The sequence below is a fragment of the Nicotiana tomentosiformis genome, chromosome 4 (genome assembly GCF_000390325.3).
Source record: "Nicotiana tomentosiformis chromosome 4, ASM39032v3, whole genome shotgun sequence".
NCBI classification, from domain to species: Eukaryota; Viridiplantae; Streptophyta; class Magnoliopsida; order Solanales; family Solanaceae; genus Nicotiana; species Nicotiana tomentosiformis.
Genome location: NC_090815.1, coordinates 49,909,351 through 49,981,439, shown reverse-complemented (window position 1 = coordinate 49,981,439; position 72,089 = coordinate 49,909,351). Strand labels below are relative to the sequence as shown.

The 72,089-nt window shown below is 39.1% G+C and overlaps 2 protein-coding genes and 1 non-coding gene across 4 annotated transcripts; 2 read left to right on the top strand and 1 right to left on the bottom strand.

Moving 5' to 3' along the window:
* Positions 1-35,780: 35,780 nt before the first annotated feature.
* On the bottom strand, positions 35,781-35,887 carry LOC117278279 (small nucleolar RNA R71). The gene has a single exon (XR_004508632.1). It is a non-coding gene; the product is annotated as a small nucleolar RNA R71 (small nucleolar RNA).
* A 7,142-nt stretch (positions 35,888-43,029) lies between these two features.
* Positions 43,030-47,360, top strand: LOC104102374 (protein DETOXIFICATION 40-like). Of its 2 annotated transcripts, none has more exons than XR_004508631.2 (7): positions 43,030-43,379; positions 43,672-44,303; positions 44,706-44,762; positions 45,367-45,605; positions 46,569-46,668; positions 46,833-46,919; positions 47,035-47,360. XR_004508631.2 is itself a non-coding variant. In XM_009610078.4 (7 exons), the coding sequence occupies exons 1-7, from the start codon at positions 43,077-43,079 to the stop codon at positions 47,098-47,100; spliced, it is 1,503 nt and encodes a 500-aa protein (XP_009608373.1). In that variant the 5' UTR covers positions 43,038-43,076; the 3' UTR covers positions 47,101-47,360. The 2 variants fall into 2 exon arrangements, 1 of the variants encoding a protein (XP_009608373.1); XM_009610078.4 differs by having other exon boundaries at positions 43,038-43,379; positions 46,569-46,687.
* Positions 47,361-52,592: 5,232 nt separating this feature from the next.
* Positions 52,593-53,192, top strand: LOC138909650 (uncharacterized). The gene is made up of 2 exons (XM_070200861.1): positions 52,593-52,814; positions 52,956-53,192. Exons 1-2 carry the CDS (start codon positions 52,593-52,595, stop codon positions 53,190-53,192), a joined length of 459 nt encoding a protein of 152 aa, XP_070056962.1.
* The last annotated feature ends 18,897 nt before the right edge of the window (positions 53,193-72,089 follow it).

Here is a 72,089-nt window from a genome sequence, read left to right as displayed (position 1 = left end):
GGCATGGTTGCTTTTGTGGAAGGCTAGGGTATTAAGCATCGTGTTCGTGAAGGGTATGCCTCATTTGCGAAGAGGAATTTCGGGCAGTAGCAGACTTGTGCTTCGCCAATGCGAGGCTTGGACCTCATTTGCGAAGGGTACCTTAGGGAAAATTTATTAAGTGGTCATTTTTAGATTTTGGCTCATTCTCGCATATTTAGAATCCTATACTTAGAGTGAGGCGAATTTTCTTGGACAGTTTTATACAAGACCTTGGGGTAAGTGATTTCTACTCATTTCTAATATTATTTCAAGAAACTACATAAATTATTAACACCCAAAATATGGAATTTTGAGATAAAATTTGGGGGGGTTATCTAAACTTTAAAAAAGTGTATTTTGGTTTTGGAATCTAATCACATATTTGGACTTGGCAGGTTAGGGTTCATTGGGATTTGGTATCGATTTCAGATTTCGGCCATGTAGGCCCGAGTTGATTTTTGCTGACCTTTGGGGATTCTTTAAAGATCAAAGCTTTATTAATCAGGATTGTTTTCTATGGCATTGGTTGACTTCCTTTTATTATGTTTGGTTATATTCGAGCCGCTTGGAGGTGAGTTCTTAAGGAAAATGATTTTGGAGATTTAGACTAGCCCGAATGAGGTAAGTGTCTTGCCTTGCTTTGGTTGATTGAATTCTTCTGACTAAGTAATGTTGTTTCCTACATGCGGGGTAATGTATATATAAAGTAATGAGTGTATATACACATGCCATGGGTATTCATGGTTGGGGTAGATTCTAAACTACTTTATGCCATCATTGTGCTGTGTTCCACTTGTTCTATGCTCTAGTTGATTGAGTGACTGTGTGACCTCAATGAACCATGCTAGAGATAATGCTTAGGTTAATATACCTTATTTTGATCATGATAAAATATTCTTAAGATCATTGATATCCTTGATTTAGGTGTAACCACATGTGTATTATGAATACACATACGTACTTTTTATTCTTATCTTAGGCCTTAAATTGATGTATGACTACTTGGGTTTCCTTACCCATGTTAAAGACTATGATTTGGTTTTTGATGCTTATTTGGGCATGATGATTATTTGGATGATGTATTACATGTTGGATCACTGGTCATACGTACATATACGCATACATCCTACCTAGGGATCATCCCTTGCATACATGCATACATCCATGCATGGTTATTTCTCTATCCATGTGTCTTATATAAGCTTACCACTTATTCATATGCATACATCACTTAATATGGTTCTCGGATATGGACTGAAATTATGTCATAAGGTTCTAGCGTGCAGATGTTGTGATATTCTTATTGATTTGGCACGAGGTCTTTGTCGCGTGGACTGTGATGTGATTTTATTTTTGCAGATGGTCTTTGCCATGCATTATTGTACCATGAGGTTTCCCCCGTGCAGCATGTTGATATGGATCCATCCCCCTAGGATCTCCCACTCATGTTTTTCTCTTGCAGGTGTATACGCAGGTCGTGAAAAACGGATGGGTTTCCGGTTGGTTGTTATGTGGGATACTATCTGATGAGTTATTGAGCATGAAGGTGGAAGCTTGGCCATTTAAGTGATACTTTGTGCTTATTCATGCATTGTTACATGTTTTATCCACGCATAACATCTACATATGTTGGTTCGTGCATTTTACATATGTCTGAGACTTGTTAGATATTGGTCGGACACTTGGAGAGTGTCGGATTTATGTAAAAAGAGAGTTATCATCATACACTAAAATGTTGGACTCATGTAAATGTTTCATAAACATGGTATTTAGAAATTGATATGAAATTGGATCATTGTTTTGTACAGACACTCAACGGTCATGCATGAGTATTTGAGCACACACTACTTGGTGCATGTCCCTTTTGTGTGCGGAGTTGGTGCAAGTTCTATTTGCTTGATCAGTTTAATGGGGAAAGCTTGTTTATTACCTTTACCCTATTTGCGCACCTTTATTATAGATATTTGTTATTCTATTACTGTCTCTTTGGATAATTCTCTGTATTATACATGTTATTGAGCTGCACAGGTTATACAAAGTGAGTATCTTTTATATTTAAAATCTTGTCACTACTTCACCAAGTATAGTCAAGATACTTATTATACATAAGGTCAGTTGTACTCATAACTACGCTTCTGCACCTTGTGTGAAGATTCTGCAGTTGAGTTGTTGTAGAAGATGAAGCCTAGAGTTGAAGACGTACCAGCATTCCAGATTTAAGCTACCACTTGTTCATGGTAGTTTAGGACTTATATTTTTGTTTGTGTAAGTTTCAAACAAATGACGCATCATTTTTAAAACTAGAGTTATATTCTTATCCTCAGTCTCTCATGACTTGTGCTACCAGTCCTTAGGATAGTTCTACTGATTTTTACAGTCTTATTTATTATTTATTGATGGTATCTCGTTATAGTTGTAACTTATATTGTTTGGCTTATCTAGCATGTTGGGTTAGGTTCCATCACGACTTGGTGAGATTTTGGGTCGTGACAAGTTAGTATTAGAGCTCTAGGTTTAATGGTTCTAAGAGACATGAGCAAGTTCCTAGTAGAGTCTTGTGGATCGGTATGATGACGTACGTACTTTTCTTTAAGAGGCTACAGGGCATCTCGAAAACTTCTTTTTTTTCTCATTCTTATAGTGCGACTTTGTTTCTACTTAAAGCCTAAATCTTTTGTTTCTTCCTCTTCAATTCTTGTGCAATGTTGAGTACTCAGTATCAGCTGTGGGCCAATAGCTTCTGATATTGCGGATGGGATGCGAAGGGCTATGGATGCTTGATTATCGTCTTGATGTGTTGTAGAGTCTTAAGATGTGGACGTGCTTGTGGATCTATCAGTTATTCATTTGTGGAATAAAGTGGATTCTTATATTTTATTTTTGAGTGTAGACCCGAGAATATTAATTGATTACTTAGTGGTTGCGACTATGGGTGGGTCATAGAAAAATATCGAGTTGAGGCTAGCAGGTGGTTTATCTCCTATGAGAAAGTTTGTGGTTTTATGATTCTTATGAGGATTCTATCTAGTGGAATGCATATACTAACATGTTGGAGCGCTTGAGGAAGTTGTCTTGATTGTAACGAGGATGAGAATGTACTCGGCAGATTATTGGAGTATGTTTTGGCTAGTGCTATGTGAGCTTATGAGGAGATTTAATTGGATAATAGGGCGAGGTCATGGCAAGTTAGGTAGGAAGGGTATTGTGGGTTATCAGATGATGTGTTGTGGCTTCAATCCAAGTGAGGGAGTCTACCATCGAATATCGGGTCATTGGGAATGTGTCGTTGTGGTTCCTGGACTTGGATGCACTTGTGGATTAGATATGGTTGAGAAGGGTGTCATCGAGGATGATTTGGGCAAGGAATTTACTAGATGCATGATCTATTACACCTTAGGGATATATGAAGGTTGTTGAGTAGCTTAGGTTTGATGTTCTTTTGTGGATATAGTATGCAGGGGGGAAGAATTTCTCAGTTTCTTCTTTTAGAGTATTCATGTGCTAACAATGTGCTAGTTGTTCGCATGTTTGGTTATGTATTCAGGACTAGATCAGAGTGAGTGACTCTCGAGAATGGTTATAGTGGGTTCAAGATTCATGTGTGGTATCTAAGGATTCCCAGATTTATTTGTGGCTAATCTGAGATTTGCAATGGATGTTGCCTAGACTTGCAGTATTTCTATATCATTATTGATTCTACATTCCCATATTAGAGATATGGAAGAAACAACTTCAGATTCATTAAAAGGTTCTTTAGCGCAAGCATTTCAGGTTGAGGTACCTTTGGGTTTAGCTATCTACGTTACTTGGTTGACATATAGGGATTTGGTTTTGATGGCTTGGTTATGTGCAAATGGCTTCCGAAGAGTTCATGATGGCTTTGACCATGACTCGAGGCTCATGTCTCCTATAGGTGTGAGACATTTGTTGCGTGCTGTGATTTTCTCTTGAATTGAGTTAAGTTGATGGTTTTTGGTTGATGGAGGGTATATCCTACTAGTGATCCAGAGTTGATAAAAGGGTTCTCGTAATTTCATATCATGAAAATGATCAATCTAGTGAGTCGTGAGGCATTGGGATTGAATGGTCAAGGTTGCAGTTCAATTTTGAAAGGAAGGTCATGAGTTCTAGATAACATGGGAGATTCAGATATTTATGAGAATGATAGTACTATCTTGTATTGTTTGGTAAGGATATATGTTGTATAAGACGCATTATGTATTGAATTACGAATATTTAATTGTACTATTATGATTGCGTTGGTTGGAAACAAATGATGTTCAGGTTTGGTACTCGACGTGGAAGATTTATGGGAGTAATTATCATGAGGTGATTATATAGGGGTGACGTATCATTCATTTAAGTGGGAGAGTCAATGAAAGGCATGGAGATTCTTGTATTCTGAGGTTTGTACACTAGATGTTCTCATAGGCAGACTATTCCTTTGGTTGTGGATTATGAAAGTGTGGTGAGGATTACATAGATGATTATATGTGTTGTGGGTAGGTCACTGTGGACCTCTGGAAAGCCATTTACCTATTTCAGAATTGTTTGAAATGTCTTGGGGGCCTATTGGTAGGCCTAATGTGAGTGGGTATTCTACACCAGATTGGATTTGCCTATTCATGCGTAGCATTTACTGTGGGTTTGTCATCGGGCAAAATGAATGTTATTCATTCCCTGATCTGCGTTATGTTCTCCTCTCTTATGCTATGCTGGGTTATGAGGTTACTTAATTATTCAAACATATGTTGTGGTCTTGTTTAGTCCCTATGGTGATATATGAGCGAGATGGCTCATGAGATGCTAATTTTCTTATTGCACCATAATTACCCTTGATTTATCGGAACGCATTATGCGATCTATCTCCTCATGGTTATGTGTATGCACTTTCCGTTATTGATGTTGATACATGTATGTTTGGTGAGCACGAGAATTATGGCTCAATAAGTATTCTCATGTGGATAGATATGTTTGGCTTGGGTTGCGTACCGCAATGATGATATGTTGGATTAGGTTGCACACTGCAACGGATAATGTTGGATCGAGTTTCACGCCGTAATGGTGCTATGTTAGGATACAACTCGTTGTGTTTATCTCGTGTGTTTTCTTTCTACCTTGCAAGGTGGATTCATAGCGTTATTTTTCTGTTGTTGTACATGTTGAACTTTTTGGATTGTTCTCTTTTTTGTATTCACTTTCCGTCCTTAGTTATATGTGAATTGCTGCTTATTTGGTGCATATATTGCATCATGTGAGTTTCTCGATGGCATTTGATGTGGCCTACCCCAAGCAGCTTGCACTGGGTGAGATACGGTTATTAGACCTGGAATGTGTGCAATCGAACTGGATTAAGGTATGTTTTGAGGAATAATATCATTATTCAGCTCATAATTTTGCAATGTGGACCTCTGGAAAGCCATTTACCTATTTCAAAATTGTTTGAAATGGCTTGGGGCCTTATTGATATACCTAATGTGAGTGTGTATTCTAGACCAGATTGGATTTGCCTATTCATGCATAGCATTTACTATGGGTGTGTCATTGGGCAGAGTGAATGTTATTCGTGCCCTGATCTGTGTTATGTGCTCATCTCTTATGCTATGATGGGTTGTGAGGTTACTTGATTATTCAAACATATATTGTGGTCTTATTTAGTCCCTATGGTGATATATGAGTGAGATGGCTCATGAGATGCTGATTTTCGTATTGCACCATAATTGCGCTTGATTTATCGGAGCGCATTATGCGATCTATCTCCTCATGGTTATGTGTATGCACTTTCCGTTATTGATGTTGATACATGTATGTTTGGTGAGCACGAGAATTATGGCTCAATAAGTATTCTCATGTGGATAGATATGTTTGGCTTGGGTTGCGTACCACAATGATGATATGTTGGATTAGGTTGCACACTGCAACGGATAATGTTGGATCGGGTTTCACGCCGTAATGGTGCTATGTTAGGATACAACTCGTTGTGTTTATCTCGTGTGTTTTCTTTCTACCTTGCAAGGTGGATTCATAGCGTTATTTTTCTGTTGTTGTACATGTTGAACTTTTTGGATTGTTCTCTTTTTTGTATTCACTTTCCGTCCTTAGTTATATGTGAATTGCTGCTTATTTGGTGCATATATTGCATCATGTGAGATTCTCGATGGCATTTGATGTGGCCTAACCCAAGCAGCTTGCACTAGGTGAGACGCAGTTATTGGACCTAGAATGTGTGCAATCGAATTGGATTAAGGTATGTTTTGAGGAATAATATCATTAGTCAGCTCATAATTTCGCAATGTGGACCTCTGCAAAGCCATTTACCTATTTCAAAATTGTTTGAAATGGCTTGGTGTCCTATTGATATACTTTATGTGAGTGTGTATTCTAGACCAGATTGGATTTGCCTATTCATGCGTAGCATTTACTATGGGTGTGTCATCGGGTAGAGTGAATGTTATTCGTGCCCTGATCTATGTTATGTGCTCCTCTCTTATGCTATGATAAGTTGTGAGGTTACTTGATTATTCAAACATATGTTGTGGTCTTATTTAGTCCCTATGGTGATATATGAGCGAGATGGCTCATGAGATGTTGATTTTCTTATTGCACCATAATTGCGCTTGATTTATCGGAGCGCATTATGCGATCTATCTCCCCACGGTTATGTGTATGCACTTTGCGTTCTTGATGTTGATACATGTATGTTTGGTGAGCACAAGAATTATGGCTCAATGAGTATTCGCATGTGGATAGATATGTTTGGCTTAGGTTTCGTGCCTCAATGATGATATGTTGGATCAGGTTTCACACTGTAATGGATAATGTTGGATCGGGTTTCAGGCCGTAACAATGCTATGTTGGGATACAACTCGTTGTGTTTATCTCGTGTGTTTAGTTTCTACCTTGCGAGGTGGATTCATAGCGTTATTCTTCTTATGTTATACATGTTGAACGTTTTGGATTGTTCTCTTTTTTGTATTCTGTTTCCGTCCTTAGTTATATGCGAGTTGTTGCTTCTTTGGCACACATATTGCATCATGTAAGGTTCTCGATGGCATTTGATGTAGCCTGCCAGTGAAGTAGCTTGCACTGTGTGATACGAGGTTATTGGACCTGGAATGTGCGCAATCAAATTGGAATAAGGCATGTTTTGAAGAATAATATCATTAGTTAGCTCATAATTTGGCAATGTTCCTTACCGGGTGAGAGAACTCCACAACTTGTTGACTTGATGGGTGGTTATGGGTTTTGTCACGACCCCAATTTCCCACCTTAGGATATCGTGATGGCACCTAGTCTCTAAGACTAGATAAGCCTAACATTTAATAATAACTTAATAAAAATAACAAACCGAGATACTAAAGTAAAGCAGATAAACTCGTAATAACTTCCAAAATAGAACATCAACAACTTAATTCCAAAAATCGGTGGAACTAAGTTATAAGCTCTACATAATTTTTCTAAAAACATCTACTACAACATTGACTGATAAATAAAACAACAATAATTAGAAAATAACGGAAGGTGACTCCGAGGCAGGCGCACGCCGAGCAGGTAAACCTTGATGTCTCTGGAAAGTAGCTAACAAGTCAATCACTAACGTCCAGCACGGGTAGACGTACCTGGATCTGCACAAAAAGATGTGCATAAGCATAGGACGAGTACACCAAAACGGTACCCAGTAAGTATCAAGCTTAACCTCGGTGGAGTAGTGAGGAGGCCAGGCCAAGACACCTACTAGGACATGATAACAGAACAGAAATTGTCACGACCCAATTCTCACATGTCGTGTCGGTGCCTATCGCAATACTAGGCAAGCCGACAACCACAATAAACCACACATTCTTTAAACTTGAAAACATAATAAAATAAGTTTAAGAGTAAAATCTCATAAATTCTGATAGGAAAATACCACGACTCAATACATATTCCCCCAAAATCCGGGTATCACTAAGTACATGAGCACCTATACAATAACATGGTCTGAACCACTATCTATGAAGATATAACAGTCTCGATGAAAACTAAAAAATAAAGGAGGAGAGTCAAGGTCAACGGACGCCAAAGCAGCTACCTCAAAAATCTTCGAACTAATAATGCTCCAAAATCAACAACCACCGTACCCGGAAGTACTTGGATATGCACACAAAGTGGAGAGTATAGTATGAGTACAATCGATCCAATGTACTCAATAAGTAACAAGACTAACCTTGGGCTGAAAGCAGTGAAGAGCTCAACAGGTACAGTCCAAATATAGAAATGGCAGTACAGAAATATAGACATGCTTTCAAGTTCAAAAGTTAAAGCTCAAACAGGTAAAATATGCCATGTATAATTGAAATGAGGAATGATAAATCTTGATATCTACATGTCAACCATGTATGCCAACTGTAATGCAAAACAATGATGAAATCATATGCATACTCTTAGAGTATCAAATCACTCAATTCTCCCATTCACCCAATCCTCGCAGTCACTCATTCCTCACAGTGACTCAGTCCTCACAGTCACTCAATTCGCCCAATCGCTCTTTACTCGCACTCGCACTTAGTAGGTACCTGCGCTCACTGCCAGTGAGTCATACTCCAGAGGGGCGGATCCTATCCAAGAGCTATAATAAGACAATCATGGCATGAATAAATAAAGCCTATTGCGGCGTGCCGCCCGATCCCTTAAATATCCTTATAATCACACCCCCGGCCTCACACAGTCATCAATCTCTCCAATCTCTCGGACTCACAAGTATCATGATAATCAGCCCAAACAATGATGATATGATGCATCAATAAATGGCACCAGAGACTGAAATATGATATGCAAATGATAATTGTGACTATGTACATAGATGCAAATTAAGCAAGTAATTTAACAGTAACACGACCTCTATGGGTCCCAACAATACCAGCATATGGCCTGAGCATGATTTCTAACATGAATAACATCTCAATTTCTTTAAAACATGGAAAATACGTGGAAAATAACAAGTTATATGACTACACAGTTCCACAGAATCGACCGAGTCATACGCCCGTCACCTAGCATGTGTGTCACCTCAACATCAACCACATAACATGTAATTCAGGGATTCATACCCTTAGAACCAAGTTTAGAAGTGTTACTTACCTCAACCCATGCAAACCTCTACTCCAACAAGCCCTTGCCTCACGAATCGGCCTCCGAACGACTCGAATCTAGCCACAAACAACTCTATACAATCAACACAAGCTATAGGAATCAATTCCATATGAAAAAGCTAAGTTCTTAAGCAAAAGTCAAAAGTCAACTAAAAAGGTCAACCCTGGGCCCACATCTCAGAATCCGACAAATTTAACAAACTCCGAATACTCATTCAACCACGAGTCCAACCATACCAAAATTACTTAAATCTGATCACAACTCGACCTTCAAATCCTCAAATTAAAGCCTTGAAAGTTTCTACAATTTTCCCCAATTTTTTCAGCTCAAATTACTACATAAATGATGAAATCAATGAACTATTCATGTAATTTAACCAAAAAGGAGTTAGAATCACTTACCCCAATCACTCCCTTGAAAATCTCTCTAAGAATCGCCTCAATCCGAGCTCCCAAAATCAAATTGTGAAATATAACTCAAACCCTCATTTTTTATATTCTTATAATCTACCCAGACGTCCCTTCTTCGCGGACGTGGGAAGTGCCTCGTGTTCGTAAAGCACAAAACTCAGCTGCCCAGAAATTTACTCTACACAAACGCAAAATCTCCCATGCTAATGCAATGCTTTGCAGAACATGGCCTACGCGAACGCGTCCCCCTGTCACGCCCCAAAACCGAGGAGCGCGAGCGGCGCTCAACCGAGTGAACCCGACCGAGCAAGCCTGTTAGGTTTCATTCTACCCAAACTCATCCATGAATAGAGAAAATACATATTATCATTAATTAGACGAAAATGTGTTCATGTCTACAATACCAATTTATTTCAAATAGTTTCATCAATTTTAAAGTCTCAAATGGGCAAGTAATACATCCACAACATAACATAGTTTGTCTTTCCCCATCACCAATACATAACCCACACTATGTCTACGGAGCCTCTATAGATAAATAAGAGTGCAATGATAATGCCGGCAACAAGGCCCTGGCTATAACTCAAATAGAATACACAAAGTATAAAAGATTTATGACCCCGGAATGAAGTGGGGCTCACCAAGTCAGCTGGGAAGAAGGTGCACTGCTATCAATGATCAATATCTCGTGCTGTGGAACCACCTGCATCCAATTAAAGATGCAGCGCCCCCGGCAAAAGGGACGTTAGTACCGTCGAATAGCACTAGTATGTATAATTGAACACCCTCTCAATAGAATGACAAATAATACAAATAAGACTATCATAATATCAATGAAAGACTTAATCAACATCAAACCTCAATTTTAGGATCGAAACAATGTTCAAATTAATTTCGACATCTCACATTGGGAGATTTTTAGTATCGATATACCATTATCCACAATACCATTATTCACAATACCATTATTCACAAAACCAGTACCACCGTACTCTCAGCACGGAGTCCGATCACGACCCGATCGGCTAGGCCATCTCATTAGAGGTATCAACCACAATTTTTCTCAATATCAATACCACCGTCTTTAACACGGAGTCCGATCACGACCCGATCGGCTAGGCTATCCATTAGGGACATCAACCACAATTACCATTTCAATTACAATTTCCAGCACAATCACCACCATGTGTGCGGCTTGGTGTCCGATCACGACCCGACCGGTTAGGCTGTCTTATTTGAGACATCAGCCTTTTTATATCAATTATCGCATTTCGTATTACTTTCATATATTTTCATTTCATTGGCACTAATGGCCATAATAATAAGATCATTCTTGGCACGTTGGCCATATTCAGTATTTCATGCTCACCTTATCAATTTCAAATATCATTATCATCATCAACAACAAATACAATTCAATCAAGGTGTGTAATACACATGTGAGCAAATTAGAGTCTAAGGCACATAGAGATATTTCACAAAATTTGGCATAACAGCCTTCATTTGAACTTGACTTAAAGTCGAAACATTATTAATGCACAGCCCATATTCTAACACATCCTCAATTGGTAACATAACATGAATAAAGCATTTGGGATACTTGTTGAACATATATTTTTCAACCCAATCTTACTCGGGATAGCAAGTTTCATAATGAGTCACTCGGGACTTACATATTTACTTGAATATCGTGGGATTCAATTCTAAGAGAAGAGTTTAGCCAACATACCTCACTTGAGCTTCCTTACACTCTAAATGTTCCGGAATTCTTAGCAACTTCAATCTATTGTAGAAATATAACAAATTGAATCAAAATTAGAAAGATGATCATGGTTCTAGCATATTTGAGTATTTTATCAAACACAAGGTGTGCATAAGGTTTCAATGTCCTCTTTATGAAGGATTCCATCATCCCACAACCCAATCCTTACCATTTTTAGCTCAACAATCTTTCTACACCATTTGATAACACATGCATGTAAAATAAACAACTCTCATGCCCAAAAATCATCTTGCTAATTACCCATTTTCAGAAGATTTCGAAATTAGGGTTTAGGGTGTAGAATCTTACCTCTAGGATGAAGACCTAGTGAGCCTCCCTTCTTAATCTTCCAAAACTTGAGCAAGAATTGAAGAACAATTATTGAAGAACACCTTCTCACTCTAGGGCACTCTCTCTCACTCTAAAATATCAGATTATGTCTCAAAAATGGCCCAAAGAGTGTATTTAACGAAATAGGGTCGGGTTTTAAAAACCCAAATTTGGAGCTCCGAAACAAGGTATGCGATTGCATAAACGATATGCGGACCGCATATCGGTCGCATAATTGGTTGCAAAATAGCCAAAAGAACTGTCTGTGTATGCGGTCACTATGCGGTCTGCATAATCGATCGCAGAAATGCACACTTCCGCCAAAAAGTTTCTTTTACTTTCCGGTGCATTGTTCAACGCAAGCTCGCCGCGAAGAATTTCTATAATCCTCAAACACGTAAGCCTAGTCCAGCACCATAAAACATTATTTTCTTTGCAAACTTTACCAGGCCTTACACTTAAGTACTTTGAAATTTTCCTGGGTGTTACACCCCCTGACCGCGAATGCGAAGGCTAAGGGATTGGATCCCATCCTGCCTCCACCTTCTACGCGAACGCGAGTTCCTCATCACGATCGTGGTGAACATCATCCTCAGACCTTCGCGAATGCGTTGCTCTCTTCATGAATGCAAAGAACAAATTCCCACTTGACCCAAAATACTTTTCGCGAATGCGAGACCTCTCTCGCGAACGCGTACAAGGAAACCAGCACCTACAATATCAGTAGTCTTCCAAGTTTCAAAATGCGCGGAACATGGTCCGAATCACACTCGAGGCCCCTGGGACCTCAACCAAACATACTAACTAGCCCTAAAACGTCATGCAAACTCGCTCGAAGCATCAAATCAGCTCAAACAATGCCAAAACCACAAATCGCGCATCGATTCAAGCCTAACAAACTTATGAACTTCTAACTTCTACATTCGATGCTGAAACCTATCAAATCAGCTCCGATTGAACTCAAATTTTGCACACAAGTCACAAATGACACAACGGGACCTATTCCAACTTCCAGAACCAAAATCCGAGTGCAGTAACCACAAAGTAAACTCTCGGTCAAACTTCTCAACTCTCTAAACTTTTAATTTTCCAACTTTCACCATTCCGAACACAAATCACCTACGGACCACCAAAACACACTCCTAAGTCAAAAATTACCATACGAAGCTATTAGAACCATCAAAACTCCATTACGGAGTCGTTTACACATAAGTCAACATCCGGTCAACTATTTCAACTTAAGCTTCCAACCTTGGGACTAAGTGTCTCATTCCATTCCGAAACATCTTCGGAACCGAACCAACCACCCCGACAATTCACATAACAACAATTGAGCATAGAATAAGAAGTAAATGGGGGAACGGGGCTACAACACTCAAATTGACCGGCCGGGTCGTTACATCCTCCCCTCTTAAACAAACGTTCGTTCTTGAATGGGTCTACAATCATACCTAGAGTCTCAAATAGGCGTGGATATCTGCTTTGCATCTCCCGCTTGGTCTCCCAAGTAGCCTCCTCGACTGGCTGACCTCTCCATTGCACCTTCACTAAAGTTATGTTCTTTGACCTCAACTTTCGAACCTGCCGATCCAAAATGGCCACTGTCTTCACATCATAAGTCAATTCACCATCCAACTAAACCGTTCTGAAGTCGAAAAAATGAGACGAATCGCTGACATACTTCCGGAGCAAGGATACGTGAAACACTGGATGAACACTCGATAGACTAGGCAGCAATGCAAGCTTGTAAGCCACCTCCCCAATCCTCTCAAGCTCCTCAAATGGGCTAATATACCGAGGGCTCAATTTGCCCTTCTTCCCGAACCTCACAACACCCTTCATGGGCGAAACTCTCAGTAGTATCTTCTCTCTTACCATGTAAGCAACATCACGAACCTTCCTATTAGTGTAGCTCTTCGGTCTAGACTGCGCTGTGCAAAGACAATCCTGAATAAACCTAACCTTGTCCAAAGCATCCTAAACTAAGTCTGTACCCAATAGCCTAGCCTCACCCGGCTCAAACCAACCCACCAGAGACCGACACTATCTCACATACAAAGCCTCACACAGAGCTATCTTAATGCTCGATTGGTAGCTGTTGTTGTAGGAAAACTTGGCAAGCGGCAAAACGCATCCCAAGAACCCCCGAAACCTATGACACAAATGCGTAGCATATCCTCCAATATCTAAATAGTATGCTCGGACTGTTCGTCCGTCTGAGGGTAGAATGTTGTACTCAACTCAACCCGCGTGCTTAACTCTCATTGCACTGCTCTTTAAAACTGCGATGTAAACTGTGTGCCCTGATCTGAAATGATGGACACAGGTACACCGTGAAGGCGAACAATCTCGAGAGTGTAGATCTCAGCCAACCGCTCCGAAGAATAAGTAGTCCCAACTGGAATGAAATGTGCGGACTTGGTCAACCGATCCACAATCACCCAAATAGCATCAAACTTCCTCGAAGTCTGTGGGAGCCCAACTACGAAATCGATGGTGATACTCTCCCATTTCCACTCCGGAATCTCAAGCCTCTAAAGCAATCCGCTCGGTCTCTGATGCTCATACTTCACCTGCTGACAATTTAGGCACCAAGCTACAAACCCCACTATGTCTTTCTTCATCCTCCTCCACCAATAGTGCTGCCTCAAGTCTTGATACACTTTGCGACACTCGAATGAATGGAATACTGCAAACTATTGGCCTCCTCAAGGATCAACTCACGTAGCCCATCCACATTGGGCACACAAAACCGACTGGGCTCCACATCCACATCCGCAACACCCCATCATCTCCAATAATAATATCCTTGGCATCACCGTGCTGAATCGTGTCTTTAAGGACAAGAAAATGGAGATCGTCATGATGATGCTCTCTGATGCGATAATATAAGGAAGACCGAGAAACCACACAAGCTAGAAACCGACTTGGCTCCGAAACATCTAATCTCACGAACTGGTTGCCCAAGACCTGAACATCTGATGCAATCGGTCTCTCACCAACAGGAATTAATGTAAGGCTACCCATACTCACTGTCTTTCTACTCGAGGCATCGGCCACCACATTGGCCTTGCCGGGATGATACAGAATGATAATATCATAGTCCTTTAGCATCTCTAACCATCTTTGCTGCCTCAAACTTAGATCCTTTTGTTTGAACAAGTGCGGGAGACTCCGAAGATCTGTAAATACCTATACACACGGTCCACAATAATAGTATCTCCCACCGACGTAGATACATGAACAGGTGAAACTAAGGACTCACGAGGCATATCCAAATAACGAGTAAAATAGGATGATACATAGGAATAAGTAGAACCAGGGTCAAATAATGTGGAAGCATCTCTATGGCACACTGAAACAATATATGTGATCACTACATCTGAAGCAACGGCCTATGGCCGAGCAGTAATAGCATAGAATCGGGCCTGACTTCCACCTGATCGGCCTCCCCCTCTAGGGTGACCTCTAGCTACCTGAGCCCCACCCCGAGTTGGCTGGGTGAGTGGTGAAATAACTGGTGCAAAAGTCGCCTCCTGACCCCTCTGATGAACTAGACCTCCAAGGCGACGAGGACACTATCTCCACACATTCCCAAACTCTCCGCACTCGAAGCAACTCCCCGCTGGTGGTGGGGACTGGATCGGGTCCCGAGAACCAGAATAATTGTTAGAAGGACCTAGAACAGATCAACCCTGAATCGATCGAGGATGGGCTGAACTCTGAATGGGAGACCACTGAGAGATGACTACCCCGGGAGAGCACTATATGAACCATGGCTAGCTCATGCACCCCGATGAACCAGACGAGCCATCCGAGCGGGCCTATAAGGACGACCCCTACTCTTCTAAAACTTCCCCCAGAAGGAACATCGTTGAAACCACCCGAACCACGAGGCCTCTTGGTCTCTCTCTCCTCACACTCCTGACTAGATACCAACTCTAGCCGCCGAGCAATATCAACAACCTCGTCGAACCTAGCACCTGATGTATTCTTCCGTGTCATAACAAAACGCAACTAATAGCTGAGGCCATCAATGAATCTCCGTAGCTGAAGACGGTCTAATTCAACTCTGAACTACCTCTATCTTCTTTGGATCCACCTTAATCCCCTCACTGGACACCACATACCCCAAGAACGCCACCGAACTGAGCCAAAACTCACACTTGGAGAACATGGCATAAAGCTTCTCCTCCCACAACCTCTGTAGTTCAATCCTCAAATATTGTGGATGCTCCTCCTGGCTATGTGAATACACCAAGATATCATCAATAAATACTATGACAAACAAGTCAAGATATGGCTGGAATACACTATTCCTCAAATGCATGAATATTGCTAGGGTGTTGGTCAGCCCAAAAGAAATCACAAGGAACTCATAGTGACCATAGCGGGTCCTGAATGTCGTCTTCAGAAAATCCGAGTCTCGAATCTTCAACTGGTGATATCCAGACCTCAAATCAATCGTAGAGAACACCCTCGCTCCATGAAGCTGGTCAAATAGATCATCAATGTGCGGCAAAGGATACTTGTTCTATATTGTAACTTTGTTGAACTTCCTATTGTCGATGCACATCCGCATAGAACCATCTTTCTTCTTCAAAACAGAAATGGTGCACCCCAAGGCGACACACTAGGCCTAATAAAACCCTTATCAAGAAGCTCCTGGAGCTGCTCTTAAAATTCCTTCAACTCTGTTGGTGCCATACCATAAGGAGGGATAAAAATGGGCTGAGTGCCCGGCACCAAGTCAATACCAAAATTAATATCCTTATCGGGTAGCATGCCTGGCAGATCTGCAGGAAACACATCCGGAAAGTTAAGCACTACCGGAAAAAAATCAATAGTAGGAGTATTAGCACCAACATCTCTCACTAAGTCCAAATATGACAAGAACCCCTTCCCAACCATGCGTTGGGCCTTCAAATATGAAATCACCCTGCTGGGAACTTAATCTAGATAACCTCTCCACTCGATCCTTGGCAACCCTGGCATCGCCAACATCACGGTCTTAGCGTGACAATCAAGAATAGCATGACATGGAGTCAACCAATCCATGCCCAAAATCACGTCGAAATCAACCATACTGAGTAATAAGATATTAACTCTAGTCTCCAATCCTCCAATGGTCACCACACATAACCTATACACACGGTCCACAATAATAGTATCGCCCACCGGCATAGATACATGAACAGGTGAAACTAAGGACTCACGAGGCATATCCAAATAATGAGTAAAATAGGATGATACATTGGAATAAGTAGAACCAGGGTCAAATAATATGGAAGCAACTCTATGGCACACTGAAACAATACCTCTAATCATTACATCTGAAGCAACGGCCTATGGCCGAGCAGTAATAGCATAGAATCGAGCCTGACTGCCGCCTGATCGGCCTCCCCCTCTAGGATGACCTCTAGCTACCTGAGCCTTACCCCGAGTTGGCTGGGTGATTGGTGAAATAACTGGTACGGAAGTCACCGCCTGACCCCTCTGATGAACTAGACCTCCAAGGCGACGAGGACACTGTCTCCACACATGCCCAAACTCTTCGCACTCGAAGCAACTCCCCGCTGGTGGTGGGGACTGGATCGGGTCCCGAGAACAAGAATAACTGTTATAAAGACCTAGAATAGATCAACCCTGAATCGATCGAGGATGGGCTGAACTCTGAAATAGGAGACCACTGAGACATGACTACCCCGGGATAGCACTATATGAACCATGGCTAGCTCATTCACTCCGATAAATCGGACGAACTATCTGAGCGGGCCTATAAGGATGACCCCTACTCTGGTAAGACTGCCCCCAGAAGGAACATCGCTGAAACCACCCGAACCACGAGGCCTCTTGGCCTCCCCCTCCTCGCACTCCTAACTACATACCAACTCTAGCCGCCGAGCAATATCAACCACCTCGTCAAACCTAGCACCTGATGTATTCTCCCGAGTCATAACAAAACCCAACTGATAGCTGAGGCCATCAATGAACCTCTAATCCTCTCTCTCTCTCTCTCTGTGTAGGAATCAACCAGATCTCATGATGGGCCAACTCTAAAAATCTCATCTCGTACTGGGACACAAACATGCCCTCCTGGCATAGTTGCTCAAACTACCTACGCAACTCCTCCCTGCGGGTCGGTGGCACAAACTTCTCCAAGAAGAGAACGGAAAACTCCGCTCATAGGCCTCCCACCATCTAAAGGTTTCCCCCGTTAGCTAAAAAGTAGTAAATGAGACACCACTAGTCTCCATTATACCCGTCGTGTGAAGAATCTGCTAGCTCCTATCGAAGAAGTCTTGAGCATCCTCGGGTCCACTGAATGTTAGAGGCTTGAGCCTCCCAAGCCTCTCTAGTGTCTTCTGCTCCTCATCACTCATAATAGGACTCACCTAGGCCTGAGCAATTTTAACCGGTTGGGCTGGTAATAACCCCGGTGTCTGAAGTCCCTGCATCAACTCCTCTGGAGTACGGGCGGCAGGAGTCTGAGCACCTCCTCCGGCCTGAGAAGTGGCTACTGCGACCGGAACTGAAACTGCCTAAGCAAAGATAGTGCAATCAGTCAATATCTGGGCTAGAGCATCCTGAAGGCCTGGAATCGCAATGGGCACATTTGGTGCCTGAGCTGGTCCCACCGGCTCAACCAAATCTGGAATCGGCTCCTGAGCTGGAGCAACTGGTGGATCTGCAGGTGCTGCTCTAGCTATTGTACGAGCTGAACCTCGGTCCCTATCGTGGCCCCGGCCTCTCGTGGCCCTAACTGGTGGAACTAGTGGTCGTCCGCCCGGTCCGGTAGTATGTGTCCTCACCATCTGTGAGATAATAGAATAACAAAAGTTTAGTTTCTGAAATCAACAAATTTGCGACAAGAACCCAAGAAAATGAAGTTTTCCTAATGGTTCGGCATCCTCTCGAAGATAAGTACAGACATTTCTGTACCGATCCGCAAGACTCTACTAAACCTGTTCATGACTAGTGAGACCTATGTAACCTAGGCTCTGATACCAACTTGTCACGACCCAATTCTCACATGTCGTGATGGCGCCTATCGCAAAACTAGGCAAACAATGATGATATGATGTATCAACAATTAGTCTCTCGGGCTCACAAGTATCATGATAATCAGCCCAAACAATGATGATATGATGTATCAACAAATGGCAACAGAGACTGAGATATGATGTGCAAATGATAGTTGTGACTGAGTACATAATTACAAATTAAGCATGTAATTTAACTGTAACATGAGCTCTGTGGGTCCCAACAATATCAGCATATGGCCTAAGCATGATTTCTAACATGAATCACAGCTCAATTTATTTAACACATGCAAAATAAGTGGAAAATAACAAGTTATATGACTACACAGTTCCATGGAATCGACCGAGTCACACGCCCGTCACCTAGCACGTGTGTCACCTCAACACCAACCATATAACACATAATTCAAGGATTCATACACTCTGAACCAAGTTTAGAAGTGTTACTTACCTCAAACCGTTCAAATATATACTCCAATAAGCCCTTTCCTCGCGAATCGGCCTCCGAACGACTCGAATCTAGCCACAAACAACTCGATACAATAAACACAAGCTATAGGAATCAACTCCAAATGAAAAATCTATGTTCTTAAGCAAAAGTCAACTCAAAAAGTCAAACCCGGGTCCACGTCTCGGAATCTGACAAAATTAACAAAATCTGAACACCCAATCAACCACAAGTCCAACCTTACCAAAATTACTCAAATCCGATCACAACTCGACCTTCACTAATTAAATAATGAAATCAATGATATATTCATGTAATTTAACCAAAACCGAGTTAGAATCATTTACCCCAATCACTCCCTTGAAAATCTCTCCAAGAATCGCCTCAATCCGAGCTCCCAAAATCAAATTGTGAAATATAACTCAAACCCTCATTGTTGATATTTTTATAATCTGCCCACACTTCCCTTCTTCGCGAACGTGGAAGGTGCCTCGCATTCGCGATCACGATGCACATCATCCACAGACCTTCGTGAATGGGTTTCTCTATTCGCAAACGCAAAGAACAAATTCCCACTTGCCCCAAAATACTCTTCGCGAACGTGTACAAGGAAACCAGCACCAGCAAAATCAGCAGTCTTCCAAGTTCCGAAATGCGTCGAACATGGTCCGAATCACACCCGAGGCCCCCGGGACCTTAACCAAACATACTAACCAGTCCTAAAACATCATGCGAACTCGCTCGAAGCATCAAATCATCTAAAACAATGGCAAAACCACAAATCGCACATTCAAGCATAATGAATTTATGAACTTCTAACTTCTACATTCGATGCCGAAACCTGTCAAATCAACTCCGATTGACCTCAAATTTTGCACATAAGTCATAAATGACACAATAGACCTATTCCAACTTTCGGAACCAAAATACGAGTCTGGTAACCACAAAGTCAACTCTCGGTCAAACTTATCAACTCTCTAAACTTCTAATTTTCTAACAATTTTTGCCATTTCAAGCCAAAATCACCTACAGACCTCCAAATAAATATTCGTACATACTTCTAAGTCCAAAATCACCATACGGAGCTATCAGTACCATCTAAACTCCATTCCGGAGTTGTTTACACATACGTTAACATCCGGTCAACTCTTTCAACTTAAGCTTCCAACCTTGGGCCTAAGTGTCTCATTCCATTCCGAAACATTCCGGGGACCAAACAAACCACCCCGACAAGTCACATAATAGCAATTTAGCATAGAATAAGCAGTAAATAGGGGAACAGGGCTACAACACTCAAAACGACCGGCCGGGTTGTTACAGATATATAATAACGAGAAGTAACGGAAAATGAAGAAATGAATGATAACGAAGAAATTTAGTAACATAAACTAATGACAGAATTGTAGGCATGAAGGTAACAAGAAGGAAGAAATTAATAAGAACCACAAATAGTCAAATACGGACAAAACATGTAAGACAAGGATGAAATAAAAGCAGCAAGATCTGTTCAACCAATAACTCTTTCAATATGAAATACACAACAAGAATAGGAACCGAGGTACCGCCTCGTATTCCTCATTTCAAAATCATAATCACAATCTTTCCTTATACTGCCACGTGAGCCTTACGTTTAGATAGTTTTGAAAATATTTTTTCCCAAAATAGCTACACGCACTTTAGCCCACCTTATGTCGTCGTGTGGCTTCAAGTAATTCCCTTACTAGCAACATGCACATAAACCCCACCTTATGCCACTGCATGCACATTAACCCCTATCCTTATACTGCCGCATGTGCATCAATATCACAATACAATAACAACTCACACCATAAGTGCCCATATGCCACAACTTGCCAAAAATCAATAATATCAATGATTCCAATATAAATAGCCCAACCACAATGTGCAAATGAATCTCATCAATAATAAAATGAATGTGAATTGCTCAATATGAAATATATCTCAGCGATTTACACTTCATCTCAATGTGATAATGGCTTTCACAACATCAACACCAATAACTCAACAAGTAGATATTTTATGAAATAACAACTTCAAGTAAAAGTAAGTCAACAATTAAAGATGCAACAAGGCAATAAGGAAGACAATAACTTCAACTAGAGCACATAAGAGCAAAATGACAAGTAAGAGGTTTAACACATATAATAGTTGATTAACAATGAGGAATATAACATGTTATGAAAATTCAATTAACGGCATGCAAAGAGTCTAAATAACCTAAATTGATAAAATACCACATATAACCCATATACCCACTCGTCACCTTCCGTACACGAATTTCACACAATACAAATAGCACAATCAATCCCGAATCCTAAGGAGTATTTCCCCCACACAATACTAGGTAAGATATTTACCTAAACTAGGCCAACTCAACCCTCGAAAATAGCTTTTCCCCTAAAATTCGCCTCCACACGGCTAAAATCTAACCATAAGTGACTTAATATCATCAACAATTGCAACGGAAAATAATTACAATAGATAAAGCTTTGATCATTACAAAATTCCCAAATATTCAATAAAAGTCAACCCCAGGACCGCCCAGTCAAAACTCGGGTCCAAGGGTATATTCCGACTACCTATAACCCCACGAGTCCATATGTGTATTTTATTTTCCAACCCATTCTTTTTTTTTCAAAAACCTGACAAAATTTCTCAAAGTTTCACTTTGATTCACATACAATTGATGATAAATCTAAGATATATTCATGAAATATAGTTGAAAATTGATTAGAATCACTTACCCAAAGTTTGTAAATGAAAATCCCCTTTCCAAATCGCCTCCTACAAAGCCTAAGGTACTAAAATGTGAGAAATGAGACTAAATCCCGACTTTCCAACCCTTATGTCCAGCTGCAGAAGTCACATTTGAAAACCCTGGCAATTGCGAATCAGGGATCGCATTTGCGAACCCTGACAACCTCAACAGACGTCGCAATTATGACAAAGGCTTCGCAATTGCGAAGCTGGATACCTTTGCAAAAGTGACCAAGTGGTCACAAATGCGACCCACGCCCAAACATGCTTACTTTGCAAATGCAAAGAGGTAAGTAGAAATTGTAACATCAGACCTCCCTTGTCACTTTCGCAATTGTGAGGCTGGTGCTCGCAATTGCGATAACAGAGCACCAGCACACCAGCAATTTCAATTTCAGTTCAAACCATTCTACGACATGTCCGAAACTCAACCGATCCCTCGGGGCTCCAAACCAAGCATCAACACAATTCTAAAATAATCATACAAACTCGCTCACGTTATCAAAACACAAAAATAACATTTACAACCACGAATCGGACTGCAAAGCGCATGAATTTCAAAGCAAAGTTCAAGAACCTCTAGAATTGCAACTAAGCGTCTGCATCCTATCAAATCAACTCCAAATGACACCAAATTTTACAGACAAGTTCTAAATAGCATAACGGGCCTATTTCATGCCCCAAAACAAAATTCTGAACTCGATAGCCAAAAGTCAACTTACGGTCAAAGTTACAAAGCTATCAGAGCCATAAAAATACCGATCCGGGGTCGTTTTAACAAAAGTCAAAGTTTGGTCGACATTTCTAACTTAAGCTTCTAAGTCAAGAACCAAAGGGTCTAAATCAACCTGAAATCTTTCCAGAATGAAACCAATCAAACCTGCAAGTCATAAAACCTAAACTACACATGTGAAGCATCAAAAGAGAAATGAGGCGCAATTACACAAAAACCACCGGTCGAGTCGTTATATTCTCCCCCTCTTAAAACAAACGTTCATCCTCGGACGTGCATAAGGACATGCCTGAGGTGACGAATAGGTGAGGATAATGACATCGCATGTCGTGTTTGGTCTTCCAGATTGCTTCCTCGACCGGATGACCCCTCCATTGAACCTTTACTAAAGTAATATTCTTTTATCTCAACTTTCCGACCTGTCTATCCATGATAGCCACTGGCTCCTCAATATATGTCAAATCCTTGTCCAATTGGACTGAGCTGATGTCTAAAACATTGGACGGATAACCATAATACTTTCGAAGCATAGAAACATGGAACATCGGGTGAACTGCCGATAAGTTGGGTGGCAATGCAAGATTGTAGGACACCTCACCAATTCTCTCAAGGATCGCAAAAGGACTGATATACCGAGGGCTCAACTTGCCCTTCTTCCCGAACCTCATCACACCCTTCATGGGTGAAACCCAGAGCAAATCCCGCTCTCCAACCATAAATGCTATGTCACGAGCCTTCCTATTAGCATAACTCTTCTTTCTAGACTAGGTTGTACGAAGCCTATCCTGAATTAATTTTACTTTCTCTAAGGCATCTCGAACCAAATATGTGCTCAACAACCTAGCCTCACCAGGCACAAACCATGCAGGGTCTCAAAAGGAGACATCTGAATACTCGATTGGTAGTTGTTGTTGTAGGAAAACTCTGCAAGTCGAAAGAACTGATCCCAAGAATCCCCGAAATCCATAACACTTGCACGAAGCATATCCTCTAATATCTGAACGGTGCGCTCGGACTGCCCGTCTGTCTTAGGGTGAAATGATGTATTTTACTCAACCTATGTGTCTAACTCACGCTGCACAGCTCTCCAGAAGTGTGATGTAAATTGTGTGTCCCGGTCAAAGATAATGGATACCGGCACGCCATGAAGTCGGACAATCTCGCGAATATAGATCTGAGCCAGCTTCTATGCAGAATAGGTAGTCACAGTCAGAATGAAATGAGCCAACATGGTCAACCTGTCCATAATCACCCATACTACATCAAATTTCTTTGAACTCTGTGGGAGCCTAACAACGAAGTCCATGGTAACACGCTCATATTTCCACTCGGGTATTGCAAGTAGCTGAAGCATACCGTCCGGCATTGGATGCTCATATTTCATTTGCTGAAAATTTAGGCACCAAGCCACACACTCTACTATATCTTTCTTCATTCTCTTCCACCAGTAGTGCTTCCTCAAATCCTATTACATCATAGCGGCTCCTGGATGAATGGAGTACCGCGAACTGTGGTCCTCCTCAAGGATGAAATCACATATCCCATCTCCATTAGGCACACATAATTGGCCATGCATCTGCAACACACATCATTTCCGATAGAAACATCCTTATCATCGCAGTGTTGTACCTTGTCCTTAAGGACAAACAAATGGAGGTCTTCGTACTGACACTCTCTTATGCACTCATATAAGGAAGACCGAGAAACCACGTAATCAAGAACACGACTAGACTTTGAAACATCCAATCTAACAAACTGATTAGCCAAGGCCCTAACACCCAGGGCTAGTGGCCTCTCTGCTGCTGGTAGATATGCTAAACTGCCCAAGCTCTCTGCCTTTCTACTCAAGGCATCGGCCACCACGTTGGCCTTCCCAGAATGATATAGAATAGTAATATCATAGTCTTTAAGCAACTCTAACCATCTCCGCTGCCACAAGTTAAGATCGTTCTGTTTGAACAGATGTTGTAGACTCCGGTGGTCGGTATAGATCTCACATGGGAAACCGTACAAATAGTGCCGCCAAATCTTCAATGCATAACAATAGCTGCCAATTCCAAGTCGTGGACATGATAATTCTTCTCACGGACCTTCAAATGTCGAGCTGTGTAGGCAATTACCCTACTGTCTTGCATCAACACCGTGCCAAGACCAACACGTGTCGCATCACAGTACATAGTGTAAGACCCAAACCCATAGGCAACACCAACATTAAGGCTGTAGTCAAAGTATTCTTGAGCTTTTGAAATCTTGCCTCACACTCCTTGGACTATCTTAAAGGAACACCCTTCTGGGTCAATCTGGTCATAGGTGCAACAATGGATGAGAAAACCTCTACGAAACGTCGATAATATCCGACCAAACCAAGGAAACTCCAAGTCTCAGTAGCTGAAGACGGTCTGGGATAACTCTAAACTGCTTCAATCTACTTAGGATCTACCTTGATCCCCTTACTCGACACCACATGACCCAAATATGCCACCAAATCAAGCAAGAATTCACACTTTGAGAATTTTGCATACAACTTCTTCTCCCTTAAGGTCTGGAACACGATCCTCAGATATTGCTCATGATCCTCCCGACTGTGGGAGTACACCAAGATGTTGTCAATAAACACAATGAGGAAAGAATCAAGATATGGCCGGAATACACTATTCATCAAGTGCATAAATGTTGCTGGGGTGTTGGTCAGCCCAAATGACATTATAAGGAACAAGTAGTGACCATACCGAGTCCTAAAGGCAGTCTTCGAGATATCCGGATCCCAAATCTTTTGTTAGTGATATCCTGACCTCAAATCAATCTTTGAGAACACTCTAGCACCATGTAGCTGGTCGAATACGTCATCAATGTGCGGTAATGGATACCCGTTCTTCACTATAACCTTATTCAACTTTTGATAACCAATACACATATGCATAGAACCATCCATCTTCTTCACAAACAGAACTGGAACACCCCAAGGTGACACACTGGGCCAGATGAAGCCCTTATCAAGCAACTCTTGCAGCTTCTCCTTCAGCTCCGTTGGTGCCATACGATATGCTGAAATATAAATAGGCTGAGTGCCCGTCAACAAGTCAATACCAAAATCGATATCTTTATTAGGCGACATGCCAGGAAGATCTGCTGGAAATATATCTGGGAAGTCTCTCACTACCAAAACTGACTAAATGGTAGGAGTATCAGCACTGACATCTCTCACAAAGGCTAAATATGCATCACATCCCTTCTCAACCATAGATGAGCCTTTAAAAAGGACACAAACCTGCTAGGAACATAATCCAATGTAGACATCCACTCTAATCATGGCAAACCTGGCATAGCCACTGTCACAGTCATGACATTACAATTTAGAATTGCGTGATAGGGCGACAATCAGTCCATGCCCAATTTTACATCAAAGTCTACTATATTGAGTAACAATAAATCAACTTTGGTCTCAAAACCACCAATAACCACTAAACACAACCAATACACACGGTCCACAACAATAGAATCTCCCACAGGAGTAGACACATAAATAGGAGAACTCAAGGAATCCAAGCTATATCCAAATATGGAGAAAAGTAAGATGACGCATAGGAATAAGTGGATCTCGGATCAAATAAGACTGATGCATCTCTATGACAAACCAGACCCATACATGTGATGACTGCGTCTGATGTGACTGCCTCCGTCCTACCCACCTGACACCCACCCTTAGGTGGCTGTACGGGTGGAGCGGCAACTGGAGCAGGAAATATGGCCTGTGAAGTCTGTGGAACAGGTGAAATCCGTGGAGCCTGAGTAGTATGTGGAGGTGCACCCCTCTTGAGTATGGGCAATCCCTCACGATATATCGGGAATCACCACACTCAAAGCAAGCTCTCAGTGGGTGTGGCTACTGAAACAGGCCCTGGCCTGGTTGGCTAGACTGACCGCTGAAGGCACCCCGTGCTGGAGGTGCACTAGAAAGTGGCTGAGCAAAGTGTGCAACCTGAGACCTCGGAATAGGCGGAGTACCACTAGAAGCTGGAAGTGCTGAATGAATTGGTGGGCTCACATAGCCCTTTCCATGGCGGGCTGTAGATGCAGCATGGCCACCACTAAATCCTCCAGTACCTCGAGGCCTTTTGGCCTCCATATCCTCTCCCTCATGGCCCCGCATACCCTCCAACCTCCACGCGATCTCTACCACCTACTAATATGGGCTATCTGTCTCCAACTCTCAAGCCATACTGAATCTAATACCATAGTTGAGCCCCTCGATGAATCGACGGACTCGCTCTATGATTGTAGAATCCAAATTAGGTGCATGTATAGGCAACTCACTAAATCTGATGGCATACTCTAACACTGTCATAGTACCCTGACGCAGCTGCTCAAACTCCACCCGCCATGCATCCCGAAGGGTCTGGGGAACAAACTCTCTCAAGAACATCTCTAAAACCTGAGTTCATGTAAGTGAAGCTTCATCAGCTGGGCTACCCTCCTTATAAGCCCGCCACCACTGATACGCTGCTCCTGACAGCTGGAAGGTAATAAAAGCAACTCCGCTCGTCTCTACTATACCCTTGGTGGGGAGAATGCAGTCTCACTTCTCTAGAAAACCTTGCGCATCCTCTGAAGCTAGGCCACTGTAAGTAGGAGGATGATACATCTTGAACTTCTCAAGTCTAAGCTGCTGCTTCTCAGATGCCACTACCCTAACCACGGTCTGAACCGGAACAATAAGCTGCACCGGCATAACCTCTAGGACCTGATCAACATGGACCCGTTGCTCTAGGGTAAGGGCTGCGAGAGTTTGAGCTTCCCACCCAGCCTAAGCCTAGGTTTCTAAAATTTGAGAAATGAGACTAAATCCCGACTTTCCAACCCTTATGTCCAGCTGCAGATGTCGCATTTACAAACCATTGCAATTGTGAACTAGGGATCACATTTTTGAACCCTGACAGCCTCAACAGACGCTGCAATTGCAAAGCTGGAAACCTTTGCAAAAGTGACCAAGTGGTCGCAAATGCGACCCAAGCCCAAGGCTACTGACTTCGTAAATACGAAGGGGTAAGTCACAAATGCGACATCAAACCCCCCCTATCACCTTCGCAATTGCGAGGATGGTGTTCGCAATTGCGACATCAAAACACCTCACACCAGTAATTTCAATTTAAGTTTAAACCATTCTGCGATGCGTCCGAAACTCAACCGAGCCCTCGAGGCTCCAAACCAAGCATCCATACAAGTCTAAAAATATAATACGAACTCGCTCGCACCAAAACGCATGAATTGCAAAGTAAAGTTTAAGAACCTCTAGAATTGCAACTAAGTGTCTGAATCCTATCAAACCAAGTCCAAATTTTGCAGACAAGTTCTAAATATCATAGCATACCTATTTCAAGTCCCAAAACCAAATTCCAAACCCGATAGCCAAAAGTCAACATACGGTCAAACTTCTAAACCTTAAATTGCCTATTTTTGACAATACAACACAAATTAACCTACAAGCTTTTGAATTTGATTCCGAGAATACGCTTAGTCCAAAATTATGATACGAAGCTATCGGAGCCATCAAAATACCATTCCAGGATCGTTTTCATAATAGTCAATATTTAGTCAATATTTCTAACTTAAGCTTCTAAGTCAAGAACCAAAGGGTCTCAATCAACCCGAAATCTTTCCAGAACGAAACCAATCAACTCCGTATGTCATAAAACCTAAATTACACATGTGTGAAGCATCAAAAAGGGAAACATGGTGAAATTATATAAAATAATCGGTCGGGTCGTTACAGGTTTCTACATGTTTCTTTCATCACTAGCAATGTTATGAAGGTTTGGAACAAGGATTATTTAAAATGAGTTATGTTGCCGGTATTGTATTTTGTTATGAGTAGCTGTTGTGGTTGGAAGTTCTTGCTATGAGTACATGAGTTATGCGGTACATTGTGTGACTAGATCTTGACATTGTGTGAATTATGATGGCTTGATACATCTTGTTGAGATTGACACACTGTAAATATGCAAGAATCAGAACTTAGAGGGAGTTTTGGAAGTTGGAATTCGGCTCTAAGGAATGTATGCTAAGGTTAAAGGAAGAATCTTCTGTTAGGATTGTGTTGATGGGCTTATATAGACTGAGGTGACTTGAGATCACCCATGGTGATGTATATGATGTGTTACACAGCGATTGGACAGCTTTGGACTTGGCACGTTCTAGGATTAAGGTATGTTTAAGTGAGGGAGAATGTAACGACCATACCTATTGTTTTGTGCCTTAGTATTCCGTTCAATTTTTTGAGGCCTTGAGTAGATTCAAATGATCACTACTAAAAATCTGGTTTTAGCGACAGACAAATTTTGTAGCTAAACAGAAAAATCCATCGCTAATCTCATTTGGCGACGGATTAGCGACAGATTATCAAGCAATTCTGCTAGCTACGGACGATTTAACGACAGATTAGCGATGATGTTCGTAGCTAATTCTAGTTTTATTTGTAGTGAATGTATTACTACTTGAGTGTATGGTTGGCTTTGATGTTCATAAGGTTCGGGATTGATTTTATATAGTTATTCTCAATTTGAAAGCTTTAGTTTTGACTTTTGAGTAAACAACCAATATTAGTGATTTGATAATTTTAATAGGTTCGTATGGTAATTTTAGACTTGGGCGTATGTTCGGATTTGGATTTGGATATTCCTAGAAGGTTTTGGCTCTATTTGTTGAAAGTCGCGAATTTGAAGAATTGGAGACTTCATAATTTTAACTGGGAGTTGACTTTGGTGTTATTAGACTTATATTGTTGTTGTGAGACCTTGGATTGGTTTATTGTAACTTGTGTGCAAAGTTTGGTTGTGATCCGGAATATCTAAGTTTGGTTCGGACTCATTTGGCAAAGTTGGAATGTTTGAAAGTTAAGAGAATGATTTTATCTTTGATTCGTTGATGTTAGGTTATCGTATATGTTTGGAAACTTTTGATAGGTCCGGGTAGTGTTTATGTACTTAGTTGTATGATTGGAAAGGGTCCTCTATGGCTCAGGCGAGATTCGAACCACCCAGAGCATGTTTGGAGTTTGCTGATGTGCTGGTGTCTGGTGTTCGTCGCGTTCGTGAGGGGAAGCTCGCATTTGCGATGAAGGATTTTGGCTAGGGAGGACTTTTTCTACGAATTTGAACTTCGAGGGCCGCGTTCGTGATGCCTCGTGGAGTTGCGCTTTGCGTTCGCATCTAGAGGGTCACGTTCAAGATGGATAGTTGGGAGCTAAGGGCTTTGGCCTTCGCATTCGCGGATGGCTAGACTATTAGGCATTGCGTTCATGGAGGGTAGTCCGCATTTGTGAATAGGAATGTTTGGTAGTAGCAGACTTGTGCTTTGCGAATGCGATGCCTGGACCGTATTCACGAAGGGTACCCGTGGGGAGATTATTAAGTGGTCATTTCGGGATATTAGCCCATTCTCTCATATTTTGGACACTATATTTGGAGAGAGGCAATTTTTCTTGGAGATTTTCATACAAGAATTTGGGGTATGTGATTTTTACACATTTTTGGTATTAGTTCAAGATTCTACATGAAATTTTGACACACAAAAAATAGAATTTTGATATAAAATTTGGAGGTTTTGTCTACACTTTAAGATAACGTATTTTGGGGATTTGAGTATCAATTTGGACGCTTGATTTTTTAATCTAATCACATATTAGGACTCGACAAGTTTGGGGTCATCGGGATTTGGTATTGGTTCCAGATTCGGGCAAGCGGATCCGGGTTGACTTTTGTTGACTTATGAGGATTCATCAAAGATTAAATCTTTATGGATCGAGATTGATTTCTATGGCATTGGTTAACTTTCTTGGATGATGTTTGGTTAGATTCTAAACTACTTTATGCCTTGTTTGGATTGTGTTCCACTTGCTCTATGTGCTACATGATTGAATGACTATGTGAGCTCAGTGAACTATGTATACAAGGGATGATCCCAAGGTAGGATGTATGCCTATATGTATGTATGGCCATAGACCCAACATGTAATACGTCATCCCAATAATCATCTTGCCCAAATAAGCATCAAAAACGAAATCATAGTCTTTAAGATCGATAAGGAAATTCAAGTAGTCATGTAAGGCATAAGACAAGAATAACAAGTACGAATATGTGTTCATAATACACTTGTGACCACGTCTAAATCAAGTATATCAATGATCTTAAGAATATTTAATTATGCTCAAAATAAGGTATCATTAACCTAAGCATTATCTCTAGCATTGGATGGTTATTTCTTTGTCCATGTGCATTATATATGCTTATAACTTATTCATATGCACAAATCACTACATATGGTTCTTGTTTATGGACTGAGGTTATAGAATGAGGTCTCTGTCGTGCAGTGCACGAGGCTTTGGCAGTGAAATGTGTGGATATGGATCCTTCCCCTATGGGTCGCCATTTGATGTTTCTCTTTTGACAGTGTACACGCATGTTGTGAGAAATTGACGGGTTCTTGTTGATTGTGATGTGCTATCCTATGTGATGAGTTATTGAGTAAAAAGGTAGGAGCTTGGTCATTCAAGTGATCCTTTGTGCATATTCATATAATATTTACACGCTTTATCCATGCATAACATCTACATATGCTAGTTGGTGCATTTTACATTTGTATGAGACTTGTTAATGAGTGGTTGGATACTAGGAGAGTGTCGGATTGATGTCAAAAGAGAGTTATCATCATAGATTAAAATGTTGGACTCATGTAAAATTTTCATAAACATGGTATTTAGAAATTGATACGAAATTAGATCATTTTTACGTAGTAACACTCAACAATCATGTATGGGTATTTGAGCACACACTAGTTGGTGCATGTCTCTTTTGTGTGCGAATTTGGTAAAAGTTGTATTTGCTTGATTTGTTTAGTTGTCAAATCTTGTCTATTCCCTGTACCGCAGTTGCGCACCTTTATTATTGATATCTGTTATTCTGTGACGGTCTCTTTAGATACTTCTCTGTATTATACATGTTATTGAGCTACACAAGTGATTCAAAGTGAATATCTTTTTGACTTAAAAACCTTATCACTACTTCAGTGAGGTTAGTCAAGATACTTACTAAGTACATGAGTTTGGTTGTACTCATACTATGCTTCTGCACTTTGCGTGCAGATTCTGAAACTGAGTTAATGTGGAAGATGAAGCCTAGCATTGAGGACGTACCAGCGTTCCAGATTCAAGCTATCACTTGCTCATGGTAGTTTAGGACTTATATTTTTGTTTATGTAAATTTCAAACCAGAGTAGTAACCATATGCTCAGTCGCTCATAACTTGTACTGCCAGTCGTTGGGATTATTTTATTAATTTTCGCAGTCTTATTTATTATTTATGGATGATATCTCAATATAGTAGCAATTTATATTGTTTGACTTACCAAGCGGGTTGGGTTATGTGCCGTCACGACTTGGTGGGATTTTCGATCGTGACAGTATATCTTGACGGTTATTAATCACCTTCTTCTTTGCTGGATTAAAAAAAGATCTAGTAACCTAATCCATTGTTGCTTCTTTTGTGAGTGTATTCACACTCCTTTTCCCTAATGACTTGATGCTCTCTAAATTATTCTTCTCTGAATTAGAGTTAGACAGATTTTTATCAGCTTCACCTCCTACTACACACAATTGATTTCCTATAGCAGTAGGATTTAGTTTAGCATCATGAATCCGATCTACACTTGCATCCCAGCAGCTTTCTAGATAGGAATACCCATGTCAGTTTCATTGGATTTTAGCTCATGTCTATGAACTGGCTCCTTCTTCTTATATTGGCTGAGTCATTATTTTCTGTAATCCTCTTCTCAACTTGATTAGCAGCTTACATAGTCTCATCACCAGCCATGTCTCCTATCTCTGAGACATCCAATTTTTTTTCTTCCTCCACTAATGCATCATATTGAATTTTTGATTTGTATGTGCGTGTTAGAAGCGACGGGAACAATAGCCTTACTCATAGGTACATCATCCTTTTCTTTTCCATATCATCTAGTGAAGACTCAATTATCTATGACTTGATTCTATTGACTAGTGATACCTACAACCTTACCACTTTATAAGATTCTATCTAGGAAGTTTTGTGAACTCTAATTATTCCCATGATATCTTATTTTATTCTAGCCATGCTCAATCATATTCCTATCTTGATCAAACTTCTCAACTCCATCTTGCACAACTGGAATTAATTTTGGGTGTAAAACTCGACATTCAAGTTCATTATATCTTTGTAGCTTACATTCTCTACATATTTTGGTAAATAATCATATTCAATCTTCACCATCTGAGTTCTTGACTCTCTAGTCTTCTCATTAACAATGTCCATCCTGACCTCCTTAGGTGCTTCGCTAATAAATCAAATAGGACCTTAACTATATCACAACATGGCATGGTTTTATTAATTGTAGCCATATCCATTTGCAAAGCCTTTCTAACAGCAGAAGCTAAACTAAACAAGCATTCCTTTACAAAGAACGATGGTAATAATTTTGGGAATAAAATCCAAACCATCGCTAATGGAGTTTCTTCATTCAATTTAAATCTAGAGTCGTAGATCAAGGGTCTCATCTGATAGGACATACCATCTTATCCTTAATATAATATGCAAACTTTGAAGTTGGATTGATTAAATCTTCAAACAATAAAGGCCGGATCAAGACATGCCTCTCCTTAAAATACTGTACCTGACAGCTTCCTTTAAATACACATTGAGTAGGAATAGCTTTGCATAAATCTTCTAACGCCAGCCAGCCTTAGGAGAACTTTTTCAACCACTACAAGCTTTAGATTCTCAATTTCCTCAATGCGTTGAACTTTCTCCGTACTCCACTTCACGTAGGGAACTCCATGTAATATTGTAATATGTTTGATCGAGATTAAAGAGGGTTTTTGGTTTGACGTGTGTATTGATAGTAGGCTAACATTACATGTTTTAGTCGCTTATTACACTCCAAATTATGGCACTTTAATTGAGTTTGAACTTTAATTGCGAATGGTTTGCACTAATTGTGTATTTTATGCCTTGTAGGAGAATTTCGAGCTATGTAAATGTTATGGAGATAATTCGAGTGATTTGGAGATTTGAAGTCGGAGTAAAAGCCCAAGGGATAAAGCCGGGATCGCGTTCGGGGGTCGAAATCCACGTCTGGATATCAAAAAGTCAAGAAAAATCCGTACTCTTATAAAACAACACACCTGCGGCACGTGGAGTGGCGCGTGGCGAGCCGCGCCTATAAATTTTTCGGCTGCCTGACAGATTTTAACTCTCTGAAATTTCCCTCAACTGCCCCGCGTGGCGCATCGCCCCATGCGGCACGCCTGTGCAATATTTACAGAGTTATTGTCCTAGTTCGCACAGGAAAAGGTATTTTTGTCTGGTCCCGACCCTACTTAGTATAAATACATGTAAAAATATTATTTTATGGACTTTTGACACATCTTAGACCTAAGTAAGCCAAGGAGGAGGTGGAGAAGCAAAAGCTCAAGGATTCATCATTCAATCCTCACTCAAGACAAGGGTTTAGATTGTTTTATATTTTCCATTAACTTAAAAAATTTTATGATGAATTACTCCATATCCACGGAGTAGTTCTCTTTAGGTTTTGATGGATTTGGTGTATTGATACTTGTTTGTGTATAATTAACTCTAATTTTATGTATTGAATCGTTTTGGATGTTTTAATTGTTGCATTTATATTCACTTGTTAACGTAATCGAGAGAGGTAAAACTTGTGATATTGTTGCATTATATTTTGTTGGTTGAAGTCATTAATTCTTCTTAGTAATCGGAAGAGGCTAGTTGAATTGTTGATTAAACTTAGTTAGGAGAATAAGCAATAGAGGTTCTCCTAAATACCAGTCCACTACGAATTCTTGCATATCTTCACGTGCTTAAAATTGGTTCATCTTGTGAGGCTGAGATTTAATCGTGAGAGGAGTTTCTACTAATCAATTGAACTAATAAGCAAGTGAATTCGAGAGACTCACTTAAACATTAGAAGTGAATTATCTAAATTTAAATTCCAAATATTTATCTTGCACCGATCCTATCAACCATATCTTCTCACAATTGATAACTTCCTTTGCTTAATACTTGCTTTGATTGTCATTAGCCAATAGTATAGATTCTTAGTTAATTTTAGTTTTAATCACATAAACCTAAATAGTTGATCATCTTGGATAGCAATCTAGCTACAAACTACGATAATACTGTTTAACTCCAATCCATGTGGATACGATATTTTAATTTACTATATTCGACTAGCGAGCATATTTTAGTGTGTGTTTTGCGCTCGTCAATTTTGACGCCGTTGCCGGGGATTGGAAATCAATAGTGTTTGAAATAGTTTGTAGTGCTATTTCAGGAATTTGTCTTTTTATTTTATTTTTCCCTTTTTACATTTGGTGTTCTTTGACTGTGCGCAGGCTACAGGTTATATTGGTGCATGACTCGATCTTTCTGGTAAGGAATTGCAACCATACGAACCAGAAATCGAGAAACAACTGCGACAGTTAAGGAAGGAAAGAAATCTCGCCGAGAAAGTAGAGAAGGTTGGGCAATCCTCAACCAAGGATGACATGGATGGAGATGATGATAATGTTGATTTGGCTACGAGAGAGGCAGTCCAACTCTGAGAAAAAGCTGCAAGGGATGCTGAAGAAGCAGCACTTAGAGATGCACAAATTGCTTATGAGGAGGAGAGGGCTCGGAGAATTATTCAGAATCAACCTTTGGGTACTAGGAGAGCTCTTGGAGAATATGCTAGACCGGTCTATAACCAAGGCTTATCAAGTGTTAGACCACCTCCAGTTGCAGCGAACAATTTCGAATTGAAACAAGGGTTGCTCCAAACTCTTCAAAACAGCTGCGTTTTCAGAGGAAAGATGAACGAAGATCCAAACAAACATCTGATGGATTTCAAGGAGATTATGAACATCTTTCAATACAACGGTGTGTCGCAAGATACAGTCTACTTAAGGGCATTCCCCTTCACACTCAAGGACGATGCAAAGCACTGGCTTCGAAGCTAGCCTAATGGATCGATTAGAACATGAGATGAGATGACCAGAAAATTTCTTAACAAATATTTCTCATCAGCTAAGACGGGTAAGTTTAGAAGGGAAATTCATAACTTTCATCAGAACGAGATTGAAACTGTGTTTGAAGCTTGGGAGAGGTTCAAAGAGATAATGTGTAAGTGTCAGCATAATGGAATTGAACTCTGGATGCAACTACAGGACTTTTGAGATGGATTGACACCCGCCGCTCGCAGAACATTGAGCAATAAAGCTGGAGTCCCGTTGATGAAAAAGACTCTGGGGGAGATAGTCACTATTTTTGATGAGTTATCTGAAGATGCAAATCAGTGGCCCTCTGAAATTGCTGAAAGAAGAAGGGTGAATGGTGTTCACCAGGTTGATGATAACACATCTGTGCGGGTACAACTTGATGCTATGGCGAAAGAGATAAGGAAGCTGACCTTAGCTTTAATACAGAGCAAGAATCACACAGCTTGTGATATGTGGAAGAGGACACCCTACTCATGAGTGTCAAGCCTCAACTAAGGAAGTAAATGTTATGGGAAACTATAACTTCAATGCAATGGGTTAGAAGTACCCCGATTTTTCATGGAGTTCACCTGGGGGGGTACTACAAATGCATGGCTACAAAATAACTCAAGATTTCAAGGAGCTCCTGGTTTTGGGAATCAGCTGAGGCCGCAGTTTCAGCCTCAACAGCCAAATCAGTCTGGATTAGAAGATCTGATGAAATCCTTCATTGTCAAGACTGATGAGAGATTAGATGCTCATGGTGCAGCTATCAAAGAACTTGGGACAGGTTTGCGTAACTTGGAGAGACAAGTGGGACAAATTGCAACTATATTATCTAAGAGAATCCCAGGTACTCTGCCAGCTGATACTAAAAAGAATCCCAAATAAACGGTAAATGATGTAACCTTGAGAAGTGAACACATGTTGAAAGATCCCACTCCAATTGACAAAGAAGCTGCACCTGGAAAAAGAAAGTGGGAAGGAGCTGAAAATTGAAGATGATAAAAAAACTGAGAAGAAGAAAGGTAAGAAGGGAGATGAGAAAAAGAAGAAGGAGGAAACTTCAAGAAGGGAGGAATCTAATGATGTGAGCAAGTACATGCCTGCTTTACCTTTTCCCTAAAAGCTGTATAGAGAAAAGCTGGACAAGCAGTTTGAGAGATATATAGATATGCTGAAACGGGTTAATGTAAATTTGTTATTCACAGAAGTTCTCTCACAAATGCCAGCTTATGCCAAATTCTTGAAGGAGATCCTTACAAAGAAGATGAAGATAAAAGATACCTCAGTGGCCAAGCTCTCAGAGCATTGCATCGCAATCTTGCAAAACAAACTCCCACAAAAGTGTGGAGATCTAGGGAATTTTACTATACCTTGCTCGTTAGGCACTCTTAGTTTTAACAAATCTTTATGTGATTCGGGTGCCTCAGTTAATTTAATGCCTTTGTCTATTTACAGAAAGCTGGAGAATGAGATTGGAGAGATAAGATCTGCACCAATATTTTTGTAGCTGGCAGACCAAACAACTATCATACCCGAGGGGATAGTGGAGGATGTCTTAGTTCGGGTAGATAAGTTTGTATTTCCTGTAGATTTTATAGTAGTGAATATGAAGGAGAATAAAGAGGTCCCTCTCATCTTAGGAAGAGCATTCATAGCAACGGGCAGAGCAGTCTTAGACATACACGAGAGAAGACTCATGTCTAGAGTGGGTGAGGAGACTATAACTTTTGAGATAAATGTAGAAACGGGGGTGAAGAAAGAGAAGCCAGCTGTAAGTGTTGAGTGGAAACTGAAGAGCTCGAAAGAAAAGGCTGCAACGAGTGGAAATGATAAGTGTGGGGTGTACCCCAAGAAAGCTGAGAAGAAGTTATCCGCATGGATGTGTGCATTGGTTCGGGCGTGTGGAATAGAGCCCGACTTCGACTCAGACACCGACTAAAAATTCAAGGAAGTTTTCTTTATCTTATGCTTTTTAATTGTGTGTCATGGGAACATGCCACAACTTAAAGTGTGGGGTGGGGAAAATTATATGTTGTATGTATCTATGTTAGTAACTTAGTTTTGTTATTTTAGTAGTTAGAGATAAGAAAAATGAAAACAAAACATAAAAATTTAAAATTTGCGACTTTTCCCGACGATGGATATCATTCGACGGGTTTCTTGAGGGATTAAAGTCTAAAGGAAAAGACAAAAAGATTTTCTTTTGTAGTTAGTGTAATAATTCCCCCTTGGTTTTTCTTTGTGTCACGGTTCTTTTTCAAGGGTTTTGTTTGAACCGGGTGTAGTTAGTTTTTGTTTTGTATAATAGTAGGAAACCGTGTGCTGTGTTTTGAATTGAAAGCAATATCTCTGGACTCTACTATGCCTTGAGAATAGTGAGTGCTTTAGTTGTGATGCTTAGGCTCAGCTTTTGACTCTTGCATAAGTACCTTAAATTGTATGATCTTAATTGTGCTTAACTGCTTTGACTAAAGTTTCTTGATAATCCAATCTTGAGTGAGTTATGTGCCTTGTGGTTGTAAGGTTTTGTGTATTATGTGCATTGCATTTGATGTCTAGAACTTGCCCCCTGTGTTTGCAACGCGAAATGGTAGTTTTGTTCAGTCTCGGACGTGATATAGGCGTTTCTTTGTTGAGCCAATTATATGCTATTACCCACCTAATTGTTATGTATCTTAGTTAACCCATTTGAGCCTGTAATCTTGTTTCTTTGGAAACCACATTACAATCCTTACCCATTTGTTTGAATTGATCATCTATTTGAACCTTGTACCTCTCATGAGCACTTAAATTTGTTATGAACTTTGTAAAAGTTGAAGTATAGGGTGATTGGTTTGGCTTTTGAGTGGAACTAATGAAATAAGGAGAAAGGTGCACTGTTTTGAAAATAAATAAGAGTCACTTGAATTGAAAGAGAAAGAAAAAATAATAATTGTATTGTTGTGCAAAATATTCCATGATAGTGGTAAATCTTGATGTAATTGTGCTTAAAGAAGTTGGGAGTTAATGTATAATGATGTTAAGGTGGGGTTTTGAATGTTAAATTATATGTATTAAAGTGCTTAGGGAGGTGTAGTCACTCTTATATCTAAATGTATCCTACCCGTCCCGTAACCTACATTACAACCAATTAAAGTCCTATTTGACCCTTGACTGAATGAGCTCGATTAGTTGAGTACTACACTACGGGCAAGCCTATGGTTCATCTTTTGTGGCATATGAATGTTATTTCTAAGAGTGAGTGAATTATTTCTATATTGAGCTCCTGATTGTGGTTAAATTTGATGGTGTGTGGAACTACTCTTTATTGTAGTGATGGTACTTGATTCATGAAGGAAAGGTAATGCCGTTGACCTCTGTGTTAGAGTAAGTGAGCGAGTTATAAATAATGCGTGGTACTTGTAAGTCAAATCTTGAGGCTAGGATGTTACACTATTGTGCTTAGTATATTTTAAATATTCTTGGTATGATGAGTTACTAGAATTGTTCAAAAACCTCGTGTCTATATAAAGTGTGGCTTGATTACTCGAGGACGAGCAATGGTTTAAGTGTGAGGTGTTGATGGTAGGCTATCCTTACATGTTTTAGTTGCTTATTACACTCCAAATTACTGCACTTTAATTGAGTTTGAGCTTTAATCGCTAATGGTTTGCACTAATTGTGTATTTTATTCCTTGTAGGAGAATTTCGAGCGATGTAAATGTTATGGAGATAATTTGAGTGATTTGGAGCTTTGAAGTCTGAGTAAAAGTAAAAGGGATAAAGCCGGGATCGCGTTCGGGGGTCGAAGACCACGTATGGATATCAAAAAGTCAAGAAAAATCTGGACTTTGAGTAAACAACACACCCGCGGCGCGTGGCGCACCGCACCTGTACATTTTCCGGTTGCCTGACAGATTTTAACTCTCTGAACTTTCCCACAACTGCCCCACGTGGCGCGTCTCCCCATGCGGCGCGCCTGTGCAATTTTTACAGAGTTATTGTCCCAGTTCGCACAGGAAAAGGTATTTTCGTTTGGACCCGACCCTACTTTGTATAAATACATATAAAAATATTATTTTATGGACTTTTAACACATCTTAGACCTAAGTAAGCCAAGGAGGAGGTGGAGAAGAAAAAGATCAAGGATTTCATCATTCAATCCTCACTCAAGACAAGGGTTTGGATTGTTTTATGTTTTCCTCTAACTTAAACATTTTTATGATGAATTACTCCATATCATGGAGTAGTTCTCTTTAGGGTTTGATGGACTTGGTGTGTTGATACTTGTTTGTGGATAATTAACTCTAGTTTTATGTATTGAATCGTTTTGGATGTTTTAATTGTTGCATCTATATCCACTTGTTAATGTAATCGAGAGAGGCATAACCTGTGATATTGTTGCATTATAATTTGTTGGTTGAAGTCATTAATTCTTCTTAGTAATCGGATGAGGCTAGTTGAATTGTTGATTAAACTTAGTTAGGAGGATAATCGAGAGAGGTTCTCCTAAATATCAATCCACTACGAATTCTTGCATATCTTCACGTGCTTAAAATTGGTTCATCTTGTGAGGTTGAGATTTAATCGAGAGAGGAGTTTCTACTAATCAATTGAACTAATGACCAAGTGAATTCGAGAGACTTACTTGAACATTAGAAGTGAATTATCTAGAGTTAAATCCCAAACATTTATCTTGCACCGATCCTATCAACCCTATCGTCTCCCAATTGATAACTTCCTTTGCTTAATACTTGCATTGATTGTCATTAGCCAATATTATAGATTCTTAGTTAATTTTAGTTTTAATCACATAAACCTAAATTGTTGATCATCTTGGATAGCAATCTAGCTACAAACTACGATAATACTATTTAATTCCAATCATTGTGAATACAATATTTTAATTTACTATATTCGACTAGCGAGCATATTTTAGTGTGTTTTGCGCTCGTCATGCATGGACGCATTTATTGAACTAGGTTTGAAGATGTTTGAGTAATCTAAGGTAGTATTAGGGTTTGTAGTTGGAGTTAGGGTTCTTAGGGGTAGAGTAGGTGCCTTCCCAGACACCATTAGTGGCTGGCCAGTGGCCGGAAAAGCCATCGTCGGCTAGGGTTTAGGTGTTAATAGCTAGGGTTATCATGATAGAGAAGAGGGAACTTGTCTTATTCACCTCCTAATTTATTTAGTAAGAAATTCGTTTTTTTCATTTGCTAAGTGCGGTGTGACCCTAATTTTAAACAGCCAATATCTATGCTTTAATTTTAGAGGAAACTGGAATCCCTTATGTGGCAAAATAGAAGCTGTAAAGCACACAATAACATAAAGGTAGTGAAATGAGAAAAGCCACCTGATCATACTTTTAATCTAATTATTGATGGATGTAGCAGAGGGGGTATTCTAAGAAACCACAGGGGTGAAATGATTACGCCATTCTCATCATTTTATAGAATTGGATCAAACTATAGAGCAGAGGGCCTAACTATCTTGAAACGGATTCAATCGTGTTTCCACAATCAAGGGAATAACGTGATCATTGAATCTGATTCTATGCTTCTGGTGAACATGATAAAAGGAACTATGGTGGATCACATCAAAGATATCATGAAGAAAGGAGACGTCAAGGTCAGCCCTTGCTTTAGAGTGGCTAACAATGTTGCGGATGCTCTTGCTAACTTCGCTGCCAATGATAGTGTAGAGGCACTCTTCAATGAAGCTATTTCATTACCTAGAAATGTTAGCCTTATTGAAGAGTGATTAAGATAATCTTCCGAGCTTCAGAATTAGAACAAAAAAAAAATTATTTTAGCTTTGATATTCATGGCTGATTCTAGAGGCAGATAGCTTGATACCATGCAATAGTAGTAGCCACAATTGTAAACTTTAGTCCCATTATATATGGAGAGAGTCCTCCGGTAGGATATTTTGGCTTGGCTTGAGTTAAACTTCTTTTGTTATGGAGGTAAGGCTTTATGTCTCCCTCCCATATGTATTCTTATGTCTCTTGATAAACATGTTAGGGGTCCATGTCAAATCCCCCGTCACCACAGGAGGTGTTCGAGTGGATGTTTTTAGTTTAAAAAAATTTAAATGCATACTCCAAAGTTCGAGTGGATTCTCATTAGCATGCTAGATTCTAAATATAGCTTGATCAACTGTGTTTCACTATATTAGTGTTTCTATGTTCAATATTTTTGCTCATGTTGTCAATATGCTAGCACAGTATCACTTAGTATTTTGTAAAGGTAATTTGATATTAGTTTTAATTTGGAGAAGATGACAAAGCGGACAAAGAATTAGAGAAAAAATTTGTCGTTTCATATGAAAGAGTTATGCATTTGTCTTACCTACCTCACTACGAAATACTCACATTTCAAAAAAGGTGTGCTCATGACAAATTTCACATGGGTTGCCATACTTACTCTACATATGAACGAAGGTATGCAGTAGATAACAATCTTTAAGGAATCTTTTTAACAACTTCAACTATAGTGATTATTACAAAATTTATAATTTCATGATTCACAAAATGACACACATTAACCTTTCATAATTATTTCACACGGCATATCAAGATTGAGATTTTCATCTATTATTTTATGCGCAAAAGATACTTTATTTTCATTTTAGATGCTCATCGAAAGCCTAGAGTCCTCTAACTGGATCAAAAATATATATATGTACATATTGATTAAAAGTTGTCTCACTATATTAGTGGTTTCCATGTCCAAGATTTTCTTTTTCATGTTGTCAAAATTTTGGTATTGTCTCAATGTAATTTACATACTAGATTCTCTACTTTAATTTGTACTCGCTCCATTCCAGTTTATGTGAACCTATTTCTTTTTTGGTTCATTCCAAAAGGAATGACACATTTCTAGATTTGAAAATAATTTTTCTTAAACTTATAATTCTACTCTTAATGAGAAATTTTTATAACCACACAAATACTCTAGGCCCTTTTTTGACTTGTTTAGGACCATAAATTCCAAAAGTCTTCATTTTTTCTTAAACTCCGGGCCCAGACAAACATGTTCACATAAATTGGAACGGAGGGATAGACAAAGAATCAGAGAGAAAAAAGGGTATAATTTCGTATGGAAGAGACGAAGAGTTATGCATGTGTTTAATATACTCTTTATAAGGTTCTTACATTTCAGAAAAGGAGTGCTGCACTGCAGCTAGCTAGCGACAAATTCGCACGTGAGTTGCTATCTGATTTACGTATTTTTTTGAAGATTCCATCTTCACAAAATGACATACATTAACCTTTTATTATCTCAAATGAAACCTCGAGATGACAACTTCATCTAGTATTTATATGCCTAGCTAGAAGTTACTTTCATTGCATTCTACATATTCATTGTCATGGGAAAAAGCATGAAGTCTGAAGTTGAGCAGCCCTTGTTGGCTGCTGCTCATGGGGGTAGCTCCGAGCTAGAGGAGGTGCTCTCCGACTCCCAATTACCCTACTTTCGACGCCTTAGGTATGCCTCTTGGATCGAATTCCAGCTACTTTATCGACTTGCTGCCCCTTCAGTTGCCGTCTACATGATCAACAATGCCATGTCCATGTCTACTCGGATCTTTTCTGGCCAACTCGGGAACCTACAGCTTGCAGCAGCCTCTCTTGGCAATCAAGGCATCCAATTATTTGCTTATGGCCTTATGGTACTATTTATTATCTCTCAGTTTCTTTCTCAAATGATCTGAACATCAATGGAGAAAGCTTTCTCAATATGATGATAGTGCTTATTTTGTCCATTTGGTCATTATGGTGCTATATTTTCTGCAATTTTCAACTTGATTCTTTTTAGTTATTTGGCTTTACTATATTGTTTTCAAAGTTATCATTACAAAACATATTTTTAGATTGCGAACAAGAAAAGCAGAGGACATGTGATGAAAAAACAATATTGCTTGTATGATTTTTCCAACTTAATTTTTGCTTTATCGATTGCAGCTAGGAATGGGAAGTGCAGTGGAAACGCTTTGTGGCCAAGCATATGGAGCTCACAGATATGAAATGCTAGGAGTCTACCTGCAAAGAGCAACAGTAGTACTTTCCTTAACAGGCATTCCACTAGCTGTGGTTTATTTATTTTCCAAGAATATACTGCTCGCTCTTGGTGAATCAAAACTAGTGGCATCAGCAGCAGCAGTATTTGTTTATGGTTTGATTCCACAAATTTTTGCTTATGCGGTGAACTTCCCAATACAGAAGTTCTTGCAATCCCAGAGTATTGTTGCTCCCAGTGCCTTTATTTCCCTGGGGACTCTGTTTGTACACATATTGCTCAGTTGGGTTGTTGTATACAAAATTGGACTGGGATTGCTAGGGGCGTCGTTGGTGCTGAGCTTTTCTTGGTGGATAATTGTGGTGGCTCAGTTTATATATATACTAAAAAGTGAAAGGTGTAAAGCTACCTGGGCAGGTTTCCGATGGGAGGCCTTTAGTGGATTATGGCAATTTGTGAAGTTGTCTGCTGGTTCAGCTGTTATGTTGTGCTTGGAGACTTGGTATTTCCAGATTCTAGTGTTGCTCTCGGGATTACTCAAGAATCCTGAGATTGCCTTGGCTTCAATCTCTGTTTGGTGAGAATTTTGTACCTAATTGACTTTATTTTTATCTGTTGATGATCCCATAAGACCAGTTAGTTATCATAGTGGCAACATCAATTAACAACTTCTACTCTAAAAGGTTAAGTTGTTGATCGATTGTAACTTGATCTTCTTGGCCAACTTAGAACAAACTATGACAAATGTCGCGTTGCGGATTCACTTTTTCAATAGCCAGTGCTGCTGATATACCCGTATCTACTCAAAATATATCTTTATACATATAAATTTGAACAATTCACTTATACTGAGTCTTCATTCTTTATGACTAAGGAGAAATAATTGCGATAGTACTACTCTACACGCCCATTTTTCTTGCAACGTTTGAGTGACTTGCTAATGTGTTAAAAGGTTTTTTTTTTTTTTGAATTTTTGTAGCTTGGCAGTGAATGGACTGATGTTCATGGTTGCAGTGGGGTTCAATGCTGCTGCTAGGTCAGTTTTTGACTATTTTCTTTTCTTGATGATCCATTAACCATCATTTCGTGTAATGTTCGATGTCCAGATCAAAATTAGGTCGTGTTATAGCAATAACTTAAATTATTTACATTGATAGGGTAAAAGAGTTTTGTACTATCGGTTTGATTTCTCTTGCTAACAGGTTACTTGCCACAAATTGCAAGTTACCAAAACAATTTTAGTTGGAAGAAAAAATATTACTCCCTCTCTTTTAATTTAGACGGGGTAGTTTGACTCGGCACGAAATTTAAGAAAAAAATGAAAAGTTTTGAAATTTGTGGTCTTAAAAGCTTAAGGAATAAAAGTTTTGCGGGGCCATGACATTTGTGGTTATAAAAACTTTTCGTTAAGATAATGGGTAAAATGAAGAGTTTAAAGTTAAATTATTTTTAATTGTATAAATGTGTAATTCTTTTTTGAACGGACTAATAAGAAAATTGTGTCGTCTAAATTGAGACAGAGGGAATACCTACATTTTTAGGTGATCAAATAATTTAAAAAGATTTGTCAGTATCAATACATAGAAGTTAGACTCTGTTTGCAATTGACTTCCATCATAATTGTTATAAAAATTGGCCAGTGTGAGAGTGAGCAATGAGCTAGGAGCAGCACACCCAAAGTCAGCAGCATTCTCAGTGTTCATGGTGACATTCATTTCATTTCTCATTGCTGTGGTGGAAGCCATAATTGTGCTCAGTTTGCGCAATGTTATCAGCTATGCATTCACCGAAGGTGAAGTTGTGGCCAAAGAAGTATCTAGTTTGTGTCCATATTTAGCTGTCACCCTCATTCTCAATGGCATTCAACCAGTCTTATCGGGTAAGAAGTATGCCTTGTCATTAAGTTCATTAATTATACTCCGATTTAAGCACATTGATAAGATAAAGAATTTTTAGACTATGAGTGTAATTTAACTTGTTGTAGCACATTAATTGTCTTGTTCTCTAGGTTATTAGTCTCACTTGTTATGAGTTATTATGTACAGTTACAATTTAAATAATCGAATAGTATAAAACAAACATAATACATATGAAAGTTAATTATAGATAACTAGTTTTCTTGATTTATACAGATATACCATGTCAATATTAATTATAGATAAGTACCACATAAAATTAGTGATACGTGTTAAATCTTTTCATTTTTAACATTTACTAAGTTGCATGACCTAATTAGGAATTTAATATTCAAATTGCTAAAATTTATTTGACGACTAAAGTTGAATTCAGGATTTAGAGTCTAATAAATATATATTTTAAATTATCTTAAATATATAAATAGTTCTAGTTGAATACAATGAAAGCTTGCGTCTTGATCTTTACTCAACCTTCATGCGTCCTCCCCCGACACATAGAGACAAAAAAGTAGGGCTATGGAAAATACATGCAAGTGAGGAAATAATTCCCACCTTTGCAAATGTCGTAGTTGGAAGGAACTTTACTTACCCAATTTGGTCTTAAATTTTCCAATAGACTTTTTTGTTGTTTCATCTTAAGTGCTCAAGAAGCTTGCCATCACTTGATTGGATGAGAGACAAATAGGAGAAAAAGACAACATATAAGCACAATAAATAAGGCAGACAACTTCACTCGACAAAAAAGTGATCATGTCACGGGCCTTGTATCCAAATTTCAATACAGCTACTCATGTTCATGCCTCACTGTTAATTAGATACTCCTATATTAGTTTGAGAAAATAGATTGTTTGTTATCATCTTATATGGTCTTGAATATATCTTAGGCCTATAAGTGTACCAACGTACAATTGGTTCAAAAATTTCAGGTGTTGCTGTTGGCTGTGGATGGCAGGCGTTTGTTGCCTACGTGAATGTAGGGTGTTATTATGGTGTAGGAATTCCATTGGGATGTCTTCTCGGCTTCAAGTTTGACTTTGGTGCTAAGGTTTTTCAATACACACTATTCATAATTTTAGAAGCCTTCTATTTGGAGAAATTTTATTTTGTGTTTCACCATGTTAGGAAAAAGGAACTTTGACATATGTATCGATAGCCTGATTTGTGTGACATATTTACTGGATTTATGGCAGGGAATATGGACTGGGATGATTGGAGGGACTGTGATGCAAACCATCATTCTGCTTTGGGTCACATTCAGTACCGACTGGAATAAAGAGGTGATTTCATCTGAGTGATTACATTCAAAAGTTAAAAGTCAGTACATAGTTTTTCCAATGCACATGAAAAGATTGGTTAAGTTCGTAACAGAATTTTGTATATTTTTTTTTTCAGGTGGAGAGCGCCAGAAAACGTCTGGACAAATGGGAAAACCTAAAAGGACCTCTAAACAAGGAATGAAGGTGGTGAAGATCATTATGACTTGGAATAATAATACGGGGACATGAAATTCAAAGTTATTCATGCAGTACTTGCAAGGGCAAAGAAGTCATCAACAGTTTACATCAATCAAAGGTTTTAGCATATCTGCGAAATTAGAGAGAGTCACTTATCATTACTTTAAATCAATTAATCATTTCAATTCTGTCAAATCCATTGTCTGTATCTGCATATTTATTGATTGTATTACAAAGAGCTTGAAATCATCTACAGTTCTCCAATCAAGCCCACAAGGTGCAATCAAGTTGATACCATGAGCATCTAACCTGGAAAAAAAAATGAGAACAATGAAAAGAGTAACACACAATGTTATAGTTGAATACAACATATATATATATATATATATATATATATATATATATATATATATATATATATAGCGCAAGCAAATACCCATAATTATTTGCATGTAATATAGATAACATATAATCGACTTTAATCAAACGTAAAATCGATATTTATTTTTTGAATTATGATCATGATCATGAACGCGAAAAGAGTCATCTAACATAAACAAAAACTGTTTACGATGAGTGTAAAATTATAATAACCCGTTATATAAATATAATGTAAAAGATAAATAATTAATTAAGTGGCTAGTGGGCCTACGTTATAATGATACATTAGTTGGGTAAATAGGTGATTATTGATAGTTATAATTTTAGGTTTGAAAATTATTTATTCTCAATATTGAAGTTTTAGCTTAATTACAAATTAATATATAATTTACCAATTATATACAAAATAATGTGTTAGAATTTAATCTTTCCTCTTCTTCCTCTCCCAAATTCAAAACCTGGACCACCGTCACCCTAACTGCCGTCAGGCCGTGTGGACAAATTAAAAAATGGGCTCATCTCCAAGCTCAGCTCACAATTGAGTTGAACTGCAGTCGCATTGTAGATATTTCATCTTCATGTGATATATTGGAATCGTCAATTCTTAATCATTGTTAATTTGACTCCATGACTCCAATAAATTAGATTATGATTTAAGAACTCAACTGTTTTATCAGTTGTAGTTGAACCAGTTTAATTTTTGGGAAGAATCTTTTCTATGACAGACAAGGAATGGTTTGATACCTAGTTTAAAAGCTTCATTGACAACTATTAAAAAGCTTTGAAGTTTTGAATTCGAAAATAGAATTTCGCAAAAATGTTATTTGTTTGGACACCAATGAGATTCAAGGACATTTAGCTACAGTTTCGGCACTTCATTTCGAAGGTATTGTTATATCTTTTCACTTTGTAATTGTTATTTTGGAACATGAATTATAGAGCCCGTTTGGATTGACTTATTTTAAGAGGAAACTACACAATATACCCATTAGGCTTAAATTAATTATCCGTTTTTGCCCATTTAATAATTAATTACAATTCCTACCTATCCGACCCAAACCTATTACTCAACTACCCATTTTCTTTTTTCTCTTGAATTTGTTGTACCTGGTATATAAAAAATCCGACCATCTCCGTAGACTTTGCGATTGACAGGAATTATTAGGTCATTGGAACTAGCAGATAGACAAAAAGTTGTTGCTTCAATACCATAGGAGAGGGGTAAGCTGGATCGGTGACAAAAAAAAAATCGAATTGATAATTACTTGTTAAAAAGTGATTAGTAGAGGTAGGGACCTTTGTTGGAGGATCACCGGAAGTTTAAAATTTTCAACGGCTGAGCCGACATATGAACAAAGGAAGAAGATTGTGTGCATATTGTAGGCTTTGGCCAATTTTGAGAATATTTGACTACAAAAATAATGGAAAGGTTATTTTTCAGTTTTAGGAACTATTTGTGCACCACTTTGTGGCGGAGAAGGCAGATAGCAGAAGCAAAACAAAAACAAAAAGAATTGAGTTGAACTAGCGAATAAGATAGATTCGTATTGTATACCAAAATATTATAATGTATATAATATTGGTATACAATAATTAATTTAAGAATATATAATTAATTGCAGTAGTATACTACTAAGTTTTTGAAGGAATGAACCAATCCTCTATGATACCGGGATAATATATGATATATACCATGTGGGTATCATCTATATGAGTTAATTAGATTATATAACAACTGATATTATTTCAATTTAATAATTGAATTAAAACAATCTTTTTTAAACTCTTTACACACAACTGTATACCTTGTTGGTATAGCTATATACTATACTGATATCATATGTTAGTTGGAACTTTTTTTGGTTGTATTAGCTACATTTAATTGGTACACTGTTTGATTTTTCTTTAGTAATAGTAGAATAGTACAATATCTTGAATTTTTTAAATTTTTCTTTATGCATGTGTATTATGTAATCATTTTGATTTTTTCTTTATGTGTTTGTTTTATACAATAGTATTATAGTACAATATCTTAAAATATATTATTATATTAATATGTGGTACACTAGTTTTTGATTTTTCTCTTTATGCATGTGCATTATGTAACAGTAGTATAGTCATACAGAAATTAATTAGTAGAACTATATACCCTATTGGTATAATTATATGTCATATTGGTATCATATGGTAGTTGGAATATTTTTTAGTTGTTTTAGCTGCATTTTTAAGTGAATTCTATTCTGAAATGATTTATATGATTATGTTTTGTTGTATTGGATTTTCTTGTACCTATGGACATAGATTTTGTGTATTATATAATAGTTTTTATAGTTATATGCAATTGTTGGAACGACCCTGTATAACTATATACCCTATTAGTATAGTTATATACTATATTGGTTTCATATGCTAGTTGAATCTTTTTTTGGTTGATTAGCTGCATTTAATTGGTACACTATTTGATTTTAGAGGAAAGGATAGGGAGGCTAAGAAGCCTTGTGGTTTTAGAGGACTTAGTGGCTCCTATTATGGGGCGAAGGGTCGATATGGTAGAGGTCATTTCAGCCGACCATTTCATTCAGCACTTCAAGTCTCACGTAGTACTCCAGCTAGCCATGGATTTCTGAGCACTCATACTGGACAGTCATCTATCAGTGCACCTCCTACATGGGGTTCTTACAGTAGTTATTCCAGTCGTCCAGGGTAGACTTAGTTCTAGCAGCCACGTCCATAAAGAGGTTGTTACGAGTGTGGTAATACAAGGCATATCATGAGAGATTGTCCCACATTTCGGATGAGTGAACCTTAGCAGGGTACCTAAGATATGATTCCCGCTCCAGATGCTACACTACCTGTACAACTAGCTAGAGGTGCGGAACATACAGGTAGAGGTTGTCCTAGAGGGGGAGGCCATGACCATTGTTATGCTTTACTTGGTAGGACTGGGGCAGTCGCATCAGATGTAGTCATTATAGGTATTGTTCCGGTCTGTTATAGATATGCTTCACTATTATTTGATTCGGGTTAGAGATTATTCGTATGTGTTATCCTTCTTTTCTTTGTATTTGGATATGTCTTATGATTCATTGGTCTCATGTTTATGTGTCTATAACTGTGGGAGATTCTATTATGGTTGATTGTATGTCTATTGTTATTGTATGGTTACTATTAGGGTATATGAGATTAGGGTTGATCTTTGCTGCTTAATATGGTGGAATTTGATGTAATTTTGGGTAAGGATTGGTTGTCTCCATATCATGCTATTCTTGTATGATAGCATTGTGAGAGAGTTCCTAGTAGGGTAGTTTATCTTTTGAAGGATTAATGTGTGGTTGAGAAGAGATGTTTGACGTACTTAGCTTTTGTTAGAGATGTCAGTGTTGATACTCCTACGATTGATTTAGTCCCCATTGTGAGAGAGTTCCATATGTGTTTCCTGCAGACTGTGTTTCCTACAGACCCATTGGGCATGCTACCCGATAGAGATATTGATTTTGGTATTTATTTGGCACCAGACACTCGGCCCATCTCGATTCCATCGTATTGTATGGCTCCAATAGAGTTGAATGAATTAAAGAAATAGTTACAAGAATTATTAGATAAAGGTTTCATCAGACCGAGATTTTCACCTCGGGGTGCGCCGGTACTATTTGTGAAGAGAAAAGACGGTTCCATGAAGATATGCATTGACTATGGGCAATTGAACAAGGTTACCCTCAAGAATAGGTATCCACTACCTCACATTGATGTTTTATTTGATCAGCCTCAAGGTACTAGGATGTTATCCAAGATTGACTTGAGATCGGGGTACCATCAATTGAAGATCAAGGCTTTGGACATTCCTAAGACGGGTTTTCAAGACCCGTTAGGGGCACTATGATTTCTTGGTGATGTCTTTTTGTTTGACAATGCCCCAATAGCATTCATGCATTTTATGAACTGTGTGATCTAGATTTATTTGGATTATTTTATCATTATGTTCATTGATGATAAATAGGTATATTCCCATAATAGCGAGGAGCACGAGCGACATTTGAGGACAATGCTTTAGGTTCTGATGGAGAAGAATTTGTATGCTAAGTTCAAGTGTGAATTCTAGTTGGATTCAGTGGAATTCTTGTGGTATGTGGTGTCTAGTAAGGAGATTAAGGTGGATTCGAAGAAGATTGAGGCAGTTCAGAGTTTGTCGAGATCTTCTACAACCATAAAGATTAGGAGTTTCCTGGGTTTGGCTGGTTACTATAGTTTCTTCGTGGAGGGTTTCTCGTCTATTACTGCTCCATTGACCAAGTTGACTCAGAAGGGTGCTCCATTCAGGTGGTCTAACGAGTGTGAGGAGAGCTTTCAGAAGCTCAAGACTACATTGACTACAACTCAAGTTTTGTTATTGTGTTCAGGATTTGCGTCATATACGGTCTATTGTAATTTTTCGCGTATTGGTCTTGGGTGTGTTTTGATGCAGGATGGTGTATAATCACCTATGCATCACCCCAGTTGAAGCACAATGAGAAGAACTATCTGGTGCATGATTTGGAGTTAGCAGCTATTGTGCACATTCTTAAGATTTGGAGGCATTATTTATATGGTATGTCTTGTCAGGTGTAAACAAATTATTAGAGTTTTCAGCATTTGTTTGAACAAAAAAATTGAATTTGAAGCAGCATAGGTGGTTGGAGCTGTTGAAGGATTATGATATCATTATTATCTATCATCTAGGGAAGGCTAATATGGTAGTGGACACCTTGAGTAGAAAGGCGGAGAGCATGTGAAATTTAGCATTCATTCTTGCTGCGGAGAGACCTTTAGCTATGGATTATCAGATATTGGCCAATAGATTTGTGAGATTGGATATTTCAGAGCCGAGCATAGTCTTTGTTTTTGTTGTATCTTGGTCGTCCTTGATTGAGCACATTAAGGCTCGCCAGTGTGATGATCCCCACTTGCTTGTCCTTAAGGACATGGTGCAACACAGTGATGCTAAAGAGGTAACTATTGGTGATGATGGTGTGTTACGACTTCAAGGTCGAGTTTTTGTTCCTAATGTCGATGGCTTAAGTGAGTTTATTTGAGGAGGCTCATAGTTCATGGTATTCCATTCATCCAAGTGGTACGAAGATGTGTCGTGAATTGAAGAAACATTATTTAGTGAAGATAAAGTTGATTCAGGAAAGGCTTCACACAGATCAGTCCCGACATAAAGGTTATGCTGACAAAAACGTTTGTGATATGGCATTCATGGAGGTTAAGAAGGTGTTTCTTAGAGTTTCGGCTATGAAAGGCGTGATACGGTTCGGGAAGAAGGGCAAGTTGAGATTGAGGTTTTTTGGTCCTTTTAAGGTGATGGAGAGAGTTGGCGAGATTTCTTATAGACTTTCCTTGCTTCCTAGTCTTTCGGGAATACATCCGATATTCCATATTTTTCTGCTTTGAAAGTATCATGAAGATAAGTCACATGTCTGGGATTTTGTCACAATGTAGTTAGATGAGGATCTGGCTTATGAGGAAGAGTCGGTGACCATTTTTGATAGGCAGGTTCGGAAGCTGAGTTCGAAAGATATTGTATCAACGAAGGTTCAGTGGAGAGGTCATCCTGTCAAGGAGGCAGCTTGGGAGTTTGAGCACGATATACGAAGCATATATCTATGCCTTTTTAGCACTTTAGGTATGATTCTAAACTCGTTCGAAGATGAATGTTTATTTAAGAGGGGAACATAATGATCCAGACCGTCATTTTGTGTATTTGAGCCCCGTTTCCCCATTTGATTTTTCTCGTATGCTTGTTCATTATTTTGTGACTTGCGGGGATGGTTGGTTCCGAGAAAGTTTTTGAGTAAATTGAAACACTTAGTTTCTAGTTGGAAGCTTAAGTTATAAGAGTTGACCAAGATTTGACTTTGTGTGAAAAAAAACCTTAGATTGGTGATTTGGTGATTTCAATAGGTTTGTATGATGATTTTAAACTTAGGCGTATGTTCAGTTTTAATTTGGAGGTTCCTAGGATGTTTTGACGCTATTTGCAGAAAGTTAAGCATTCCTAAGTTTGACCTGGAGTTAACATTAATCCTATCGGGTTCAGAATGTTGTTCTAGAACTTGAGATAGGTCAGTTTTGTCATTTTGGGCATGTGTGCAAAGTTTTGTCGTAATCTAGATTGGTTAGGCTTGAATGGGACACATGGTTTGAAGTTTGAAAATTCTTAAACTTAAGAGAAGTTCAATTTGTGTTTTGGCCGTTGGTTCATCGTTGTGATGTTATAGTAGGTGTTTGAATGTTGTGGATAGGTTTGGATCTTGTTTATGGGCTTGTTGGTGTAATTGGACGGGGTCCAGGGTGGCTCACATGGGTTTTGAACTACTCGGAACATTTTGGAAGCTACAGATTTTTGCTAGTGTGAGGCCTTTTTTTGCGATTGCGGAGGATGGATTGCGATCGTGGAGTGCATTTTTTAAGTGGGCAGACTTTCTTCTTCGCATTTACGACAGTGGGGTCGCATTTGCAATAGGTATGGCAGATTGGCCTTCGCTTTTGCGCTTAGGTGGTCGCGATCGTGTAGAAGGGAGGCAGGTTGGGAGCTGGCTATTGTTGGGCCTTCACGTTCGCGGGAGGGGGATCACATTTACGTAGGCCTGGGATATTGTGCATCGTGTTAACGAGGTTGAAGTTGCGTTCACGAAGAGTTAATTTGAGGCTGTTGCATTTTGTGCTTCACGAACGCGATGTAGTGCTCGTGTTTGTGAAGGGTATTGCTAGGCAGAATTTATAAGTGACTTATTTTTGGATTTTAGCTCATCCTTTCATATTTTGAACCCTAGAATTGGTTCAGGACGATTTTTGAAGAGGCTTGTCACACAAACCAAGAGGGTGTTTCTACTTATTTTTGATATGATGTCTTGTTTTCTCATGGATTATTACACATAGATTATGGGATTTAAAAGAGAAATTTGGGAGTTTTGACTATAATTTTTGAGAGTATAAATTGGGGATTTGAAAGTCAATTTGGACTCAATTTTGGAATCTAATCACATATTAGAGGGTTTATGCATAGTGGGGATCTACATTGTGACTCGGGTTTTGACCATGTGAGCCCAAATTAACCTTTATTGACTTTTGTGGATTTGATTAAAGATTGAAGCATTATTGTTTGGAATTGATTCCTATAGCTTAGGTGGACATTATCGAGTTGTTATTTGATAGATTCGAGCCTCTTGGAAGTGGTTTCTAAAGGAAAGGTTGTGTTAGAGGGTTAATTTGGCCCGTTTGAGGTAAGTATCTTGCCTAATCTTGTGTGAGGGAGTAACCCTTAGGATTGGACCTTATTTGTCTAATTGGAATGTATGTAAAGCGACGTAGATGTGAGGTGTTAAGAATATATGCGGGGTGCTATATATGAAAAATGACCGAATTAGACTGTAGTCCTTTGTATGACTATGTGAGCTTATTCTTTCATGCTAGAGGCCATGCTTTAGGATTCATTATCTCCTAATTAGCTAATATGGGCATTTGTGCAATCATTGTTAAATTAATTTAGTTGTAGTCATACCTTATATGTTTGAGCATACATCCACACATTATTATTTTCACGTTCTTGTGTACCTCATTGATGAATTGTGAGAATATTTCTCTTGATGATATATTGTTACCTTGAATTTGTTATGATTATGGTACATATGGACATTTTGTATAGATTGATTGGGTGTTGGCACGAGGTCGCTTCCGTGCGGATATGTGGAGTATAAGGGTGACATTCTCGATTATGATGTGTGGAGTATAAGGGTAGTATTCTCGATTATGATGATAATGTTATTGATATAGCACAAGGTTTTGTCATGTAGCATGTGGATATGGATCCATCCCCTGGGGTCACACTCTCATGCTTCTATTTTGATGGCTTACACGCGGATTATGGTACCTTGATCAATGTGATTGATTTTGATGAGGATTATAAGGGTTGCATTCTAGATTGATGATGTGTGGAGTACAAAGGTGTCACGACCCAAAATCCCACCAATGTTGTGATGGAACCTTATCCAACCTGCTAGGTAAGCTAAACAATATAAGTTACTACTAAAATGGGAAATCATCAATATATTAATAAAAACCACAACAAAAGTCACTACAAATATCTCGAGAAATAGTAGTACAAAATCACGAGCCACTATGATTTAAATTTACAAAAGTGATGTGAGAAATAAATACAACATCTGTTTGAAAGTTACACAAACAGAAATAAAAACCTAAGCTACCATAAACAAAAAGGTAGCATGAGTCCGGCACGCTGGTACATCTCCAATGCAAAGCTCCGTCTTCACAGCTACTCAGTTACAAAATCTGCACGCAAGGTGCAGAAGTGTAGTATGAGTACAATCGACCCCATGTATTTAGTAAGTATCTTGACTATCAGAGAAGTAGTGACGAAGTTTTTAAGTCAAAAGATACTCACTTTTTAAATAACCTGTGCAATATATCAAAGACTGACAACAAAAAGTATAACAGATAAACAATAACTATAGTCTCATCATAACAAATGTTAACAATTTAATACAAGTAAGGCTCAACTTCAATAACAAGTCATCAAATAGAACCTCACACATATGACACCTCTTTCCCATATTATTAATCACCCTCGTACGACAAAGACCTCGTACCACAACATATGTCACGCTCGTACGGCAAGGACCTCGTGTTACAATATAAATCACACTTGCACGGCAATGACCTCGTGCCACATTATAATCTAATTCCATGTCAATTGCCAAAATAACTTGTTCAAGAGAAATTTTCAAGAATCAAATATAGTAATGCATGATAACAACTTTCTTTTTACTTCAATACGTTCTACTACCAACAACTCAACAGAATATGAGATAACAACTCCACGTAGGTAAATCCATCTTCACAACCAAATCATCAAGTAATAACATAGGCATATATTAGCAGGTTAGAAACAATGCAATAAATAATGTAAAAAAAGAAAAGAAAAACACACATAAAGAAGTCATAAGCACAAACACGAATGTCCCTCTAGTACCACCAAACAAACATAATCAATAACATCACCCCAGGCTATCACATAACATCCCTACAAAGCAACCCTTATTTCACTGCCTGTGCTAAATAAAGTAACTGCCTGCCTTGTCTCTCCACACGCTTATTAATAAATCATCCCACCTTGTCTCGCCACATGTGCAAACCCGATATAGCCCACCTTATCTCGCCACATGTGCAATATCAACAATAATAATAGCACGACAAAAATCTCGTGCCAACACCCAACAATTCGCCAAATATGTCCACATGTTCCACAATCACAAAATACAAAATAAAACATCATCATCAAGAAGCATACCCTCATAACTCATCAATAAAGTGCACAAGGACATAATCAATAGAAGTGCGGATGAGGTTTAACATATAAAATATGAGTACAGCAAAATCAGATATTTCAATCAAGTTCAAGTAGTCATACAAAGGATCACATATGTGTTACAGAGTGCACATGTTCCAATCAAGGCTCAACACAAGAACAAGTATGAATGTGTGTTCATAACATACGAGTATCTACCTCTTAGGCAAGTAAAGCGTAAGTTTCATGATTTGCTCAACATGTTCAAAATACGGTACCAATAGAATCAACATTTCTCTAGCATGGTTTATTGTTCTCACGTAGTCAATTAATCAAATAATACATAGAATCAAGTATTACACATAACCAAACAAGGAATAGAGTAAGCTAGAATTTACCCCGAGTATGAATACCCATGGCACATATATATATGCTCGTCACCTCATATGTATATCACTCCCGCATGTAGCATATAATGTCAACTAGTATAAAAAATTCCCACAATCAAAGCTAGGCAAGACACTTACCTCAAACATGCCAAAATAATACTCTAGAAACACCTTCCTGTGCGAATAGACCTCCGAATAGCTCGAATCTAGTCGAAAACAACTTAATAACATCAAGTAATGTCATAGGAATCAAATTCAAACTATAAAGGTCGAATCTTTAATCAAATACTCAAAGTCAACTAAAACGTCAACCCGAGCCCGCACTCCAGAACCCGGCAAAACTCACAAATTCTAACAACCTATTCGAATATGATCCCAACTATACAAGTTTCATCCAAATTTGACTCTGAATCGATGTTCAAATTTCAATGTTTTACTTTAGAAAAGTTTTATCAAAAACCCTCAATTTCTCTTTTAGATTCACAAATCAAATGCCAAATTCCAAGATAGATTCATGAATAATAATCAAAACCGAGTCAAGAATATTTAACCAATCCAAGTGGGTGAAAATAGCCTCAATCCGATCTCCCAATCTCAAAATACGGTAAAATGAGTCCAAATCCAAAAATAACAACTTATATGCACTTCCCAGGTAATCCTTTGCGATCGTGGGACTAGCTTCAAGATCGCAAAGCAGAAAACTTCAGTTGCCTCGTTGACTCCTATGAGAACATGGCCCCAGGAACGCGATCGCGGTGCATGGCTTCACAAAACTATGCGAACACAGTTTCATCACGCGAATGCGAAGGTCAACAAACCTGGATTTTCCAGCCTAACTCAACACTACGCGAACGCGAGGTTCCGTACATGACCGTGAAGGCTTAAAGCCTCAACGACCGCAAACGCGACTCCAGTGCCGCGAACGCAAAAAAGAACATTTAGCCAGCACTCAGAACACTTCGCTATCGTATCCCTCTTTACGCAATCGCGAAGAACACTCTCAGCACTAGAAAAATTAGAGAAACCAGTGATCAACAAAAAGGGGTAAATGGTCCAAAACCTCCTCGATACACACCCAAGCCCCTTAGGACCCTGTCCGAACATACCAACAAGTCCCAAAATACAACACGGACCTACTCGAGACATGAAATTGCACAAAATAATATCAAAACCGCTAATCACACCTCAATTTAAGCTTAATGTACTATTTCAAACTTTAAAATTCTAAACTTATGCCAAACACGTCCAAACAACTCGGAATGACCTCAAATTTTGCAAAAAAGTTTCAAATGACATACCAAACCTATTACAACTCCCAAAAAAATAATCTGAACTCGATAATATCAAAGTCAGCTTCCGATCAAACCTATGAACTTTTTAAAATTTCAAATTGTCAACTTTTGCCAAATAGAGCAAAATCAACATAGGAACCTCCAAATCAAAATTCGAATAAGCGCCTAAATCCAAAATCACTATATGAATATATTGGAATAATCAAAATATGAATCCGAGATCATTTACACAAAAGTCAAACCTCGGTCAACTCTTCAACTTAAAGCTTTCAAAATAGAGAATTACTCTTTGAAATTATTTTCGAACTTCCCGAAAATCAAAATCAATAATACACGCAATTCATGATACATTGTATGAAGCTACAATAGACCCGAACCACCGAACAGAAAGCCAACACTCATAACGACCGGTCGAGTCATTAAAAAGGGTGACATTCTTGATTGATGATGAGTGGAGCATAAGGGTCGCATTCTTGATCATGAAAGTAAATTCTTTATGCTTCGGCATGCATTTTATATGATTTCACATTGCTTATAACATTCTACTTTATGCCTATGTTATTGATTAATAATTCTTTTGTCAAAATTGATTTTCCTGTGATGAGCTGATAACTCTTGTTTTGTTGAGTTGATGGTACTACATCTTGTTATTTTCTTTTTACCAGTTATTTAATATATTGCATAGGTTCTTTGATTAGTGAGTATCACACGACCTATACTACTTCACCGAGGTTAGTCTTGATACTTACTGAGTACATGTTGTCCCGTACGCATATTATACTTCTGTATATTTTTGTGCAGATCCAGGTGTTGGTAGCAGCGGACCTCATGAGTAAGCTTGATTATTAGAGAGAATTCAAATAGTGCTGCATGGACGCCATAGACCCCTGGAGTCCCCTTTACTTATTTCATATTGTTGTATTACTTTCAGATAGTATTGTACTTTTGAGACGCGTTATGTATTCAGTTGAGAGCTCATGACTCTGTACTACCTGATTTTGGGAGTTTGACATATGTACCGTTGTATTAGATTCTTTGGAGCTTTATTCTGCTTTTATGTTAAGTTCATATATATTATATTTTATTTTACTATTTTCTTACCATTGTGTGATTGTCTTACCTAGTCTTGGGGGTTAGGTGCCATCATGGTGAGATTTTGGATCATGACATATTGATATATCTTTTTTACTTTGCATTTGCTATTTTGGATTATGAATTTTAATATATTGGATATGTTTTTGAATAATGAGTCGGTTGGGGGTATAGATATATGTTTTTACCTCTAAATTCATGGCCTGAGATGTAGAAAATGGATGTTTAACTCTAAGTTGAAATCAATGAAAAATGACATTTGACCCATTAATTAGCAAAAAAATTAAAACTTGAGCATAGATTTGAACTCATAATCCTATGGGTAATCGGATTTTTTGATTTGCTTCGAGATTTTACTAGTTTGATCGAGGGTTGAATTTGACCATTTACCCTTGTCTTCGACTTGTTCTAAAATTGTAAAAATGGTGTACCTAGACTAATTGGGACATATTATTCGATATTTTGCATAGATTGAAGCTATTGGAGGTCATATTGGTAGACTTTGGTACTTCAAGTGAGGTGAAGGTTGACCATTTTAAGACAAGTGAGGTGAAGGTTGACCATTTTAAGACAAGTGAGACATTAACTTCTCGAATACTTTCTTTTCTAACGTAATGATTTAGAGCTTGCATACATGCTTTTGAATACCTATTATGTTGAGGGGGGAGCGCGTACTAGGACATGTATATTATTTTTATAAGCTTTTTATGTTATATTTAGAGGTGTTGTACTCTTTTAGTTGGTCTGCAAATCATGGGATACATCTTTTATGAGAAAATTAAGCATAGCATGCTAATTTACACCGTGTAGGAATCTTGTTGTGGTATGGGGATTTGTCTGTCGTATTTCAAATCTTTAGTATGAATTTTCTTTTATATTCGATATTGTTATTGCACTGATCGCGCTTCATGCATTTATTTATTGAGTTGAGATAGTGCTAACATCATACCAGCGGTGGTCTGCACCTTGTAACGCACAGTTTGGTTGTCACTGTAGCGGTCTACTAGCACTTATCACACAAATGGTTGGGCATAGCATGAGTTTATTATTGGTTATGGATGGTCTATTGAAACGCATAGTCCAACATAGGTAAGTGCACCTTATGAACGGTCTGTTCATGGGTGACACAATGAGATATTGATTATGAGTTATGTCATGTATATTTGTTGTTTCGCATTTTTACATATATTATTGATATGATATATGTTATATCCTATTAATAATATGTACAGTATTTTCATAGACTTGCTCCATGGGATATGACGGAGGGGCGAGTCGAGGATCTTGTTGGGCATAGGCTCACGCTGATTATTGTTTCTGCTTTGTGCCAATCCTCCCACTAGCACAATAGCTGGACATCCTTGATCTCATTGAAGGAGTTTAGAGTTTCAGTTGAAGTGAGACAAGTGCATTCAGACCGTAGTGGCACCTTCACTCTATCTAGTTTTTTTTGTTATTATTGGGATGTGTCCCTAGACTTCTTTATTCGGATTCATATTAGATGCTCCTTGACTAGTTTGTTGGTGATGGAATTTTGATGCTCGGCTATTTTTGGGCACTTGAAGTCGTTATTTTTTTTTTACTATTTAAGGTTGTGGATGTTATATATGGGTGGACTACTGGTTGGCTAATTACATGAAATTATTATGATGTTCCCATTTTACGGAAAACTCTGACAATTGTTTTTTGAGTTTGATACTTGACAAAGATGATTAACAGTTCTCTTGGCCAGGAAAGTAGTTGCTAGCTAAGTGCCAATCACGCCCTTCGAATTTGGGGTCGTGACAAAACTTTAAGGTAAAGTGAGGATGAGTTTAACTCTTAATCCAATTCATATCGTTTAATTTATAGGTGATGTATTGCATCGTAGATCCTACAGTTCCATGATCTTCTACTGCGTGACCCAAGAAATCATCAAACTAAATACTTGTGTGGACAAGTAGCAAAGAGAAAAACATTTTGTCTATAAAGATGGAGAAACCCTTTGTGTCTTTTCCACCCAAAAAAGGATCTCGAAGTTCTAATTTAACTCAGGCACAACAAGGACCACATAATTAATTAAATATACTTTTTATGAAAATAATTCATTTGTGTCCTAATTATTTTTACAATAATAAATTACGAATTATGACAATAAAAGTTAGTAATTGCACTCCTCATTTGAATTTTGAATTCTTCCATTAAAACCTCATTAACTCCACGTATTAAGATTATAAATATGAATCAATTAAATTAAATTACTGATAATTTAATTTATTAGTTAATCAATTCTTTTAGACTTTCACTTAATTTATTTTTATGTGTCAAGTATAAAATTTACTGGCCCGGGGTTTACACATTAAAAGTTATAAACTTTCATAAAGGGGTATTATCGATCTTTAAATCTGGACATAAATTTTATCAACTAAATACTCCCCCTTGTTCCACTTTATGTGAACCTATTTTCTTTTTGGTCCGTTCCAAAAAAATGACCCCTTTCTAAATTTTGTAATAACCTAGCTTAAACTTATAATTGTACCCTTAATGAGAAGCATTTATAACCATACAAATACTCTAGGCCTCTTTTTGACTTGTTTAGGACTAAATATTTCAAAAGTCTTTATTTTTTTAAAAATTCCGTACCCAGTCAAACAGGTTCACATAAATTGAAACGGAGGAAGTATTATTTTGCAAATGCATATAACCTTCATCGAGCTTATCAGAGATATTGATCAACAAAAGAATCTTACCTTTAAATAAATCAAATTAACTAATAATATTCATCTGCGCATAATAATTATATCAAGATTAAGAGTATAAGTATATTTAATGGACTATAGAATTTATTTTATATAGTAAGTACTAAAACATGTATCTCTACTTGGTTCGTTCAGTGCATACAAAATATACTAATACAAGAAGTTGGAATTATAAATTTTCATAATCAAGATAGATTAAATATAATCTTATGCTACATCATTTATGGCATGTCCAATTTCTATTTTACATTTTGAACTTAAATTTTAAAATGTAACACCAATAATTTGATTTTTGTGTATGAGCTAAAATTCTATATATTAAATCATATAAGTAAACAGACAAACATACAAATGTATGATCTATTAGAATCTTCATTAAAATTAAATTGAATAAATAAGTCTTCCATAATGAATACTATATCTAAACACATGTTAGTATTATATATCAACAACACCCCTACCTCGGGAATGCCTAAATATGTGAAACGTGCTAAGTAAGAAAAAAAGAGAACTTATATAACGAAGAAATGACATTTTTTTAACGGGTCGGCGAGAACCAGATATGCGAAAGCTTAGCTAGATGTGATTTCTTTGAAAGCTCTCCCATGGCCATTGGCCAGCCTCCTCTTGAGGTTGATCAGTCTCCTAACCCTCCTATACAAGCCTAGAAACAATCAACAAACCCTAATATAATCCCTAGCTACGCGCATTTACTGGAACCTCAAGCAATTAATGCCCTCACGCAAACCTGTCACGACCCATAACTCAACATGTCGTGGTGGCACCTATCGTAATACTACGCAAACCGACAATCACAAATAACCATGCATCTTTAAATTGAAAACATATGAAACAAGCTTAACAGTGAAAATCATATAAATAGCTGATAAGAAAATATCGCGACTCAAAATAAAATTTTTCAAAATTCGGGTGTCACTGAGTACATGAGCATCTAAATGACAATACAGTCTGACTGCAAAAACAACTGTCTAGAAAAAAATAGAACATTATAAATAAAGTGAAAAGAAGGAGAGTCGAGGTCTGCGGACGCCAAGGCAACTACCTCAATAGTCTCCAAGCAGATGAAGCTCCACAGCTAGCAATCGCCATGTCCAGAAGTACCTGGATCTGCACAGAAAGTGCAGAGTGTAGTATAAGTACAACCGACCCAATGTACTCAATAAGTAACAGGACTAACCTTGGGCTGAAAGAAATGACGAGCTCAGATAGGTACAGTCCAAATCCAGATTTTTACAGTACATATGTGACAGGAAGCATGACAATAATATCTTAGAGAAAACTCATAATCAGTTTGTACATAGTACAAAAATGTAGACATGCTTTCAAGTTTAATAGTTTAAGCTCAACACGAATAAAATATGCCAAGTATGACTGATATGAGGAATATTACATCTCTATATCTATATGTCAAATATGCATGTCACATGTAATGCATCACAATGATAACATCACGTACTCACACTCTCAGAGTACTCAATCTGACTGTCTCAACTCACACTCATCACACTCAGTCACTCAGCATTGTTCGGTACTTGCACTCATTGCTGGTATATTAGACTCCGGAGGGGCGGATCATGCCCAAGCGCTAATAAAACCTGCTGCGGCGCGCAGCTCGATCCCATCATGAACCAATGATACATGTTGCGGCATGCCGCCCGATACCATCATGAATCAATAATACCTGCTGCAATTTACAGCCCGATCCGATCGTGATTCAATAAGACTTGTTACGGCATGCTGCCCAATCTTTTCAATATCACTCATAATCAGGCACTCAACCTCACTCAATCATCAATCTCTCCAGTCTCCCAGGCTCACAACACTCATGTCAATCAACCCAAAACAATGATATATGATGTAACGATAAATGGTAATAGAGACTGAGATATGATATGCAAATGATGAATGCGACTGAGTACATAATTGTAATTTAAGCAAATAACTCAACAGCAAAGAGCGATATTTGTGGGTCCCAACAGTACCAGCATACATTCTAACATGAATCACATCTCAAATCCTCTAACACATGGATAATACATGAATAATATTAAGATTTGATAACTACACAGTTCCACGGAAACAACTGAGTCACAATTACTACGGTGCACGCCCACACGCCCGTCACCTAGCATGTGCATCACCTCAACACCAATCACATAACACGTATTTTAAGAATTCATACCCTCAAAACCAAGTTTAGAAGTGTTACTTACCTCAAACCGTGCAAATCTCTACTCGAACAAGCGCTTGCCTCATGAATCGGCCTCCGAACGACCCGAATATAGACACAAACAACTTAATACAATCAACACAAGCTATAGGAACAAATTCCATATGATAAAGCTAGGTTCTTTAACAAAAGTCAAAAAGTCAACTCCGGGCCCACATCTCAAAATCCAATAAAACTGACAAAATACGAACACCCATTCAACCACGAGTCCAACCATAGCAAAATTACTCAATTCCGATCTCAACTCGATCTTCAAATCCTCAAATTATAGTTTATGAAGTTTCTACAAATTTTTCCAAATTTTCCAACCCAAAATATTAATTAAATGATAAAACCAATGATAGATTCATGTATATTAGCCAAATCCGAGTTAGAATCACTTATCCCAATCAATTCCCTGAAAATCCCTCCAAGAATCGCCTCAATCCCAGCTACCAAAGTCCAAATATGAAATAATACTCTAAACTCGTTTTTGAAATCTTATATTCTACCCAGATGCTCCTCTTCGCGATCGCGGAAAGTCCCTCGCAATTGCGAAAAACAAATATTGTGCTTCCCTCAAAGTACTCTTCGTGAACGCGTACAAACCATCATGAATAGGATGCACTTAATCATCAATATACGCGATCACGGACTTCTTCACGCGATCACGAAAAATAGTCGCGTCGACTTCTCAGCCTCCTTCTTCCTTCTTCGCTGACACAACCTAACGCAGGCATTCTCCTATCACTGACTCCCCAAGCTTCGCGAACGCAGACCCATTCTCGGGAACGAGTAGAACAAATTCCCCATTCACCCAAACAACCCTTCGTTATCGCCTTCCACTCGCGATCGCGTATAAGGAAACCAGAAGCACATGCATCAACAACTTCAGCAAATCTTCTAAGTCAAATTTCAATTCTTTAACCCTTTGAAATCCACCCGAGGCCCCCGGGACCACAACCAAACATACCAACAAGTCCTAAAATATCATACGAACTCGCTCGAAGCCTCAAATCACATCAAACAACACTAAAACCATGAATCGCACATTGATTCAAGCCTAATGAACTTATGAACTTCTAACTTCCAAAACCAATGCCGAAATATACCAAACAAACTCCGATTGACTTCAAATTTTGCACACAAGTCATAAATGACACAATGGAGTCTCAGTCAAACTTCTCAACTCTCCAAACCTCAACTCTTTCAACTTTCGCCAATTCAAGCTGAAATCATCTACGAATATTCAAATCAATATACAAACACACTCCTAAGTCCAAAATTACCATATGGAGCTATCAGAACCATCAAAACTCCATTCCTGAGTCATTTGCACACAAGTCAACATCCGGTTAACTCTTTCAACTTAGGATTCCAACCTTGTGACTAAGTATCCCAATTCATTCTGAAACATCTCTAGAACTAAACCAATCATCGCGGCAAGTCACATAACAACAATTAAGCACAAAATAAGCAATAAATGTGGGAACAGGGCTATAATACTCCGAACAACCGGTCGGGTCGTTACATCCTCCCTCTCTTAAACAAATGTTCATCCTTGAACAGGTCTAGGATCTTACATGGAGTCTCAAATAGGAGTGGATATATGTTCCGCATCTCCTGCTCAGTCTCCCAAGTAGCCTTCTCGACTGGCTGACCCCTCCACTGCACCTTTACTGAAGCTATATTCTTTGATCTCAACTTTCGAACCTGCCTATCTAAAATGGCCACTGGCTCCATATCATAAGTCAAATCCACATCTAACTAAACCATGCAGAAATCCAAAACATACGACGGATCGCCGAAATACTTCTGGATCATGGAATCATTAAACACTAGATGAACACTCGATAGACTAGGAGGCAATGCAATCTTGTAAGCCATCTCCCCAATCCTCTCAAGAACCTCAAAAGGCCTAATATACCGAGGGCTCAACTTACCCTTCTTCCCGAACCTCATAACACCCTTCATGGGTGAAACTCTGACCAATACCTTCTCTCCTACCATGTAATCAACACCACGAACCTTCTGATCTGCATAACTCTTCTATCTCGATTGTCCCGTGCTTAGCCAATCTTGAATCAATTTAACCTTTTCCAAAGCATTCTCGACCAAGTCAGCACCCAATAGCTTAGCCTCACCCGACTCAAACCAACCAATTGGAGACCGACACCGTCTCCCATACAAGGCCTCATACGGAGCCATCTGAATACTCGATTGGTAGGTGTTGCTGTAGGCAAACTCTATAAGCGGCAGAAACCGATCCCAAGAACCCTCAAAATCTGTGACGTAAGCGTGTAACATATCCTCCAATAACTGAATGGTGCGCTCGAACTGTCCATCCGTCTGAGGGTGGAATGCTATACTCAACCCAACCCGTGTGCCTGACTCTCGCTGCACTGCTCTCCAAAATTACAATGTGAATTGCGTTCCCGATCTCAAATGATGGACACCGGCACACCATGAAGGTGAACAATCTCGCGGATATAGATCTCAGCCAACCGCTCCGAATAATAGGTAGTCCCAACTGGAATGAAATGCGAAGACTTAGTCAACCAGTCCATAATCACCCAAATAACATCAAACTTCTTTAAAGTCTGTAGGAGCCCAACTACGAAGTCCATGGTGATACACACCCATTTCCACTCAGGAATCTCAAGCCTCTAAAGGAAACTGCCCGACCTCTGATACTTATATTTAACATGCTGACAATTCAAATACCGAGCTACAAACTCCACTATGTCTTTCTTTATTCTCCTCCACCAATAGTGTTGGCTCAAGTCCTGATACATATTCGCGGCACTGGAGGAATGGAATATCATGAACTGTGGGTCTCCTCAAGAATCAACTCATGTAACCCATCTACATTGGGCACACAAATCCGACCCTACATTCGCAACACCCCATCATCCCCAATAGAAACCTCCTTGGCATCACTGTGCTGAACCGTGTCCTTAAGGACAAGAAAATGTGGCTCTTCATACTGATGCTCTCTGATGTGATCATAGACCGAGAAATAACACAAGCTAGAACCCGACTAGGCTCTGAACATTTAACCTCACAAACTGATTGGCCAAGGCATGAACATCTGATGCAAGTGGTCTCTCACCAACAGAAAAAATACAAGGCTACCCATACTCACCTCCTTTCTACTCAAGGCATCGGCCACACCATTGGTCTTCCCCGAATGATACAAAAGGGTAATATCATAGTTCTTTAGTATCTCTAACCATCTCCGCTCCCTCAAATTTAGATCCTTTTGCTTGAACAAGTGTTGTAGGCTCCGATGATCTGTAAATACCTCACAAGACACACCGTATAGGTAATACCTCCAAATATTCAATGAATGAACGATGGGTGCCAACTCCAAATCATGAACATGGTAGTTCTTCTCATGAGGATTCAACTGGCGTGAATCATAAGCAATCACTCTACCTTCCTACATCAAGACATACCCAATACCAATCCGAGAAGCATCACAATATAGTATATTTGAACCCGATGCTGAAGGAAAAACTAGAACTGGAGCTGTGGTCAAGGAAGTCTTGAGCTTCTGAAAGCTCTCCTCACACTCATCCAACCACCTAAATGGAGCACCTTTCTGGGTCAACCTCGTCAAAGGCGCTACAATGGACGGGAAACCCTTCACGAAGCGACGATAATATGCGGCCAAACATAGTACAAGGCCTCTTTGCCTCCCTCTCTTCACACTCCTGACTACGGGCCTTCTCTAGCCGTCGAGCAATATCAACCACCTCGTGACACCTAGTACCTAAAGCAATCTCTCGAGTCATGACAAAGCGCAATCCATAGTTGAGGCCATCAATGAACCTCCTAAACCTCTCTCTCTCTTTGGGAACCATCTAGATCGTGTGACGAGCCAACTCTAAAAATCTCATCTCATACTAGGTCACGGTCATACCCTCCTGGCGTAGCTGCTCAAACTGCTTATGCAACTCCTCCCTGCGGGTCGGTGCGACAAACTTATCCAAGGAGAGAATGGAGAACTTATGCCACGTAAGTGGTGCAGCACCGGCTGGCCTGCTCAACTCATAGGCCTTCCACCATCTGAAGACTGCCCCCGACAGCTGAAAAGTAGTAAATGAGACTCTACTAGTCTCCAGAATACCCACCATGTGAAGAATCCACTAGCACCTGTCCAAGAAGTCATGAGCATCCTCTGACACAACCCCACTGAATGATGGTGGCTTGAGCCTCCCAAACCGCTCTAGCTTCTTCTTCTCCTCGTCACTCATCGGTGGACCCACCTCGTCCTGAGCAGCTGCAATCGGCTGGGCTGGTAGTACCCCCCATGTCTGAAGTCCATGCACCACCTGCTCTGGAGTACGGGCGACGGGAGTCTGAGCACCTCCCGAGCAAGGCTAGTGCATACAGTCAATATCTGGGTCAGAGCCGCCAGAAGCCCTAGAATCACAATGGGCGCATCAGGTGCCTGAGCTGGTCCCACCGGCTCAACCACATCTTGGATTTGCTCCTGAGCTGGGGAAACTAGTGGGTCTACAGGTGCTGCTCTACCTGCTGTACGAGCTGCACCTCATTCTCTACCGCGGCCCCGGCCTCTCATTGCCCTAGCTGGTGGTATTGGTGGTCGTCCGCCCAATTCGGTAGCACGTGTCCTCACCATCTGTGAGAGAATAGAATAGCAGAAGTTTAGTTCCCAGAATCAACAAATCCGTAAGACAAGAATACAAGAAAGTAAAGTTTTCCTAAGAGTTCGGTAGACTCTCGAAGATAAGTACAGACGTCTCCGTATCAATCCGCCTAACTCTACTAAATGTGCTCATGACTCGTGAGACCTATGTAACCTAGGCTCTGATACCAACTTGTCATGGCCCAAAACTCAACGTGTCGTGATGGCGCCTATCGCAATACTAGGCAACCCGACAATCACAAATAACCACACATCATTAAATTGAAAACATACAAAATAAGAATAATAGTGAAAATCTCATAAATAACTGATAAGAAAATATCGCGACTCAATACAAAATTTCCCAAAATCCGGGTGTTACTAAGTATATGAGAATCTAAATGACAATACAATCTGAGTGCTAAAACAATTGTCTAGAAAAAAATAGAACAATGCAAATAAACTGAAAAGAAGGAGAGTCAAGGTCTGCGGACGCCAAGGCAACTACTTCAATAGTCTCGAAGCATATGAAGCTCCACAGCTAGCAACCACGTGTCTAGAAGTACCTGGATCAGCACACGAAGTGTAGAGTATAGCATAAGTACAACCGACCCAATGTACTCAATAAGTAACAGGACTAACCTTGGGCTGAAAGCATTGACGAGCTCAGATAGGTACAGTCCAAATCCAGATTTTTATAGTTCATATATGACTGGAAGCATGACAGTAATATCTTAGAGAAAAATCATAATCAGTTTGTACACAGTACAAAAATGTAGACATACTTTCAAGTTTAACAGTTTAAGCTCAACACGGATAAAATATGCCAACTATGGCTGATATGAGGAATATTACATATCTATATCTACATGTCAATTATGCATGTCACATGTAATGCATCACAATGATAATCTCACGTACTCACACTCTTAGAGTACTCAATCCGACTGTCTTAACTCATACTCATCACACTCAGTCACTCAACACTATTCGATACTTGCGCTCACTGCTGGTATGTCAGATTCCGTAGTGGCGGATCCTGCCCAAGCGCTAATAAAACATGTTGCGGCGCGCACCCTGATCCCATCATGAACCAATGATACCTGCTGCAGCGTGCAACTTAATCCCATCATGAATCAATAATTCATGTTGTGGCGTGCTGCCCGATCCCATCAATATCACTCACAATCAAGGCCTCAGCCTCACTCACTCATCAATCTCTCTAGTCCCTCGGACTCGCAACACCCATGTCAATTAACACATAACAATGATACATGATGTAACGATAAATGGTAACAAAGACTGAGTACATAACTGCAATCTAAGCAAATAATTGAATAGCAAAGAACGACCTATGTGGGTCCGAATAGTACCAACATATAGCTAAACATGATTTCTAACATGAATCACAACTCAAATCCTCTAACACATGGAGAATACATGAATAATATCAAGAATTGATAACTACACACTTCCAAGGAAACAACCGAGTCATAATTACTGCGGTGCACGCCCACACGCCCGTCACCTAGCATGTGCGTCACCTAAACACCAACCATAAAACACATATTTCTGGGATTCATACCATTAGAACCAAGTTTAGAAGTGTTACTTACTTCAAACCGTGCAAATCTTTACTACAACAAGCCCTTCCCTAGCGAATCGGCATCCGAACGACTTGAATCTAGACTCAAACAACTTAATACAATCAACACAAGCGATAGGAATCAATTCCATATGATAAAGCTATATTCTTTAACAAAAGTCAAAAAGTCAACCCCGGTGACAAAATTAAGAGAAATCCGAACACCATTTAACCATGAGTCCAACCATAACAAAATTACTCAATTTCGATCTCAACTAGACCTTCAAATCCTCAAATTATAGTTTATATAGTTTGTACATTTTTTCCTAAACTTTCCAACCGAAAACACTAATTAAATGATAAAAACAATGATAGATTCATGTATATTAGCCAAATCCTACTTAGAATCACCGACCCCAATCAATTCCTTTAAAATTCCTTCAAGAATTGCCTCAATCCGAGCTCCCAAAGTCCAAATATGAAATAATACTCTAACTCTCATTTTTGAAATCTTATATTCTGCCCAATGCTCCTCATTCCGATAGTAGAAAGTCCCTCGCGATCGCGAAGAACAAATATTGTGCTGCTCTCAACGTACAAATCATCGCGAATGCGATGCACAGAATCATTAACTTACGCGATCGCGGACTCCTTCACGTGATCGAGAAGAACACTCGCGTGGATTTCCCAACCTCCTCATTCCTTCTTCGCGGACGCAACCCAGCACACACGTTCACTTAACATTGACTCCCCAAACTTTGCGATTGCAGACCCATTCTCGCGAACGCGTACAACAGATTCCACAGTCACCCAAACAACTCTTCGCGATCGCAGACTTTCACTCGTGATCACGTATAAGGAAACCAGAAGCACATGCATACCTCAACCAAACATATTAGAAAGTCCTAAACATCATGCAAACACGCTCGAAGCCTCAAATCACATCAAACAACACTAAAATCAAGAATCGCACATTGATTCATGCCTAATGAACTTATGAACTTCTAACTTCCCAAACTAATCCCGAAACATACCAAACCAGCTCCGATTGACCTCAAATTTTTCTCACAAGTCATAAATGACACAACAGACCTATTCTAACTTCAAAAACAAAAATTTGAGCACGGTAACCATAAAGTCAACTCTCGATCAAATTTCTCAACTCTCCAAACCTCAACTTTTCCAACTTTCGACAATTCAAGCCAAAATCATCTACTAACATCCAAATCATTATCCAGACACACTCCTAAGTCCAAAATTACCATACAGAGCTATCAGAACCTTCCAAA

Bases quoted from the DNA above. Each gene is read 5' to 3' on its own strand.
- LOC104102374 (XM_009610078.4), top strand. From the start codon at position 43,077: ATGGGAAAAAGCATGAAGTCTGAAGTTGAGCAGCCCTTGTTGGCTGCT. The intron at 44,304-44,705 runs GTGAGAATTTTG...GAATTTTTGTAG, and splicing joins TTGGCTTCAATCTCTGTTTG to CTTGGCAGTGAATGGACTGA. The intron at 45,606-46,568 runs GTAAGAAGTATG...CAAAAATTTCAG, and splicing joins CATTCAACCAGTCTTATCGG to GTGTTGCTGTTGGCTGTGGA.
- LOC138909650 (XM_070200861.1), top strand. From the start codon at position 52,593: ATGTGTCGTGAATTGAAGAAACATTATTTAGTGAAGATAAAGTTGATT. The intron at 52,815-52,955 runs GTGATGGAGAGA...GTCACAATGTAG, and splicing joins GGTTTTTTGGTCCTTTTAAG to TTAGATGAGGATCTGGCTTA.